The sequence below is a fragment of the Diachasma alloeum genome, unplaced genomic scaffold (assembly GCF_001412515.2).
Source record: "Diachasma alloeum isolate Michigan unplaced genomic scaffold, Dall2.0 Dall_scaffold_00199, whole genome shotgun sequence".
In the NCBI taxonomy this organism is placed as follows: domain Eukaryota; kingdom Metazoa; phylum Arthropoda; class Insecta; order Hymenoptera; family Braconidae; genus Diachasma; species Diachasma alloeum.
The window spans coordinates 90,403-162,491 of NW_021680364.1; the positions used below are offsets into that span (position 1 = coordinate 90,403).

The window sequence follows — 72,089 nt, forward strand, 5'->3', positions numbered from 1 at the left end:
AAAAATATTAAATTTTCTTCCATCAGGTTAGTGAATTTTCAAATACTCTCACGTGTAACAAATTTCTAATGAGTGTAATCATGCCTGTAACCCCAACAATCGATAAAATTCCGTAACCCCCCGTCGCCGTCTGCCACCCCCCTCCCCCCAGAGTCACCATAAAACCCGGAATCTCACCAAATCATGAACCCAAAGCTCTGCAAAATCCTTCGATCATCAAAGCACATCTGACCCCACCCACTCGCCACCCCAACCACCCCTCGACTCAACAAAGCCCCGAAGACACCCAAAACAAGTCAACGCGACTTGTGCTGCCACCTCGCCGCGAGGGCGTGGCGCTGCCTCCGTGATATCCCTTCGTTCTTTTAGTCCGACTTGAGCATCGGTACGCGACGGTTGAGGCGACGCACCTCGACGTCTCACAACCACCACAATCACCGCGTTATGCATGTGTGTGAGTGCATGTGCGACTGAGTGCATCAGCGCCAAGCGTGCATTCTCCCGATACCAGCGCAACCCAACCTTCAGCCCCTCAAGCTCATCCCCTCCATTCTTTTTTGCACCAGTCATTTCACGTTTTTCGCATTAATCATCCGGATGAGCGTGAACAAAAGTGCTGAATTATCGTGAATTTTTTTTTTGCCGGGCGTAGGGGCGGGGGGGGGCATGACAGAGTGCCGTTTGGCACCGTCACGATGACGTCGGCGTCGTCGCATGTGAATTCGCGACGATGCCGAGATAAACTCGAATGCAGCATTGACGCCGGTGGCGGTCCATCGACAGCAGCACCGCCACCATTATCAGTGGCAGATACAGAAGCATTAACCGTCATGGTGGGAGGTAAACAGTGGACAAAGCGTGCACTGATGGAAAGAATTAGTTATTGTTAACGAATGGATGTGGTTGGAGGGTCTACTCGGTCGCACCGAATGTTCATTCGTTAATAGTTGACAAATGCACATTTGAGGAGCCCTGTTTGACGCTATTTTCAGTTTTCAAGTGAACCGTTCGTTAAGTATTAACGAATATTCATTTGGTCATATTCAACTCTAACATTCGTTCATAGTTAACGAATCCCGTTTGGAATAAATGAATCAGTCTATCGGTGTGGGAGGACTCGTGGGTCGCACTGAGTTCATCTCCTCTCTGGAGTTTTTTTTCGGGTTTTTGGGGAATAGTTGTGGTCAATGAGGGGAGCTGGGGGTTCACGGGGGTCCGCGGGGTTATGGGGGTTTCAATTTTTTATGGGGGGATGGGGGAGTGGGCGAGGGGGGATTTTAGGGGAAAGGGTTACGATGTCCGATCGTAACGGGGGTTTACTACTTGCTTGGGAGTGAGGATAAGGGGATACGTGCTTTGTCGATATTGGAGATGGCTTGGGGACGGGAGTTCAGGGGGTGCGGTGGGGGAAATTAATGATTGTTATTTGGGGGGGGGGGGGATGGGAACAATTGAAAATTAATGGGGCTCATGCGGAGATTTTGAGGGAATTGGGGGATCCGGGCCGGATGGATTCGATTTATTTTTCATTGATGGATGGAACAGGACAATTGAACGGTGGGTGTAGGGGGGAAGGGGGTGAGGGTTCAGGTCATTCATGGTTTTGATGGGGAACGAATGGTTTGATACGGACAATTTGGGTTTTTGGGAGTAGAGGAAAGCAGAAAAATTTGGGGGTTTTGTGGTATAATTTTTTTGTTTTCGGAAATTCAGGAATTCAGGGTTTTATCGAATTTTGAGCAAAATCTGAAAGATTAATTCATTGTTTATTTGTTATTGGTTTTTGGAATTTTTAACGTAATTCTTAAAAAAAATTTTTGCCTTTTCGGGGAGACTTCTTGGAAATTTTTAATAATATTCGGATTCTACTGAAATTTTAACGAATTACGCCATTGAAATTGAAAATTTTGTGGAAGAAGAAATGGAAATTTTTAATTTCAGTTCAATTATTCCATGAAAATGGAAAGAAATCAGAGAAATTCACGGTAAGTTGGTACTAAATATTCATGTTTGCGAAATTGTTAAAATTCAGAATTTCAGAAAATTTTAAATAAAATCTGAAATTTCAATTGTTCATTTTTTTTCACTTTCAATTGTTTTATCATTTTTTTATTCCAAATATAATTCTTTAAACACGAATTTTGATATTTCCAGGACACTTCTTGGTAATTTTTGTCACATATTTTCACTGAAATTTCGAGGAATTTCCCCATTGAAATTCAAAATTTTACGGAAGAGTAAACAAGAAATTCAAATTGCAGTTCAATTATTCCATGAAAATGGGAACAAATTTGGGAAATTCAAGGTGATTTGGTACTAAATATTCAGGTTTTCAAAATTGCTAACATTCAGAATTTTATAAACTTTTAAGTAAAATTTGAAATTTCAATTTAAAAAAAAAATTTTTTTTTATTTCAAATATTATTCTTCAAAAAGGAATTTTGACATTTCTGGTACACTTGCTGGTAATGATCCATCGAATTTTAAAATTTTACAAAAGAATAAACGAAAACTTCAAATTTTAGTTCACTTATTCCACGAAAATGGGAAGAAATGAGAAAAATTCAGGCTGATTTGATATTGAATACTCACGTACCCAAGAATTTCAAAATTCCAAACTTCCCATTTTTTCCGAATTACAAGTGCAATCCAAAATTTCAATTCTTCATCTCTCTTCAATTTCAATTCTCAATTTCAATTTTTTTATTATTCTTTTCATCCGAATATACCCTTCTGAAAAAGAATTTTGTCGCAGGAGCTGTCCCACTGGGAAATTCCCAAGTCACTTCCGCGGTATTCCAGTAGTTAAATTGGACTATGGAAATGAGAAAACGCGAACAGTCGACCTGAGCATCAAATTAGTCACTAATGAGATTAATCAATCCCCTCTTTAATCCCTGAAATTTAGAATTCAATTTGCGCATTTAATTGAAAAAAATGGAAGAATGATAATTCGTTGAGTTATGAACAGCCCGGAATTCTTAAAACTTTTATCGCGCTGAAAGGAGTGAGGATAACAGCCGCAGACGTTTCTAGAAACTTAGCAAACATAATAAGTAATATTACGACTGAAAACAATGTGTACTGAGGGACATTTTGGAGCGGTTAAGGGGTTCTGAAAGGGGAGAATGAGGGGATGACGACAGCGTTAATCCATTTATAGAATTGCGAGGGAGAGCCGTAAGAGTCGAGTGGAAGGGGGAGCTCTGATAAAAAGAGAATGGGGAGTACCATTTCAATCGCATAATCAAATTCAGAACGATTTTTATTGACGCAACCACGGCACACACACACACGCAGCGACCCCTCATGGCATTCCTCGCATTCTCGGGCTAGACGATTCCCCCTCGATTCTCGGCTTTTTTTATCGTCCGGAAAGTGCTTTTTACAGAGATATCGTCGTGATTAATTTAGGAAATACGGGGATTAACCGAGTTTTCGATGGATATCTCCGAATCTGCGGGAGATAGCGAACTTTTCGTAATGACCTTTTTTGTAGAGCGAATTGAGGGCTAGAGAAAAGGTCATAACAAAAATTTTGCTATCTCCCCTTGGTTTCAAGATATTCATTGAAAACTGGCCAATAGTCAAAATTGTTACTGATTTGTATTGCCATCTTCATTTCTTTTGTAATTCCCGCGATATCGGACGGGTCTGTTGACATTTCTTTGAGTGAGTACCCACGTGGAGGATCTCATGGGAGTCCTAGAGAAGGACACATGAGCGAGATGAGGAGAGGAGGTGAATCCGAGTGTGATAGATGTTACAAAACTAATCGATCTAACTCATCTATTTTATTTTCCAATCAAAAAAGCGTCAACTGCATCCGGCAAACTGTACACAATCCGTGAGTGTTTGTATCCCTCGCTCTCAAAATACAACAGTTGTATTACACTCGTGTAAATACAAATGAGGGTGCGTTATAAAGTGACATGCGTCGTGCACCGGACCGTTTACCCTCGAACTAACTAGAAATCGAATACATCACAAAGGAAAGAAAAAAGAATATTGTTACTTTAATGATATTGTTTGTTGTTGTCGTTGTATTAAACGATCGACTGAATATGACCAATTGCCTATGAAACACAATCGCCAGAGGAGTGTCTACCAACAACATGAAACTAAAATTTTAAAATTAATCAACAAATGTCAATTTTGCGATGGTGTTACATGCAATGAAATTGCGGGTGATAAAAATCCTGGAGAATTATCGAGTACATTTGTGTGCAACCATTGCCCAGCGTACCCGCAGAAGACTGAGCTGTATCTACCAGCATTAACAACAACATATCGCATATTCATCATAAGGTAAGTGCATTCGTATATTCAGCACGATATTACCGCTCAGTAAACTCGAAAAAGTTGTTCTGCTGCAATTTTTTTCAGTTTACTTGAATTAAAAACAATGTCTTGAATTTAAAAGAAAAATATTCCCCATTTGAATGGGCGCTCCTCTCCGCAGAGCACGAGGCAGAGCATCAAAACATTATTTGAAATAGTATTTCCACTCAAGTGAAAAGATAATAATGAAGGCACTATTTCTATCGTGACGTGCCTTGTGCTCCTCTGGAGTAACACCCCAATGCTTTCATCCCTGACAACCCCCATAATCTCCACTAATTACGTGACCTTGGCATGACCCGGAAGTGGCCGTTGCCCCAGAAATGCACGCACGCGCTCCTCATCCTCATCAGACGTTAATTTAACGTTGCAAAGGGCCGGTGACTCAGCCACAGCACGAGGTACATGCGATGTTATAACATTGACCGCATGCACGAGTGCTAGAGCTCCACTCACCGGTGGCAAATGTAATCGTTTATGGAAATGCATTTTACAAGTGGGTCAGAACAAATCCATTGTGTGAATAATTATCAAAACTACATCGTAATTGTGGATTTATCGTTGATATAATGATATTTAAAATGATTTAATGGGAATGGGTAATTTTTATGCATGATGTCGGACAATTAGGGGTACCTGTTGCTCCGTCGTGAAATCACCATTTTTTTAGAATTTTATCAATTTTAGAAGGAGAGTGAATGTTTATAATTAGGTGGAAACAGCATATTTTTAATATTTTACGTAAAAACTCATTTTTATTCTCATTTATTTTTTCTTTATATTTTGTATCACATTATTTTGTGTGTCATCTATATTCATATTTATATTTTTCCATTTATAATTTATTTTATATTTTTGCTCCCATTATAAATATTGCTTAAAAATAAATGAAAGGTGAATTTGAAAGAAATACATATGAAAATCAATATGAAAAATATCTTCAACTATAAAATACCGACAATTTATAAAAATTGTCAAATGTTTTCCTAATTGAGGAATAAAATCATTTAAGGATATAAATTATCCACTTGGAGAACCGAAAATGTCTCAAAAGAGTTGATTTCACTGAAGAATTTAATTGCGGTATAATTAATTACTCGGAACAACCGAGTTCTATAATTTTTTTTTAGAATATTATCAACTTTAGTAGAAGATTGAATGTTTACAACTAGGTGGAAACATCATATTTTCAATATTTTATGTAAAACCTCATTTTTATTCTCATTTTTCCTTCATATTTTGTATCATACTATTTTATGTATGATCTACATATATTCATATTTGTATTTTCCACTTTATAATTTATTTTATAATTTTGTTTTCACTGTAAACATTGCTTAAAATTAAATGAAAGGTGAATTGGAAAGAAATAAATATGAAAATCAATATGAAAAATATCTTCAACTATAAAATACCGACAATTTAAAAAAATTGTAAAATGTTTTCCTAATTGAGGAATAAAATCATTTCAGGATATAAAGTATGCACTCGGAGAACCGAAAATGCCTCAAAAGAGTTGATTTCACTGAAGAATTTAATTGCGGTATAATTAATTGCTCAGAACAAACGAATTCTATAAATAATTCATCCATTTTTCAGGGAGGCACACTTCAGTGACGTCGGGGTATAGAATCAACAGAGAAATTTTGCCTATTCAAGGGGGCTTTATCCTTCAATTTAGTATTCATGGTATCATTATTCACTTATTTAGTAGTAATTTATACAAATTTATAAATTTCACATGTTAGGCGAATCTGCATAGTCCTCTGGAAGTAGCCCTCATCCGAACATAATCAATAATTTCGTTGGGATATTCGAGAATTACCCTTTGATATTCTCTATTCACTTCCCATATATTCTGCTATGTATATTTTATATGGATGAATAATCCATAATTCTTATGACGTAAAATTTTTTGGTACATAAATTATATAAAACAAATAGATTTTTTACATTTATTTCGATGAGGGAATCGACTGAAGGGGAAATGAAATCCGATCTGATCACAATTTGGAACATTAATACGATTATTTGCGAATGTTCCGCATTTATTTGGAATTTAATTGATGCAACTTAATATGATTATTCGAAAAGTTCTATTTGGTTCAATGTTCTGACCGAAATCAAATTGAAATCCAATATGTATTGAATGGCCCATTATATTATTACTTGGAATTTCCGGAGCAAAACGAAATATTGTCGAGGAAGTCCTGCAAATAGTGATTATCTGATCGGTATTACCCATATTTCAATAATAATTATATCGTTCTTATGACGGTTTGCGGTAGAATGTAATAAAAATTACAGAATAATAGACGTCGCAGGGATACTAGAATGAAAATTATCTCTCTACATTATAAAAATCCAAATCGTCTTCTGGTGATAAAAATTTGGTACTCGAAATTATGACTCCAAGGTCACAGGGTCCAGGATCCAGGGTCACAAGGGTCAAAATAAGGGTCTAGAGGGTTTGAACAAGGGTGAATCAACGTTCACCCGACTAAAAACTCTATTTTGGCGAAAGTCGACTTTCCCCCTGGAAAAACCGAAAATCTGACCCTTTGGCTCCGGGTGAAAAAAAAACTTTTTCAGTTTTCACTTTTTCCACATACTTTTGAGAGTTCTGAATAGCCCGTCGCTTAAAGAGATGGAATGAACGTTCACCCGGCTAAAAAAATCGATTTTGGCGAAAGTCGACTTTCCCCCCGGAAAAATCCAAGATCTGGCACTTTGGCCCTCGTGACCCTTGTGACCCATTTACCGACTTCCTCCTGAAAAAAATCCAAGATCTGACACTTTGGCACCGGGTGAAATTTTTTTTTTTCCAGTTTTCACTTTTTCCACATACTTTTGAGAGTTCTGAATAGCCCATCGCGTAAATAGTTGGAATCAACGTTCACCCGGCTAAAAAAATCGATTTTGGCGAAAGTCGACTTTCCCCCCGGAAAAATCCAAGATCTGGCACTTTGGCCCTCGTGACCCTTGTGACCCATTTACCGACTTCCCCCTGAAAAAAATCCAAGATCTGACACTTTGGCACCGGGTGAAATTTTTTTTTTTCCAGTTTTCACTTTTTCCACATACTTTTGAGAGTTCTGAATAGCCCATCGCGTAAATAGTTGGAATCAACGTTCACCCGGTTAAAAAAATCGATTTTGGCGAAAGTCGACTTTCCCCCCGGAAAAACGGAAAATCTGACCCTTTGAAAATCTGAAAAAAAAAACTTTTTCAGTTTTCACTTTTTCCACATACTTTTGAAAGTTCTGAATAGCGCCAAACGGCTACGGGTTCCGCAGCCCTTTAGTATAATGTAATTGTGATATCATAATTGTGATATAGGGTGAAAAAGCACTGAAAATCGAGTTGGCACCTCAATTACTGGACTTGTTCGGTAATTTTTCTCTAACTATTTTCTCCGTGCAGTCACGAATAATCAATCGATATTTCAATGGCTGCATTGATTTCCCCGTCAACAATACCCTTTGTGCCACCCGAAACAGAACCCCTCGGAAATTTCACATCCAGTCTCGCCGACTAAACGCGGAGATATTCAGATCGCGTATTTTTCGTACCCCAATGAGCGAGCGCGCCTCTAAGCGTCTAAGCATAGTTGGATTTCCGAGAAACTCGGGTGAACCGGAGGGATTTTGAATGAGGGAAGGCGCTGGGGGTGGTTTTCTCATCCACTCAAGGATTATTTGCAAATCTCTCGTACAGAGGCCAACCGAACGAACTCCTCTGGGTGTTCACGTGAAAACCCAGATCTGAATTCATCCCGGTTTTTCACGTTTCATTCGCAGCAACCGAGATACACTCAGAACGACATATTTTCGCTGTACAAATATGGTTGAGAATTCAATGGGGAATTCAATGCGAGGACTGTATGCATATTTATTGGTATACGGGGGTATGGTATAGCCGAATGTTATTTGAATATTCACGTGGAAATCCACTTGTAGAGTGCTGACGAACAATTGTTGTTTGACGGACGAAATTTGTATGGAGTTGTTGCTAAAATTCGGGCTGTTTAAATTTTTGATTACGTTCAGAGTGTTTTTATAGCGTTGTAGAAGAAACACAGAGATTTCATGAATTTCAAAGCTTTTGCTACTGCGTTTTTTTTTCTCTCTTGAAAAATTTCAAGGTGAACAACTTTGAACATTGGAGTCACGGAATTTCCGGTGGAAGAATTTCAACAGAATAAGTTTTATGAAATCTGGAAATCTATTGAGTTTTTGTAGATTTTTTTCATTAAATATTTGAATTGAAAAGAATAGAATTTTTAACAGAATTAATTTTTTTGTGACGTAGTCGTTTTCTCCTCCATTATACACCTTTTTCCTGTTAAACATTTATGTTTAAGAAAACTGGAGAAGAGCTGTGTTATTTTTCAATAAAACTGGCGAAGGACTAATTAAATGTTCCAAATAATGAATTTTTAAAATTATTTTTGAACATGATTGAACATTCAAATCAATTATTCCAGCAATTGTTCAGTTATTATGAATAAACTTCAGAAAATTCCTAGAAAAATTGTGTTCTTGTATTGAACATTCGATTAAAAAAAAAGAATTTTGAATAGAATCCATTTTCTTTTCGATAATGTATTTTTGCGTAAGTGAAAAAAACATTTCTACTAAACATGTACTTTTCGGAAAATTGTAGAAAAGCTGCGGAATTTTCCAACATAATTAGCGAAGAACTAATGAATTTTTAAAATAATTTTGTAGCATGATGAACATTCCGATGAATTATTTCAGCAATGGTTCAATTATTCAGGATGAACTTTATAAATTCTTAATGGAAATCCCTCAATTTATCACGAGACATGTCACAGTTCTCTCAAAATGCACCAAGTCACAAGAAATTCTCCCCGTCACGTACCCACTACATCTTCATTAAACACTGTTTAATTACAATTCCGAATTGTAATTTACTGTCTCCGTGGATTCCACATCGATGCCAATTTCACACCCGTCGGGAATGTAAATGTTCGACGGAGGGTGCAAAAAAACCCGAAAAAGGGAAACATCAACCTGCGAGGATAATTAAATTGTCGATTTCGAATCGAGGGAAACGAAATACCATCGCACGTCTGCTGTGAAATATAATTGATCCCTCTTGCTGGTATATATAGACCCTGCGGTGACTAATTATCGGAGTGAAATTCACCTGGCACGGGGGACCTCAACAGAAGTGAGAGGGAGGAGAGAAAATTCAATGGGATGAGAGAGGAAATTATATTCGGTCGAGGGTAATCAATATCGAGGGTTGAAAAAGATATGGAGAACAGGGCTTTTGTTCAATTCATCTCGCGAGGGAGGGAAATTATTCAGTGGGTCATTAGTTGAGGTACTAAAACTGTAAAACATTCTGGAGGATGACAATCTCAATTTCATGAAGAGTTGAGTGATAAGTTCCAGAAAAATAACATCGATTGCGATTCAGAGGAGGAAAAATCATGAAATTTTAGAGTTCACTGAAAATTGGATGACATTTAAAACTGGTAAACAGTATTGAGATGAGAATTCCGTAATTTATTTGAATTTTTAATGAAATCATCAATATGAGAGGAGATTCACCCCAGAAAAAAAAGTTTTTTGTTTTTCGAGAGGAAAAATGTTGAAATACTATTTTCCGTGTAATTTTTTCTCCGGAATCTAATTATATAGGTTCAATTTGTCTCCGACTGCTAAAATAAGAGGTTCGATTTTTTTATATCCGAAAATCAACTTTAAAAAAATCCCCAACGCATTTTTAATATGATCACAAATTTTCGCTCCTCAATTACGAAAAATGTGGGAGAAGATATTGGTCAATCAAAAAAGTCGTTATTTTCAATGGATTGATTATATTCTCGAAAATTTTTATGAGTATTAATTAGATTGAATGAATTTCCACTAGGATGGAAAATTCATGGAAACCGTACAGAATAAATTCACCTATTCGAATTTAAGATAGATGTATAAGGACCACTAAACATAGAGAGAGCATTGATAAATGAAGTTTACACAGAATTTTTGGGCTAGAATTTTTTTTCTCGAGATATTAATACACATTTTAATAAACGAATAAATTTCAAAATGTATCTTCTCCCGCATTTTTAATAATTAAGGAGCGAAAATTTGTGATCATATTAAAAAAACTATTTTAAGAAATCCGTTGGGGATTTTTGTTAAGTTGACGTTTCGATGAAAAAAAATTTGACTCCCTAAAATTTTGTTCCTCGAAAAACGAAAAACTTTTTTTCCCGGGGTGAACCTCTCCTTAATTGAAAATTCAGAAACATGCTCGGAGCGAATAGTTCAATAAATTTTCCCGGGCCAACGAATCGAAATTCACCATTCATCTCGCCCCTTTTCCCCGATATAGGGTGAAAAAACACGATTACTTGACTTATTCGGTAATATTTCTCAAACTTTTTTTTCCGTGCACTTGCTATACAGTCAAGCCGAGTCTGAGCAACCGGTGCTAGTGCGTGAGCGGAGATTCAGTCTCATTTCCTCTTGAATTTCTACACCGGTGATTTCTACTTTTACTATTTCCAGGGATTAATTGGACTGAGATTTACAGTTCTCATTGATTTTTCCATGAAATTCTTCATTTTCAATCACCACATTCCTTGAAAACGTCAGTTTAACTAAAATGCGATAAAATTTTTTAAAACTGTAGAAACTAATGCCTTGAAAACGTTTTAATTTAACACATGAAGCACAAAAAATGCAGAAAACATGTAAAAATAATAGGGAATATATTCTCAAAAAAAAACAGTAAAGAAAATATTCCCAAAAAAGAAGAAAATTGACAGATGTTTATGAATAATTCAGTAACGAACACGGAGAGAAATTTTCTAGAAAAATTCTAGTACGAGTACTGGAAAAAATCACAATCCACCGGCTGTGAAAAATGCTAGTGCTGTTAAGGTAAAATTTCTTGTTCTTTCTGGTAAAATTTCTGGGGATTTCAGTGAAATTTTCACAAAAATACAAGAAAAAACTCAAGCTTTCCCCCATAAAATTTCTAGTGCCGGCACTGAAATTTTTCCTGGCTGTCACTTTGGGCCTCTCGGAACCTAAGGGAGATAGCAAATTTTTTCTAATGACCCTTTTTATAGAGCGACTTGAGAGCTACAAAAAAGGTTATAATAAAAATTTCGCTGTTTCGCTCAGATTCGGAAATATTCCTCGAAAACTCAGCGAAGAGCTGAGTCAACTTAGACCGGTTTGCCGCTTCGCTGCTAAATTCATCCATCATTCAGCCACAAAAAAACAAGTTCCCCCATATTTTACCACAGAAAATATATCACAAATATTAAATAACCGAGGGCATTAAATAGACCACCTCCTTTCATCCTGCCCTAAATGATGAAAATCGAGGGAGCGAGGATTTGCGAGTAATTAACATAAAAGAAACTGCTAAAGACTCATTGTGAGGATGAATGGAATACGAAGTAGGTTATCGCTGCGAAAAAATTCATTCAGCCTCGGGGGGGATAAAGGATGCTCCACAGAGTGAACTACTGGCACTTTAACTGCAGCATAGAGGGTACGAGAAGAAAAAAAATTCACAGAGACGGAGGAATATTCTGATGTAAGGAGATGATGTAATGGCACACTCCCTTCAGCAATTCATGTGGGATTCTCCATCGTTTTGCCCCTTTGTTATTCAGATTATATTCATGATTGTGGGTGTCGCGGGGGTTTCGGTAAACGAATTATTAAAATTCTCGTCGAATTCGTCTTTTTGAATCAAGAAGAGTCAAATAAATTGGTTTTCATGATAAAATCCAGGAAAAAAACTTGGATCTGACGATATCGGACGGGTCTGCTGACATCTCTTTGGGTGGATACCCACGTGGGGGATCTCATGGCAGTCATAGAGACGAACACACGAGCGAGATGAGGAGAGGAAGGAGGTGAATCCGAGTGTGATAGATGTTACAAGACTAATCAATCTAACTCGTCTATTTTATTTTCCACTGAAAAAAGCGTCAACTGCATCCGGCAAACTGTACACAATCCGTGAGTGTTTGTATCCCTCGCTCTCAAAATACAACAGTTGTATTACACTCGTGTAAATACAAATGAGGGTGCGTTGTAAAGTGACATGCGTCGTGCACCGGACCGTTCACCCTCGAACTAACTAGAAATCGAATACATCACAAAGGAAAGAAAAGAGAATATTGTTACGTTAATGGTATTGTTTGTTGTTGACATTGTATTGAACGATCGACTGAATATGACCAATTGCCTGTGAAACACAATCGCCGGAGGAGTGGCTAACTGATCCACAACATGGAACTAAAACAAATTAAAAATAATCAACTTCTCAATTATTGAGGGGAGGTTCACTCCGGCAAAAAACTCTTTCGTTTCGGATTTGGGACGAGATGCACCGATCCAATGTCTCTCGAGATTGCGACGATTCCAAAACTTCCGATGTTTTTCCAGACCGTGATGATCTCTTCAAAATAATTCTCATCTAGTCTCGACGGCACCACTAGCTGCTGTTTCCACATTTCAAATATTTCCATTTGATTCTCACCAAATACTTTCCACCCTTGATACCACCAGCCGCCCGAAATCCCTGTCAAAGTTCAACAACCGAGTGTCCTTCCCAAGCCTTGAAATTCCCTCAGACCTTCGCGGCACCTCGTCCACCCCGCATTCCCAACTCCATAAAATTCTAAACCTCCGAGAGACTCCAGCCGCCCCGCGGCAAACCCCAGTGGACAAAAGTTCTTGAAAAATGCAATGCAATTCGGTTTTACTCACTCAACCGAGTCCGACATTGCCGCAGAATGTCATTGGTAGTTAGCCGAAGCAGTCGAGAAGCGAGACCGAGACACCTAACGCCAGTAGCGGAGGGATTTTCAATCCGTGATAAGACAACAAAGCTGACTCCAACCCCTGAAATTGGCTTGAGCCAAGGTCGTTGCGATGGGGCTGTCTCCCAGGGTTTTCGTAATACAGAGGGACACGTAAAAAAAGGAATCTCCATTCAAAGAAGCAGTCACGACCGCACGGGTTCGGAATGTCCTGAGGCAGAAACAAAGGGCAGGGAGAGAGACAGTTTACGGGGTTGGGAGGGATGAGGAGGGCAGGGTTTTGTGGGGAGGGTCGATAGCCCCTGTGCGCAAACCACTCGCGCCACCTGTATTCCCATACAGGAGAGACAAAGGACGGGCTTAGCATCCGGCGGGGGGAGATGTTTAGACATTTTTAGGATCAAATGTTTCGTTACTGAAGTGCATGCAAAGAGAAATAGTTGGGAGATTTCAACAAGTAGTTGTTGAGATTTAACAACATTTGGCGTTTTTGGTAAATGTCTTTGCCCTCGTCCATTTGACCCTTGCGACCTGCTATGTCCGGTGACGTCAGCGGATGAAATCATTAGTTTGCCGAAGGATTCATATATTAATTTCAGCAATGAATATTTTTCAATTAAATTGGTTGAGTGTGTAATAAACTTGTAGACGAGTTGAGGAAAGTAATAAAAAGGGGCAGAAAGAAAAAAATCTTCAATTTCAATTTAATTGCGGCTATCCACAATGATGTTAACATCGCGAAGTGTGAACTCCGCGATATCTCGCGAAGATGACAAGTTTAAACTCAAGTTTCAGTAAAATATAATAATAGTTTTTAATATTATTTACCGTTAGAAGGACGGGAGCGATGTACAGTAATATCCATATACCTGTAATAATAATAATATGAATAACAATAACAGTAATAATGAAATATAATAATTATAAAATTCAAAAATCAATTAGTTGAAATAATAATGATTATTTTCAGTGAAATGTAAAAAGCGTTTGCGGGCTTGAGTAAATGAAGAAAAATGTAATTGATTGATTGCGGCATTTTATTGATGTCGTAGAATACATTCAGAATTCCCTAAGGACGAGATCACAAGTTTTCATTGAACATATTCATGCAGATCCTATTGATTAAACCACAAAGGCCTTCACAAATTGATTTTTCCTTTTATTTCTTTATTTGTTGCTTTTATTTTTCTTTTTCTTATTATTTTTTCTTTTTTTGCCATTATCTTTTTGTTTGTTTCCTTTCAACATTTATTTTCATTCATTCTTTCAATTTGTATTTTATGCGAGACAGAGAGAGAGAGAGAGCGAGGAGGTTGGGAAAGTATAGAAGTGTGCAAGAGGGCAGTCGGTAAAGAGTAGTTGAAGTGTGAAGTACACAGAGTTGCAATGAGCAAATTGAAATGTACTTTCTTTTACTGAACTATTAAATACATAGAGTTCATCCGAAAATAATCTCTTTAATTAAGAATCCCTTCAATTATGAACTAAATTATTATAACTAGATTAATCAATGTAACATCATTCACACTAATTTTAGTAAAATTAAATTATTTTGTGTAAACATTTGTATATCCAACCGGTTAAATCTTTGAAATCAATTGAATGAATGTAATAAATTAAATTAATCTTTTAATTCTATTTCGCTTTTATTTTAATGCAGATTATTATCAACAATGATGAAGTCATATGAAAATAATGCTCAATTGAGGATTGTAAATGGGGAAGATTTAGAGAATTATTTGTAGACATTACAGAGCCTTATGCCCATTTGATCCTCTGGATCGTTTTTGGTCATTTCTCTCAAAAATCCGACAATAAAAATTAATAGTTCTATGTAGACATCTAAATGCCCAATTGGATAAAATTTTAAAATCGATTAAATAAATGTAATAAATCTATTTTGCTTTTCTTTTAATGTGGATTATTATTAACAATGATGAACTCACGAAATGAGCTAAATTTACAACTGGAAGTAATTCACGTAATCTGCAATGGGGAATCGTTTTCCGGCAATTTTTGTAGGAATGGAAGAGAAAAAATCTGAAACGTTCAGTGAATTTTCAGGTTCATCACCGAACAAAGTACGAAATTGTCACATAATTTTTCCCGAAGAAGTAAAATCTTACAGACACTTGCCGACTTATTATGCCTCCAAAATGAAAAATTCTTGAACGTTCAACAATTTTTATGAAGCTGGTGAGTTATTTCTACGTTCCGTTCCGTAAAATTTCTCAATCGTTGGGGAAAAATTACGGAACGACTTGTTGTCCCCACAGGAGTGAGTCACCAGACGAGTGGTCAATTTTTACGGAACAAATCGTAGAATTTACGTGGTGATTCGTACAATTACAGTTCCGACTCACACTTTTTATTGAATTTTACTTCGCTCGTCGATTACGTTTCAAAACGTAATTTTTACGTTTTTTCCTGGTAATTTTTATTAAATTTTTCTCTCCGTGTGGAAATGTGCCAAATTTAGGGAATTATTTTCAGGCCTTACAGATTCTCATGCCTACCTGTTCCCCGGCTCGTTTGCGTCGTCTCGTTCAGTATTCCACTTCCCTTGTCCTACACTCCATAAAAAAGATGAACGATCTTGTAGGTGCAACTGCAGAGGCGTCACGTTTGTAATTTCCCACTGGTTATAAAACTGCAAAAACAACGACTACCCGCCAAGGCATGAGTCATTCCCAGTGCCACCATGTTCTCAGTATGAGTTTACGAGCGCATCTCTCGTTTACTATCTCTTAAAATCCATCACACGCTCGTTTATTGTCATCCTGAGGACTCTGTATTCTTCTCTCAGAGGAATGCTCTTCACCGGGGCATGAGATCTGTTTACAAAGCGTAACTAACATCCCCGGGAAGTTCCAATATCGGTGGTTGTGGATCGAGTTTTTACGATCTCCAGCGGTACTTCGAGCCCGTAATCGATCACAATTTGCGATCTGGGTGTCACACAGGAAAAACGAATGTCTGGATTTCACACACCTATTCTAGAGAGTTTTCAGACACTGAAAAACGTCTCAATAAAATCAGCAGCGAAATGGTAAAAGGGTTTAAGTCGACTTATCTCCCAGTTGAGTTTTTGGGGAATATTTCCGAATCTAAGGGAGGTAGCGAAATTTTCGTCATCACATTTGTTGTAGCACTCAATCGGCTCCACAAAAAAGGTTATAACAAAAATTCTGCTATCTCCCTTAGATTCCGAGATATTAATTGAAAACTGGTCAATAGTCAAAATTGACCTATCGTCAAAATGACTTACCGTTTTACCACTTCGCTACTGAAATGAAAATTTATCTGAATTTCAAACGAACAGGTGCCTACACGGAGTAAAAAATTCAATAAAAATTATCAGAAAAAAAATGTAAAAATTAGGTTTCGAAACGTAATCCGCGAGCGAAGTAAAATTCAATAAAAAGTTTGAGTCGGAACTGAAATTGTACCAATCGCCACGTAAATTCTACGATTTGTTCCGTAAAAATTAATCACCGGTCTGATGACTCACCGCTGTGGGGACAACAAGTCTTTCCGTAATTTTTCCCCAACGATTGAGAAATTTTACGGAACGGAACGTAGAAATAACTCACCAGCTTCATAAAAATTGTTGAACGTTCAAGAATTTTTAATTTTGGAGGCATAATAAGTCGGCAAGTTTCTGTAAGATTTTACTTCTTCGGGAAAAATTACGCGACAATTTCGTACTTTCTTCGGTGATGAACCTGAGAATTCACTGAACGTTGCAGATTTCTCCTCTTCCATTCCTATAAAAATTGCCGGAAAACGATTCCCCATTGCGGATTACGTGAATTGCTCCCCAATTTTTACTGAATATTTTTCTCCGTCTAAACATCTTAATTCATGTTTGAAATCCCGACAAATTTTCATGTTCTTCAAACGTTTTTTAGTGCCTGAAAAATGTATACAACAGGTGTGCGAAATCCAGGCATTCGTTTTTGCCGCGCACTCTCTTCCAATATTTCCAATAAACTTCATTCTCACTGAAATTTTCAGAGCTTCTTTGATGAATCTCGTGGTACCTCGCGCCGGTTGTGAATAATGCCCTGGGTATTATTATTGTAGTAACTTTAATGGTTTCCACTTCGATGGGTTTGACATTATTCCCGGTGCAGGTGTTAAGGGACACTCGTGACGGTGGCTTTCTGCGGTTGTAACGCCACGACCTAGAGCTCTTGCTGACAGAAGGGTGTACGATAAGGTTGGGGTAATTGCTTAATTTTGTTGTGACCCTTTCATTTTAGTTACGGGATGACGAAATTGGAGTTTGCACGCTAGTTTACGGTACAAATTGAATACAAGGTGTGAACTTGGGCAAAGATTGTTAGCAAGGATGGAGCGAATTATTGTCTTCTGGATATTGTATCGCTCCTTTGTAGTGGATCTATTCTCATGGAAATGAATGGATATTTGAGAATAGGTAAAGATTTATGAGATCCTATGCAGTATTTATTTTATTTAGCATATTTATTCATTTTATTCATTACTAGGGGGCTTCGTCCCCTCCTCGTATCGCTCGTAAACTCCGGGGGGGGGCTTCGCCCGCCGCTCGCTTCGCTCGTTTCGCTCGCCAACCCCCATATGATCCACATGACCCTTATTTTGACCCTTATTCTAACGCTTGTGAATACTAAATATTTTTCCCTTCTCTTAATTTACAAAATTGTTATACAGAGAAATATGAAGCATATAAAGTCTTTTATTTCTTCCGAAAGCTACCAGAAAAAATTGGCGCATGTTTTTGGCTTTATCGGTGCGGAGGTTCCAATGACGAACCTCCGCACCGCTCTTCGTTGGTTGCAAAAAAAAAAGAAATTTCGTAAATTTTGTAGATTTCTACCATGAGAAGGAATTAATTCAAGAGCTCTCTTAAAAATCAATGACTCACATCACTACGACTAGCGAAATATATGACAATCGTAATACTTGCACTTACCCTCACTCAACCGCAGACACTTGTTGCCCCTCTAGGCTTGTCGTGCGTGAGACCTCCACCTCACGATCGGACGTGCCTTTTTCCACAATTTCCCTCTATTATAACAAGCCGCCGGTGGAATTTTCCTCGCCTTGAACTCACAACGCACAGGAATTTCATTAATCCGCCCCTATTTTTCCATTCTTCCGTAGTATAAATTCCACCCAACAAAGAATTTCTTTTTCTGCATCCAAAAAATTCGCGCGATTGTTAGTGATTATTTGCTTCATGTCCCACTTGGAAAACTCCAGCACTGAAAACGGAAGAACGGATACCTCGTTAAAAACTTTGTACCCCGGTTTGTATTGGAACCACCAGGGATGAGAGGATAGCGGGAAAAAGGGAAATAGTGAATGGGAAAAAAATTAATTGAGGTCAACTCTTTTACGGGGGCGAGGATAATTGTACTGAGTTTTGGATTAAGGTTTGAACTTTGTATTTATGATTTTCCTCCGGATTATTTATGTTAAACTAGGGGGAAACGCCCCTTGTTCGTCCGTTGTTTATTCTAACCTTTGTGACCCTCGTGACCCTCATTCTGACCCCCTTTATACCGCTCGTGACCCTTAATCTGACCATCATGACCCTTAATCTCACCCCTGTGACCCCTAATCTGATCCTCGTAACCCTTATTCTGACCCTCATGACCCTTATTTTGACTCTCAGACCGTTATTCTGACCTTTGAAACCCTTATTATGAACGTCGTGACCCTTATTCTGACCCTCATGACCATTACTTTAACCCTCGAGACTGCTTCTGAACGTCGTGACTCCTATTCTAACCCTTATGATCTTTATTCTGACCCTCATTATACCACTCGTGACCCTTACTCTGACCTTTAACCTGACCCTCATTCAGACCCTCGTGACCTTTATACTGACCATCATGACCCTTAATCTGATCCCTGTGACCCCTAATCTGATCATCGTGACCCTTATTCTGACCTTTATGACCTTTATTCTGACCCTCATGACCATTACTTTGACCCTCGAAACCCTGATTTCGAACCTTGTGACTCTTATTTTAACCCTTATGATCTTTATTCTGACCCTCATGACCATTATTTTGACCCTCGCAACCCTTCTTTTGATTCTTGTGACCCTCAATCGTGGAGTCTTAATTTCGAGCACTAAATTTTTATCACCAGAAGTCCATTTGCATTTTTATAATATAAAGAAATATGTGACCCTCATGACCCTCCCAGTATCTTGTTTATTCGTCTTCGTCTTAAAGCAAAATTTCAGAATATTGCTTCCCCGCAGAATAAAGCAACTTATTCTTCCTGCTCGGGGAAAAAGGATAGAGTTTATTCTGCATGATTCTCCAGAGGAATAGAAGACCATCGATATTCACGTGGGCACTGTTCCGGATGCAATAAAGTTGGCCCACATATTGTGGTTGAATATATTCGCAGAGAGACATGGGAGGCTAGATTATTCTTTCACGGAACTTTGGTGTTTCGTTTTAGTGGATATGTCGCTGACTCCGAGCCTTACATTCCGCAAAAAAAAATTCTATGGATTTATTGCATTTATTCGGAATGGCGAATCAACATTGGGGTAGGCGTAAAGGGAAGAGGAATTTTTGAATCTATTCGAGATATCCGTTATGTTCGAGTTCGCATTTTCGGCTCAAGATATTGTCTATCCTTTTTTTTAGGAAGGATTCGAAATTCCACGTTTCTGTGTCGAATGTCTTAAATTAAGACGTCTGGAAGTCACTATTTTTTTTACAGTGCAATAAAAAGATCAATTCGTACACAACTCAAACTAAAAAGCAAAATAGTATCGTTGGTATTCTCCCCAGTTATTTCTCCCAACGAGTATTTCCACCCGTCACTCTTTCCAACGTGCGATCGCGTGACGCGTCATACTCCGTACGGTATCAGCAAGCAAACGCCGAACTGGGTGAAAAAGAAAATGCCTCGAAAAAAATTTTGCAAAGTTCTATCAGCGACTGACAGCCAGTAAACTCTGACAAAACGACGGGTAGAGGGAGCTTGAGGGGGAGGGGGAGAAAGCTCCGGCTCGATCAATGTCTCCTGCTCGAGGGTAATTGAAAATATCATATCGCCGTAACTACATTATACTCTCCGCTCGTACCTCATCTTTCCACGATTCGAGAAAGTAGAAAATAAAAATTTATCGCTCGGGTAATAAATTTTCATAGCACGTTTGTGAAAACTCGGAGTACATTTCCCGAGTGCTGGGGGAAGAAAGAAATATTGAGGATAAAGTGGAAATTAATTCTTTAGAAAAAAACATGAAAAGCCTTTCACGCCTTTTTTTTCAAGTTTTTCGAAAAAATTCGTCTCATTTTCATCTGATTTTCATATAGATGGCTTTATATTGATGAAATATTTACTGCGAAAATGCTTTAAAGTTAATTAGATACCTAAATTAACTAATTTCCTCAGGAGAGGTTGAGGATTAGGTTTTAATTTTCGGTCCGAGAGAGATGAAGACATTTTAGGAATTTTCGTGAATTCAGGAAAATGTTCGTTGGGAATTTTGGGTGTTTTGTGTGAATGAATGGTTTCGGCAGAAACACAGTGGAAACACAGTCACCGCAAAATGTATTTCGTTTATAGTATGTATTTTACAATTTCATTGTTGATGCATCGTTTTATGATGTGCTAGGGGCTTCGCCCTCTGCTCGTTTCGCTCGCCCATCCGGGGGGAGGGCTTCGCCCATCGCTCGCTTCGCTGGGCAATCCGGGGAGGGGGAGCTTCACCCTCCGCTCGCTTCGCTCGCTCCCCCTCTTTCCGTGTGACCATGCGGGAACGACCATGAGAGGTTATTCAACAGCTTCATCATACCAAAATTGTAATGAATGAATGTGAATGTCGTTGCATCAAAAGGGACGACAGAAAATAAGAACTCATCATGACCAGTGACTTCTCTCGATAAATATTTAAAACAAATTGAAGCAAATGAAAAATTCAGGAGACATTACAAATTATTAATGACAATGTCTTCTGTTCTTGTTTCATTTTTTTAAAGTAGGGAAAAATCCTGTTTGATTTACTACATAAAGAAATATTTGAGATTAATTACTATTTTGGAGATGTCAAACATGACGAGTAAAATAGTTCATATAGTTTGAATTTATGAAATTCCGTTTGAAATAATTCAACTTCAAATATCGATTTTTGATGGTATTTTGATTTGATTTTCATTAAAACTATTTCTGAATTTTGATTTTTTAAATATTTGAAATTACTTTTCATCTTTTTTTTCAAAAATTGAAGCTTCCAATTGCAGCAATTGAATCATTTACACATAAAAATTGGAAGAATGATTCCATCGATCCAATAAACCCCGTAATTGCCCTCATAAAATATCAAATGTTCCGGCTACCTCTAATCCTTCATCCCAGGAACCTCCTGTTATCGCCTCTGAACGACAGAGTCGCCACTCCACTCGTAAAAGAGTCACGTTAAAAACCAAATGCAATAACAGACCGGATGCCCCAAATAACGATGAAAAAAACAAAGAACTATCAGTTCGGAAAAATCAGCTGTTAAATTTGGCTATTTTCACGTCTGTGAACTTTTAACCCACTTTCGGTCCGGCTTCATTCAAAAATTTCCTTCGTTTACGAGGATTCCGCTAGTCTTGTTAAAAATTCAGAGGATATACACCCACTTTCATGAGGCCATTCTCAATCGCATCCACAAAACAATAAAGGTGGCTCAAAAATATTGAGCATCGTGTTTGTTCATGATTTATGATAAATAATTCTCAAAAACAGTGTTTAAAAATTTTCGTGGACAGTAATTTTCAGGAGATTGACATTGAATTTGACTTAGGGAAAAAATTATATTTTTAGTTTCAATAGAAATTTAATGAAATTTCAAAATTATTATTTTGTTTTTTAAAATGTTTTTTTTTTAATTTGAATTTGTTTATGAAAAAATGAATTTTAATTATATACTTACCTGAAAATTCATGATTTCGATTAATTTTTATGGAATCATTGAACTGAAATTCGGAGTTTCCATTGATTTTCCAATGAAATTTTGATTTTTCGATTAGGAAATTCCTTGGAGTTTCAGGGGAATCCTAAGAAGATGAAAAATTCCAAAAAATGTACCGGAAATTTCTACCGAAATTTCTACTCATACAGAACAAAATGTGTGTCATAAGGGAATTCATCACATAATACAAAAAAAATCACAAACAACTATATCAGAAAAACACTCAATAAATGTAATATTGACATGAATGAATTCTAATGCAAAAATATATTTTTAACCCATAATTTTTCCAACAAATGTATCGCAGAACATCCCGACATCCCTTTCATCCACGCAGACAATCACGATTACCGAAATAAAAATACGCGCGACATATTTCGTCACGAGACATGCCGTGACTACATGGTTATCCTCTCAACTCCCATCAAACGTATTTCACGGATGTAATCTAAAAATCAGGGTTTGTCATACAACAGTTATTCACCGACTGGAAATGAAAATCGGGTGGAACGAGTATTTTCGGGGTATCATGTTCCGCATTGATTTTCCAGCGACCCCTCCATTCAATATCTGAATGAGCAACAAATATATTTTATTCGCGATGTAAATAGGAGGCAGAAGCAAAAGTGCATGTCATAAATCCAGAGAGATGACATATTTAAATAAAATGAAAGCCTTTCTGCGACATTTTTCTAGTCATTTCAACAACATTTGCTAATTTTATTCAGAAAATTATCTATTCATCCCTAATAAACATCTATCACATGCCAATAAATGTTCTCTTCGTTCTCTTCGTCGTCTAAAAAATAATTTCATTTTTAATTGTTTATATTTGAAAAATTATTTATTAAATCTGTATAAAAAAAAAATTAAGTTTCAATGGATACGTTATCATCAGGAATTTAAATAAACCTATGGGTTTGATGAAAACAAACAGAACCAGAAAAATAAAGTATTCCAATCAAATAATAAAAATCCTTATTTGAAATTTTTTCGTTGATTTCAATAAAAAAAATTAATTATGTAAAATAAACGATTCATTCACTCCAAAGAAAATTTTCATTTTCATCAATGAACTAATTATTTATATTTAGATGAATATTTATTTGAAGTGAATAAAAATCAAATTAGGCAGTCTAGTAATTTAATAATGTAAGCAATATAAATAATGCTTTTCGTCATGAGTATTATTTTGAACTGTCCATTTAATTAATTCCACTATTATACTTTATGTTCATTTAATTTGATCCTGGTAATCGACCGTGTGGTATTGCGTCGGTATGAAATACAAATTAAATGAAATTAAATTTATGCTTGAATAAAACTTTTATTACGAGCTGTCCCAGTAAACCCCTCCATTTGATTCAAGTAAACTTCATTTTAATTATTATTAGCTCATTATGATTCCCCTTGAAATTCCAAACACTTTTGTCATTGAAAATTCTAAATTTCATGGAAAAATCAATGGAGACCATCAATTTTAGTTCAATTATTTCCTTAAAAATTAATAGAAATCATGAAAATTCCGGTGAATATATTTTTGAAATTCATGTTTTCATTAATAAATTCAATAGTGTTAGAAAACTCTCATCTTAGTGCTGAAATATTTAAAATTTCATTAAATTTTCAATTGAAATTAAAAATATTACTATTTTATTATCATTATGACTATTATTTCAGTAGTAAAGTGGTCAAACGCTTAAGTCAATACCGTTCTAGCGCCAGTTTTCAATGAATATCTCCAATTCCGAGTTATTCACCAAAAAATCAATTGGGAGCTAAGTCGACTTGAACCGATTGACCACTTCACTACTGATTTGTATTATTTATTCGTCTGTCTCACAGCGGTAAATGTTCATCACAAAATAAATGCAATACACTCAAAACAATTAACTAAATATACATAGCAAAATTTTTAAAAATTAAATAGATATACTTAGCAACTTTATTTTGATTAAAACAAACAAATTCTCTGGATATTTATTCCATACCCCACCTCGAGATAAATTGAAGTGCAACGGTATATACGATTTGTACAAAATATACGTTTGATCGAAGTCACGGATCGTTTCGTGACTCACGGGCTCTAACGCGATCGTGACCCAGCGGTTCGACGCGAGAGAGCCACCGCCTCTCTGGAATAATGGGGGGTTGGGGGCAGTTGCCCTCGTAACACTCGCCTTACAGTTTTCCTCCTCTCTCTCTCTCTTTCTCTCCAGGCAACTGCGGGTCAGGGTGAATCACGTGTGACGTCATGCCGGGGGTGTGGTGATTTATGCGTAAAATTCATCGTGTTTATGAATGTGGGTGGATGGTAGTTGGGTGGCGGAGGGCGAAACCGCGGGCACACGGTGGTGCATCTGCGGTCAGCAACTTCGTGGGGCTAATTCGGCGATGAGGAGGGCGCGGATGTCTTTGCGGTCACGACTTCGTGACTTTTGATCATTGTAATGATCCATTTGGCACGGGAATTTTCGAGGGGTCATGAGTGTATTGATGGCTTCATTTATTTCAGACGAATTCGGGGGCTTATATTATTTATTTAGAATTGAATTGTATCTTTAGTCTTATTTTATATAATCCAGTAGCGAAGCGGTAAACCAGGTCAAGTCGATTTTGACCATTGGTCAGTTTTTGACGAATATCTCGGAATCTAAAAGAGATAGCAAAATTTTTTTCATTACCTTTCTTGTAGGGCCAATTGAGAGTTATAAAAAAGGTCGGTGCCAAAATTTTTCTATCTCATTTAGATTCCGAGATATTCATCAAAAACTGACCGAAAGTCAAAATCGACTCAACCCGGTTTACCGCTTCGCTACTGAATTAATTGCTAAATTTTTGTATCGCATTGTTAAAATGTGAGATAATCTCATAATGCTAGCTACTAATTCTAATCAACTTTGTTCGAAGGAAACCTTAGTAAACGCAATATTAAGAAAGTAGAATTATTCTACTTTCCTCTGACCTAATTGATTTGGACAATTATGATTTGTGCATTCATGTTTCATAGAATGAGCGGCTTCATGAAAATTCGACGCAAGACGATTGTACTCACAAAAACTGTCGTACTTTCTTCATTCGTTCAAGATATTGCCCATGCTTTTAGAGAGCATCAGACGAACGCCTGAATATACCTAGGAAGAGGGGAGGGGGAGCGAAGCGAGCGAACGGAGCGAGCGGGGGGCGAAGCCCCCCGGATTGCCAAGCGGAGCGAGCAGTGCACCTGACACCGGCCCGCCCACTCCTAAATAAATATATATGCAACATCAAAATTAAGCGGAATTGAATCATCTTCGCGTGATACCGTAAAATAAACCCTTCGAAAAAAACCTCTCGAAATTATTCGCCATCGAGGTCGCTCGTTATCGCCATAATCGTCCCACGATTAAACCAGCCAATGCTAATTCACCCCCCCCCCCCCCCCCCNGCCTGAGTCCTTTGTATCGTATACTTTCCTCTGTGTATGCGAAATCGATTTGAATAATCAGCGGGTGCATGCGAGCCAACGTTAAACGCAATTTCCGGACGTCCTCAAGACCTTAAGACCCTCGGATAACATCAGTATTTAAGAGTGTGTCACGATCGTGACCCTGTGCAGTTCCTTTCAGCTATATTTATTTCTGTTTTCGCTTAATGCCCGGGTTTTTGCACTTGTGAAAAGCCCGCGAAGATAGATCCCTGCGATGAAAAACTATTCGCATTCATTCTTAGTTGATTGAATTTGATACGCGATGATTGATGTCCAGTGTTTGCGGGTGTGAGAAGGGTGGCGGAATTATTTTGTCGTGTGAGATTGATGCCGTCTCGCCGCTGTGGAGGGTAATTCATATTTAATTATCCCCACTTCAGATTGTTTCGGGCCATTTTTCATTTTTGTTGGTCATTCTGAATTTTATCAGATTCAGAATCCCGTTTTTGGGGCCATGACTCTGATGAGATGGTTTTATTGTGGTTGTGATGTCTGAATGAGTTCAACAGTTGTTTTGATTTTATCTGAAATTATGGGCGACCATCGACAGGGTGATGAGGGTGGCCCAGCAGTATTTTTGGTGACAAAAATTCTTTCACCATTTTTTCCTTTTTTTGCAACTCTTAACATCTTGTGGGTCATCTAAACGCCATTTACAATTTTTTTTAGTGTATATTTATACTTTACATATTTTTTTGATACACAATCGAAGTCGTTTTGAGGTAATTCGACCAAATTCGCGGAATTTCGAGAAGAAAAAAGTGAAAATAAAATGGCTACAAGACGAAACCCAACTTGTACGACGGCTCAAAATACTTGCTTTCATTATAACAATTACTGAACTAAAGTTGAGAAAAATGAAAGGTGACATAATTTTGAAAATTCGGGTTTTTAATTTTTTTTTTAAATTTGGTATTATGAGCAACTAGAGAGTGAAAAGAAAAATTCTTCAAAATCTTCTTATAGATGGTAGAAAATGGAATATTTTGATCCATCATAAATTAAAATCGGCTGAATAGAACCCAAGTATTTTTTAAAAAAATTGAAAAGAATTGAGAGATAATTTTTCTAGCCCCCCCAAAGGGTGAGGGTCCGCCGTTGGCTCATTTGGCATGGAATACCTCAAATTTATCAAAAGCATCACAAGAATTTATCAAAATTTCTGATAATATTTGCACACGCTTTTGTTCAAATTTCTGGGTGTTTGTCGGATTGTTTTTCCCAATCGGATTTTGGCCAAGCAGAGTGCAGTGGACAACATCAGGAGGTGAATTGGGGAAGATTTGAACGAATTATGTTAATAGAATAACCCGATTTCCATAGACTGTCAAATATAAGATTCTATCTGAAATGAGCCGGAAAAATGAAGAGCTACTGCGAAATATTCAGGTAAAAAAAATGAAGAACTACTGCGAAATATTCAAAAGCTAGGAGGAAATATCCGAAATAAAACTGTTGGGTAGCCTCAAATACTGCGCTCTAATTGTTCGAAATCCGATTGGGAAAAATAATCTAAGAAATTTCTCTCCTCGTAATTATTCACCGGTTATCTTCCCCAATTTCTCCCAATTCCGTGGCCATTATCCTCAATCTCGCGATTTAGCTCATCCTCACCGCACATTATACAACTCCAAAGAATAACGGACCACCCGACGCTGGGGAAATATTGAACATGATATCTCGCTTGGAAACTCCACGGGGCACCTGGCAGATTTATCAGCGTAACAGAATGTAGACGAAAAAGGCACATCACTGAATATCGCATTGCTTCGCTAACGTCAGGCGCGAAGTAACAATAAGTCTTCCGCCTCCACCAACTATCCGAGGGTGAAGGCATCTATTACATTAATTCATCGACACCCGCTTCACGACAGACGCGTCTGTGCTTGTCATCCGTTACTACTTGCGCTGCAAGTGTGGATGAGCGGTTCGCGGCGAGATTTCGAGTCTCACGCGAAGTAACATCTGGGTGACGTCAGTACGTCGAGACGAGGCATGGGTCGATGAACTCATATGACGTTATGCCAAAATATTTAACAAATTTGGATTTCCGGGGGAACTAGAAGGAAAAAATCCCCCAAAATTGTAATTTTGTTATTCCAATTACTTTTAATTGATGTTATTTTAACTATTCGTGACTGATTAGTATTTTTGGTCATCATAAATGATGAATTAAGTAATATTGAAATATTTTTCAAATTTTCTTTCTTCAATTTCTTAAAATTTTTTTCTTTAATTTCATCTTTCATTTTGTTCTCATTATTTTTTGAACAAATAATTATTTATTTATCAGCATTTGTTTATTCCGTGCAATCAAAATATTTTCGTTAAAAAGAATACATAAATTTCAATCGAAATTTATCATTTTTCAGCAAAAATGTTGTTGAAATGAATAAAAAAAAGAGTAAGAGCTGATTTATTCGATGAAAATAAGTCGTTTCCCCGGATGAACAGGGGTAACACGAGTCCTCATATTTCCCAAACGGGATCAAGGTCACACAGGTGTACTTAATAGGATTACATCCAGACCGAGGAGCAGAAAATATCATTTTTTTTTTATATCAAAACCAATCTCTTGGCAAACATTGAGATGAGAGTTCCCGTTTTTTCGCCTCCTTTTGTCCCTGGGAGGGACCGTAACGATAATTTAGATGCGTTTACTTGGCACTCAAAGCGGTGACAGCGGGGTAATGTTGGAGACCTGCCAGAAAATACCTTCGCGTACGAGGGAGTATAAACGTAGATCTTGTTATTTTGCTCCCCTTTCTCGCAGCTTTCATCCCCTTTTCCCGTGAACCCCTTCACCTCGGGAGATCGATTTCACTGGCATTCCTGGACGGCGGAGATCCGATCGGGGGATTAACTCTCCGTTTCGGATATTGGAGAGGGGAAATAACACGCCCGAATACGCACGGAGAATTTTTATTTTGTTACTAGGGGGCTACACTGCTGCTCGTGCCGCTCGCCAACCCCCATATGATCCTCATCATCCTTATTTTGACCCTCGAGACCCTTAATCTGACCCTCGTGATCCTTATTCTGAACCTCATTATATCCCTCGTGACCGTTAATCTCACCCATATGACCCTCAATGTGACCCTTATTCTAACCTTTGTGACCCTTATTCTGACCCTCGTGATCCTTATTCTGACCCTTGCAGTCCTTATTCTGACAATAGTGGCCCTTATTCTGACCCTCATCACCTTAATTCCGAACCTCATGGCCCTTATTCTGACCCTCATGACCTTAATTCTGACCTTTATGACCCTTATTTTGACCCTTGTAGCCCTTATTCTGACTGTAGAAACCCTTATTCTGCTCCTTATGATCCTTATTGTGACCTTCATGACCCTTATTCTGACCGTTGTAGCATTTATTGGCTCTAGTGACCCTCGTGACCTTAATTCTGAACCTCGTGACCCTTATGAGCCTTATTCTGATCCTCATGACCATTATTTCGACTCTCACGACCATTATTTTAACCCTCGTGAACCTTATTCTCACCTTTGTGACCCTTAATTGCGGAGTCTTAGCTTCGAGTACCAAATTTTCATCACTAGAAGTCGATTTGGGTTCTTATAATCTAGAGAGATTTGGATCAAGTGATCAAATAAAATAAAAAATTGTTTTTTTTCATTTCCTCTCTGGAGATGAATCTACGGTTGCAAGTAGATGAAGAAATGTGAAATATATATTGAATATATTTTGCATGTGCGACACATCCATAAGAAAAACATCGGGGAAAAATCGCAAAATTTTTAAACGTCAATGTCTCACTTAGAGAAGAAATTAATGCTGCCTAAAAATTATCAATTGATCCGTAGAAATTTTAAGGGTTTATTGGACAGAGACATTTTTCTTTCAGTGCAGCACTACGATGAGACATTAACCCCACTAACGTTCTTGGTAAATTATCAATTTTCAATAGTTAAATATTATTCTGGGGAATATATTTTTCATTAGTCGCTTTGATCACAAAAATCTTTCCCCCTAATTTCGCAATGTCTTGAGAGTTCAGGGGAACCAAATTGTGATTGAAATTTCCAAAAAATTTCCAAAAACCAGGAATTTCAGCGAAAAAATTTTAATAGTGGATGTCTGCAGCTGATCAGAGCAGGACCTCCACACAAGTTCATTTCACCATATAATTTCTGAACCAAGAACAATAATTCAGGGGTGTTGGCTGACACGAGGGTGTGATTAACGAGCATCGAAAAACCATCGCTGGGAGCCCGTGAAATTACAACTACAAATCCAGTTCAACTTTCGGGTTATCGATTCCTACGTTTGCAGATTGAATGAAAACGTGTTTCGTTTCTCCAAACAACTCTCGATTGTTTTTCACTTCTTTTATTTCAGTAATTCGAGGTCAAAGGAGACCGAGGGGAAGGGGATGAGAGTGGAGTCATGTAAACGTGTCGAAAATACGGGACTAAAATCGAATTTGGGGGAGAGAGTGGGTCAAATTCACAATAGAATGGAAATAAGTGGGGCGTGGCGGACAAAAGAATAAAAAATTAAAGAAGTGAAACTGATTGGGCGACCGGCGGGAGGGGGTGTACATTCGTGTCGGTTCACATGAAACGAAATATATTCTCAAAGAATATTTCATTACGTCACTCATTATTATCGTCATCATGTCACATTAACAAAATTTTCCCCAATGGTTTTTTCGTTTCCAAGATATTTTTCAGATTTACTTGACGGAAATTAACCACCTTGATGGACGGAAATTTAATATCTTTCACATAAATTGAATTTTTTTCGTGATCATCGGAAATATCCGTAGAAGAATTCCAACTGTTGGCAGGAAAAAATATAATCTATTGTACGATAATCAGTTGATCTGAGAGAACTCCACAGGTTTATACCATAGAAAGAATACATTGATTAGCAAAGAACATTTTTTTCCCAAAAAAATTATTTAGTTTTGCCAATAACACAGTTTTCGGCAAGAAAATTGTAGTTTCCTCTTGAAATTATCATTTGTTCCATGGAAAGATCTGTTCAGGGGAACATAACTTTTCGGCAGAACAAATTTTTTCTGTCTTGAATTGAGATAGAAAAATCGGTCTTAAGGATGTTGAGCCTTTTTCAGCAAATTTTATTTTTTCGTGTTCATAGAAAATTCTATAATTTTTCAGGAACAGAACATATGAAACTAAATTCTTTGATTTTGAACAAAAATTAATCGCAATAGTTTCGTGAATTTTTTTATATGAAAAAAGCCGAAATCAGCTGTGTAGGAGTCGAATTCCAAAAAACTGGCTCGTAATTGTTGTTCCACACATTTTTCCGAAAATTTTGAAGAAAAAAATCTTTTGTAACTCAAAAATTGGAGGCCCTGGACTGTTTTTCGCATTTTAAGCGTTTTCGGGTAAACGAACAAAAAAAAAAATTTTTAGCACTAATTATTCGTTTTCAGATCTATATAATCGATTTTCAACGTATGAAAAATCTCACTCCAATAACCCACGACTTTTAAAACTCATAGTAGTCTCCCCTCAACAAATGGATTTATTTGAAGTCTAGGGTCTATTCGGTTTCACCAAATATTCATTCGTTAATAGTTAACGAATCTCGTTTGAAATAAGTGAATCAGTCTATCAGTGCAGTCTTCACAGTGAAATATATTTTTTCTCCTTCCGTTTTCACATATGTTGTTCCTCCCAGCGACTTCATTCCGAATTCTTATCATCGGAATATCACCCGCAACTCTATTTCCATTCTATCTCCCATCTATCAACTTGTGATCTTGCAATACCCTTCGGTATGCCTCCAAGATGCATGATACGGCCGTTCGCAATCATTCAGACTATACTAGGAACGGAGGTTCAATCACTCATATCATTAGTGCACAGCCCAGTCCCAGCCCCTCGGTTCTATTTTCAGTACTCCTGTAATCTATTTAATGGCCCTCAAATCAGTGATCGCGAGTGCTTCCTCCGCGCTGGAATAATCGTGTAAAATATCAGGGAATATGACATGAGCTCTGATCGTCTGTCTGGCACTCATCTTTTTGGATTTTTCATTATCATGACGAGTACTTTTGGATGGCATATTTTATTCCGAGGAAATATCATTCATGGGAGGAATTATAAATGAGAGGGCATGAGGCATATTTCAGAAATATTTTCAGAATTTTCATTGTCAATTTTAAATTGAAATTATGTAACTCATAATTTATCAAATAAAATGAAATTCTTGATTAAATGAATAATATTAGTTCGTAGTAGTGAATAATTTATTAATTATTAGTTCAATTTAATTAATTGTTTAGTAAATCATTTTGTTTTACAATTAATTGAATGAAATAAAATTTTTGATGAAATGAATGATAATAATTAGTAATAGTCAATGATTTATTAATTATTCGGGGAATTTATTCAGTAATGCATTACATAATTTCCTTTTTCAATTTTATATCAAAATTGTATATTTTCAAAATTTTATTTTTTCAAAGGATATTTTATTCAATGTAGATTGAATATCTGTATGACCCCATAAAAATTGGAATGTAAACTTCAGACTCACGTCTTCCTCAAGAGCTCTCACGGTAGAATTTACATTCGATATTAAGAATTTCTGCATGAAAGGTTTTATTTCCTGTTTTATAGCCACTCAGAACATTCAGGGATATGATACATGCTTTGATTCCATTTTATGCGTCACCCTGGCCTTCTTTTATTACATCGAGACAAAAATGTGTGGAATGTCAAATTCAATAATTCGTTGTGCATGAAAATTGTTTATTGAAAGAAAAAAAATTCATTTTGGAAAATTCCAATCAGTACTTCATTATTTAGTGAAAAAGCGAATAAGTGTTCAATATTCCCATCTAAAATTCATTTTATGACTTAAAAAAATAAAAAACTATTCAACTGCCTCTTTCAATCGTCAAATTTGTCAATTAAATTGCTTGAGGAAATTTTGAAAAAAATAATGAATATTCAGCGTCATTCACATTACATTTTGCGCAGAAGTATTATTTTTTTAAACATTCGTTGTTTATAAATATTCTGAATACGATTCAATTTTTTGCGATTTCGAACAAATTATTTTTATAGCGGAAAATTGATTCCTGATAAATTATTTATAGAAAATGCTCATATTCTTCGAAAATTGCGATGTCAACTTCTTTTATCAATCCTCCTCCAAAAATAAACTTTCATTTTTTTTTCAGATTTAAAAAATATTTTCTAACGATTCAATATCGAGAGTCAAACTCAGACCTGCAACGTTTAAGTAATGAAATCATAGTACAATATCCGGACACTTAGTGCCAAATGGGGCGCAAATGAAAGCTCTGACATGCGACTACAAAAGTAGAAAAGCATTTCACTGGAGAAAAAACAGCCAAAGGACTTGGACATCCTTAAAACCTTTTTCGTATTCCCTCAGTTAAAAAAAATAGTGTATTGATTCATATCGCCAGCGAATGAACTCCCTCCCTCCAAACTGCTCGTGAAACCTGAACAAAAAATCAACGAGTCGACTGTACACGAAAATTCAGGGAAATTGGAGGGTACATACCCCGCCACGATGGGAGTGTTCGAAGGTCCTAACGAGTTTCCGGGCCGACACTAGTTCTCCACAATCTCGACGAGAGATGTCCCACGGGGATAGTGTGTGTGATGTCATTACAGGAAGTGCCAGTGCCTCGGAAACATAGCACCGCAGCGCGCTTCGGAAACACTGAATTATTACTAATTATAACGCCCAGCAATCAAAGGGCGACTGAAATTTAATGATCCACTCAACGTCGTCAATTTTTTACGGGATTTTCATTATTTTCGATCGTTAATTTTGTCACTCGCTCATATAATTTCCCCTCCCATTGCATAATTTTTCATCATCATCAGAAAATATTTTTATTATCGTCAGCAATAATTACGAACTATTTTTTATTTTATTTCATGAGTTTTGTTGTTGTTTCTCTTCATTTCAATGTATTCATTGCATTCGGTTTCAACATGAATCTTAACTATTTTTCTTTTATTTTATCAGTAAATAATTAATTAAAAATTTTTATTCCCTTGATTGCAGTCCATTCCTCGTTAACGAATTAATTTTCAACACGAGAAATGTTGTCTACTATATGATAACTATGATTACATTCATCAATACGAAAGGTACTTGAATAAATAATTCAGTCTAGAATGTCAGACATTGCATTAACGAAGATCGAGAGCTGATGGCATGACCTGGTGGCATCGAACGACCGGGCTGCACCCTGCATTATCATGATTAATATGCCAGAGAACTATTTGAATGTGCGACATTGACTTTCCCCGATCAGAATCATACACTGGACTATCGTTTACTGGTTATGCAGTGTGGGCGACAGGTGGGCGCGGTCTGGTGATCGAATAATTATGGAACTGTTATTATCTGCTATGATTATTCAGGATCAATCTATTATATCGGGGGGACATTATCGTGTCAATCTGGATAAATCTGTTGAATATTTATGAACCGTTTGCGAGAATCAAATCGGGGGATTTTTGTGGGTGAAAAATATGTGAGAATTATCTTGAAAATTATATTTTTTTAGATGTAGAGAATTTATAATTCAACTAGGGGGCGACACCCCCTGCTCGTTACGCTCGCCAACACTCATATGACCCCCATATATCCTCCATGGTCCTTATTTTGACCCTTGTGACCCTTAATTTAACCCTCGCGACCCTCATTTTAACCCTGGTAATCCTTAGTTTCTGAACTTTGATTTCTTACCGCCCTGACCCTTATTTAGACCTGTACTTTGACCCTTGTGACCCTTACTCCAATGCTCGTGATCCTCATTTTGACCCTTAGTATACTCCTCGTGACCCTTATTTTGACCCTCGTAATTCTTAATTTCTGAACTTAGATTTTTGACCCCCAATGACCCTCATGTGACCCCTTACTCTGACCCTTGTAACCCTTAATCTAATCCTTGCGACCCTTATTCCGACTTATATGACCCTTAATCTGACCCTCGTGACCCTTATTTTGACCCTCGTGCCCCTTACGACCTTCATTTTGACTTTCATGACCATTAACCCTTACTTTGACCCTCTTAATCCTTAGTTTAACCCTTGCGACCTTTATTTTGACCCTTGTGATCCCTAATTTTGAAGTCTTAATTTCAAGTACCAAATTTTCATCACCAGAAGGTGACTTAGATTTTTATAATATAGAGAGATACTTCATAACCGATTTAACTATGAATAGCCCCGCAATATAAATGTCAAATGTATTATCCTATAACATAAAATAATATCCAAGCCTGCAAAATACATAAAACGCATCAAATACATTTTTAATTTTACATTAGAGCAGAATAAGTTCTGATGTTCAACTACCGTTCAATTCCCTCAGCCCATCTCCAACAAAATTGTTACCAAAATCCACAATTTCTCAAAGTAAAAATCAAATATCAAACATTGAGTCCCCATTCACAAACTAAAAACGCTTTAATACCCCAGAACTTCAAGCATAACTAATTTCGTTCAAAGTAGTCAATTTAATATGAATAGCCCTTGAGATATCAATGTCAAACATAACATCCTAAAACATGAAATAATATTCATGCATGCAAAATACATGAAACGCATCAAATTAATTTACATTTGCACATTAAAGCAGAGTAAGTTCTCACGTTGAACTACCACTCAATGCCCAGAGTCCATATCCAACAAAATTGTTAACAAAATCCACAATTTCCCAAAGTGTAAATCAAATATCAAACATTGAATCCCCATTCACGAAATAAAAAGGCTTCAGTATCCCAGAACTTCAAACATAACTGATCTCGTCCAGAGCTGCTGCTCCCCCTCCCAAAAAGATTAATCCATCTCCCTCCTGCAACTATATTTGGATAGCTCTTCATATCGATTACCTCCGCCACCAAAGGGTCCACGCTCCGACCACGTGATAGAGCGTAAAAACCTCTCCTCGTCGCGCAGCGGAGGCAAGCCCCTCCGACCTCTAATAGAATCGTAAAGTCTGTGCTCATAAAATTCACCTCCATCTCGCTGTTGCAGCCATATGCACAATGGCAACTAAATTCTGAGCACCTTTTCCCGATGGTCAATGCTGAAAATCGGGGGTTGACCTTTTTCAAAAGCACTTTCTTGCGAGATTAGTGGATGCATCGGGTGAATGGACCGAGTGAAAAGTCGAATGACCACGGGAAACTATTGGTGGAACGATTATTTCCGTGTCACTGAACAGCTGCACTGCATCCAGTCTCGACTCAATATTTTACCAGTTTCTATGTGTCCAGGGTCTCTGTGAGTATCGCTTCTGCCTTTACGTTCAGGGATTTCAAATGTGGAGGCATATAGGGGCTTTAAGTTGTGAGAAAAATATTATTTACATTGAACTGAAAACCAGTGGAAAATTACTTTCGTCACAATATCTCTCTGTTATAAAAATCTAAATTAACATCTTGTGATAAAAATCGGGGACTTGAAATTAAGACTCCAAAATTAAGGGTGCCAAGGATCAAAATAATGGTCATGCGTGACAGAATAACGATCATGAGGGTGAAAATAAGGTTCACAAGGGTCTGAGTAAGGGTTACGAGGGTAAGAATAAGGTTCACAAGGGTCAGATGAATCATAAAGGTCAGAATAAGGATCACAAGGGTTAAATTAAGGGTCACAAGGTTAGAATACGGGCGAGAGAGTCATGAGGGTCGGATTAAGGTTCACAAGGTTTAGAGTAAGGGTCACGAGGGTTGGATTAAGGGTTACAAGGCCCAAATTAAAGGTCACAAGGTTAGAATAAGGGCCGAGAAGGTCAGAATAAGGGTCATGAGGGTCAGACTAAGGGTCACAAGAGTCAGTTTAAGGGTCATATGCGTCAGAATAAAGATTGTGAGGGTTGACGACCTATCATTTTTTCTGTCTCAATTCATAATGCATTGAAATTTCATCCCATTAGTCAAAATATTTTTCCTAATCTTCGGTAAAAGTATTAAGTCATATATCCAGCCAACGCTTGAAATAAATGTTGTGAGGCGTCTTTTTGATGTTGCACACCTCAGAAAGAAACTCCGACGAACCTCATGTTGATGTCTTTCTCCACGGACACAAGATTCAGTTTAAAGTTTAAATTGTTCGGATGGAGTACATAAGATTTGAGTTGCATCGAACTCTATTTGAGTTGAGTGTGCTATTCTCCCCGATTGAGTTTGAACGATACGTGGAAGATTCAGTGACTGAGAGGAGCTTGCAACAACTTTTCCCTTTGTTTTTGAGAGATGGACTTAGTGTTTGGAACTTATTGTTGGGGTGATCGATGTTATTGAGGAGTCCGGGGATATCCAGCGAGTGGGAAAGCAGCAGGATAATTGGAGGGGTGATACATGACTTTTTGAGTCATGAATGGGTAAAAAAATGGACGAAAATGTGTTCTTAAATTTATCCGATCTTAAAACAAGTGGGAAATCGCTTTGTCTTCATATATTATATGTATTTTTGCTATTTTAGTTATTCCTAATTCAGAATATTTTTTAGCTATCGTAGGACAAACAATTAAAAAAAAATTCAACTATTCTAGAAAATAAAATGTATGAATTAAATTTTAATTAATGTAGATGGATAAAGTTTAAAAATGCCAGCATTAAAACAGAAAAAGTCATTTCGTTAGCGATTTATTATGGATCAATTAAAGAAAACCTTGATGAAACCCGAAAAATCCAAAACTAAAATTTAAGCGATGCCAGCATTCATTTGGAAGCAAAAAATTACGGTATCAAGATGTGCGAGCGAAAAAATCGTCTCCAAGGACGTGACAAAGCAGAAAACCCAAATCCCAGAGTCCCCCCTACATAACCCGAAGGGATGGCGGTGAACTAGCTGCCCCGTGGGGAGGTGATAGTATCTCGAATCCTCCGGTCCCGCTGCGTCACCTGTCAGTGGGTGGCCACCGTTGTGTTCCCTTATATCTAGGCAAAGCTCAACTCCGACTCTCAAACTTGGCGCACGTATGAGAGCGATGAATTACAGAAAGTATAGGAGCGGGTGTGGGGTGGGCCTTCGGCCGTCAGCGGTAGTCACGCAGAGCCCCTTTTCACCCCTTCGACCTCGGAAAACTGCCGATATATAACAGCCGTAGTAGATATTTCCAGACATTATAGTTTCATGTTCTGATCTAACGAGCTGCGGTGGAGGGATCTGTAATTAGTCCTCTACAAGGGCAAACGGAATTCGCTTGTATGAGCAAATATCTTTATCACCTGACGACAACAATCTTGAATGTAGTCATTAGGCAGGTGTCTGACAGCTATGTGAATTTAAGATATCAGATGGTAAAAAACGTCAGAATCTTCAAAAGTGTCCGAAAATCTGACTAATGTCTGAAAATTTCAACCACCATTTCTGTCTGAAAATGATGGTAGACATTTTTTGTGTCTAAAAAATTTCAGGCATTTATTTTCAGATATTTTCCATATCTGAAATTTAGTTATTTATGAGCGATTCAAACATTTCATTATTAAGATATCTCACGTGATTCAGACGGCAAAGTCCATTCAAACATTACTTTTTAAGATATTTCTCATGTCTGAAAAGTTGACTGATCCACTGCAAAAACTAGGTGTCTGACAACCATCTGAATTCAAGATGGCAGATGGCAAAAAACGTCTGAATCTTTAAAAGTGTCTGAAAATTTAATTGATGTCTGTATCTTAATTTCAGACATCTTGATGTCTGAAATTGAAATACCTCCACTGATTCAGATACATTTTAATGTCCCAAGGTGTTTGAAAAGTGTCTACAAACGTGTCTGAAATTCAGACATTAGTTTTCGAAGTGATTATCGTCACTCCCGTCTATCCAAAAGGAAACTGTCCCACTAACGAACTAATTCCCTGTCTTTCCCCTTGAATGATTGCAGGCGAAGAAGGTGATGGCACGTACCACGCGCTCAAAACGAAAAATGGCGAATCCGGGCGATGCTCACACGTCTGCGAGCAGTCTACTTACGAGTACAACAGCAAGTCCATTCATCGATACCAATGCATCGTCGAGCTATGCGACTGAAGGATATAGTTTCAATTACACGGAGATTGTCAGTAGTCTTGGGGGTGGTTATTCGCTTGATGATGTTAATTACACGGAGCTGTGGATCGACGTGTGGAATACTACCGAGCGTAGTAATGTTACGGAGAGGTTGAACGCTACGGTGTTGCCGCACGGTGGCTACTGCGACGAATGGGAGTCAGCGCAGCACAAGCTCTTTCAGGTGAGAAAGATATCAGGATGAGATGCCCGACTGATAGCAATGGAAATTTCCATTCATCAGAATTACATTCCTGTTGATTCTCACTGTTTTCCGCAGTATTCATCATGCTCATTTCCACAATAAATAAATGACAAACAGTTGATAAAATTATTACGAAAAAAAGCACTTCATTTTTCTCAGGGGGTCCATTTTGCCCGCCTGTTCCATTTCACCCTACCCTCCCCTGATGTAACCACTTGGAAGATATCATATTCCAATTGCCAAAGGAGTTTGATGTAGACTCCCAACTTTTCTGTCTGCATCCGCTCGAACATTCATCTTCACCACTCGAAACTACGTCGTCCCTCAGAGCTCCAAAATTTCATTCATCCGCTGGGTGGCGAGGTTTCGCGGTTGAACCCACAGTTAAAGTAGTCTCACAAAGTCGAGTTAAACTCCCGTCCGGTTCCCTCCGGGCCAAGAGATTGGGTTCACCGCTTGCCCTCAATGCCCATAATCTAGATGAATCGCTCCCTCCAATTGACTCATTAATCAATCTGTTGTTTCATCCATCACGCGAGAAATATTGTACACTTGAAATATCCCGTTACAGGTAGCCAATCTCTTCTTCGCCGCAGCCTTTCTCGTGCCGAGATCCTTCAAAGCATCAGTACTAGCATTACGTACATGTCTCACAGCTGGCTTTATGCTTGCTGCATTGTGGGCGGGCATAACAATATGTGCCCTTGACGCTATGCTCTGGTGTTTAGCACTTGGCCTCTTAAATGGCATACATTCACTTATATTAGCCTGCCGTTTTCTACCACCAGCATTGAGTCCAGAATTGGCGGAGCTTTATCTCAAACTCTTCAAGCCATATCGCGTGAGCAAGAAACACTTTCAAGAGCTTGCCAAAGAAGCGAGAATACTCAAATTGGATCCTGGACAGACTTATGCAACTGAGGGGGTTTCCGCAGCTGACGAGAGGCTATCGATATTACTACGTGGCAAGTGAGTTTTTTTTTTAGCTGATGAATATTCAGGAGTGGGGGAGTAGAGGGGACAAATTTTTATTGCCCACTAAGTTCTTTTTACGGTGTGGAAGAAGGCCGTTCGGGATGGAGCCGTAATTTTCGGGATAACGCTGTCGAATGCAATCAAGTTTTATCTGGTTGGGAGAACTCGAGAGTGATATTGATATTGATTTTTTAATTGGGGAGATCCCAGGGGTCACTTCGATGAACCAATTTCGTGCCTAGTTAACGGATGTTTTCCGGTTGAATAGTGCAGTCATTAACTTAGATGGTTTAGGTCAATTTTAGTGTCAGTTGTTGATGAATATCTTCTGAGTGTGGGGAAATGAGAATGTTTTCGTGGGAAGCTTCCTGGGAGAGATTAATGAGACTTGGAAATAAGCTATTCATGAATATTTTTTCATCTTCTTTGCATTGGCAATTTCATGTATTCTTTACTTATTTAACTTTATTAATTTGTTTAAAGTGAGAAAATGATTTTCGATTCAATGTTACCACATGTGTTTCAGTGAATTCAAATGATTTTGAATGATATTTATATACAGTGAAGTCGTTAAATAGGATAGCTAGAGTCAATTTCAGTCTCCATTAGTGAGAAATATATTTTTAGGGGAAGAAGATAGAGAACTTTTCGCGGAGATGTCTTTGATTGAGATAAATGAGACTTGTGAATAACGTATTCATGAAATTTTTGTCGACTTCTTCAAATTCAGGGATATTGTGTAGCAACTGATCTCATTTTTTTCTTCAATGTCACTACGATGAACCAATTTCATGTCTAGCTAACGGATGTTTTCCGGTTGAATAGTGAAGTCGTTAAATGAGATAATTTGAGTAAATTTTATTATCAACTATTCGTAAATATCATTTATTCTAAAGAAGATGAATAAGTTTTGGTGAAAATATTATTGATAGAGATAACTATCACTTTAAAATAACATATTCATGAAAATTTACTCATCTTCGATTTCCGAGATATTTTGGAGAACTCTTCTGAGGTTTATCCTTGAATAAATGATCTTCCATCGTCACGAATCAGCAATTCTACGTATTCATTAATTATTTACCATCACCGATTTATTTCACCGAAGGAATAAATGAAAAGTATTAAAAAAACAGACCTCCATTTGCGAATAGAAGGATTTTCAATCCTATTTCGATCCCCCCTCAACGATTTTCGCACTTCTCTTTAAGATTGAAAGTAACGTGCGACGGTACACACCTGCACTACATCCGAGCTTATCAGTTCGTTGATTCCCCGGAGTGGGAGGCGACACACGAGAACCTGGACGACGTCTTCCAAGTAACAATACGAGCCGAGGAGACAAGCACCTACATATGTTGGACACGACTGAAACTACTCCGAGTACTGCGCCACCGTCCTCTGTTGAAGGTCGTATTGACAACCCTAATTGGCAAGGACATAACGACCAAATTGTACGCACTCAATGAGCAGTTGGCTGGAGTTGCAGCGGCCCATGAAAATGCCGTTTCAAATCCTTACCGGGGAATTGCCAGGAGCGTTAGTGTCGACGCTGTTAATACGGAAACTGCTGGACGAGTTAGATCCAATACGTGGAAGGAGAGGCGACACAGTAATCCACGTAGCTATCACGCAATAATTAATTGGTTGATTAAAATTATGTGGAGGGTTGGTGCACCAGTTGAGAGGAGTGTTGAAATTTTAAGGGGAGGTTCTCTCCAGGAAAAAACATTTTCGTTTTTCGAGAGAAAAAATTTTAAAATACCATTTTCCGCGTGATTTTTACGAAGGAATCTGATTTTGTCGATCAACATTGTCTCCGGTCACTCGAAATTAGGGAGCTGATTGTTTTTTTATCGAAAAGGCGACTCAACAAAAATCCGCAACGTTTTTTTTTCAGTTCTTTTAATTTGATCACAAATGTTCGCTCCTTAATTATCAAAAATGGAGGAGAAGATGCATTTTGAAACTTAATCGTTCCTCAAAATTTCGATTAGTATCTCACGAAAAAAATTTCCTGCCCAAATATTATGTGTAAACTTTATTTATCAATGCTCACTCTACGTTCAGTGGTCCTTATACATCTATCTAGTCTTCTGTTACTCTACAGTTGAGAGGGTTCCTCTCAGTAATCCAGATTTCGCCAGTGCATTTTCTCTCTAAAATTCGAATAGGCGCATTTTTTCTGAACGGTTTTCATTAATTTTTCATTCTTCTTGTGGAAATTCACTCATTCTAATTGACACTCATAAAAATTTTTAAGAATATGATCGATCTATTGAAAATAACGCATTTTTTTGGTTAACCGATACAATTAAAAATGCGTCTTCTCCCACTTTTTTCATAATTAAGAAGTGCAAATTTGTGATCATATTCGAACAACTATTTTTTAAAAATACGTTTTTTACGTAAAAAATGAAAAATACGTTGGATTTAAAAAAATGAATCTCTCATTTTTAGCCGTCAGAGATAAATTTCACCTATGAAATCAGATTCCCGAGGGAAAATCACACAAAAAATAGTATTTCAATTTTTTTTCTCAGAAAACGAAGAAGTTTTTTTTTTCAGAGTGAACCTCCTAATAGGAAAATTGCCTGAATTTTTATTCGTCTTTGATTTATATCTAGATTCGCAATGGAACTTTAAGAATTGTTTTTTTTTAATGATTGAAAAATAAAAATGATTATTTCAATTATATCTTCATAAAAAAATTGTAAAAAATAAATGAAGAATTTTTTATTTAAAAAAATAATGAATATAATAAGTGGAATTGGAAGGAAGAAAACAACATAAACTTGAACAATCGAACAGAAATAGAATAATTGAATAATTCAATAGAATAGAATTGAATAATTCACAATAGAACTCCGGGAATTTTTTTTTTTAATGATTAAAAGATAAAAATGATTATTTCAATAACATCTTCATAGAGAAATTGTAAAAAATAAATGAAGAATTTTTTATTTTAAAAAATCATGAATATAATAAATGGAATTGAGAGGAAGAAAAAATGAAATTGCACAAGGCTTCAAATATTGAATGGCATGTCCCAGTCGACAATAACTGGTGAGTAACCCTCCGCAGGCCAAAATATTCAAATTTCTTAATTTCCAGGTAACTCACCTCAGCATTACGGCCACCAGTACTGGACTCCAGTAGTGGCGAATCATTTTCCTTCGACATCGCCATTCGTACCGACCCCAAACCTCGGTTACACACTATTGCCCCAGGGCGTGACATTCTCGCCACCCCCTCGTATACCCACTGCCACACATCCACCCTTAACGAGACAACGCAGTGTTGGCGGTGGCTCCGGTGGTGACTACACACTATTGCCCACCACCCCTAAGCTGGAACGAAAGCGCTCGAAAAAAGGAGCTCGTGAGGTGAGACTCTTGTTTCTGTCAACTTGTGGGGGTATATCGGGGCTCGAACGGGAATTAATGGGAATTTATCGAAGGGGAGATCTTGTTCTGATGGCGGGGGTGTGGAGTGATCTTGAAATAAAAATTATAGGTAAAAAAATGCCTAAAGGGACACTTCTATTGAGAATATTGTGATAAAAATTGAAAAACGAAGGAAACATTTTATTTCACTTTTTTTAAATTGAACATGAAATTGAATTGAAAATTGCAGATTTTCAATTCGACATAAAATTACACAATTTTTCTTCATTTCGATTTTTTTTCCATTATGTATTTTTCACACAAAATATTGATTTAAAAAATTTACGAATAATATTTTTTTTGAGTTCTAAAAAAATGGCTTTTGACATAAGTTCTTAGAGTCGTTCATCATTAAGAAGATTATTATCAAAATTAAGAATTAATGAAACCATTTCATTTTCACAAAAAATGTTGATTTTAGAACAAAAATTTGCAAAAAAATTTTTTTCGAGTACTAAAAAAAGCCTCTTGACAAGAGTTTTTAAAGTAGGGGAGGTTGGAGTAAAACGGACACTTTTGACTCTTTTTTAAATGTTAATGAGGGTTTGAAATGTTGATAAAATATAATAATTTTTTTTTTCAATACAAAAAACACTTCTTTCCCTTTGTGACGTGCCTAAACTAAGCTCAATTGGTCAATTTGTTTCTGAGTTATGAATAATTTTGAAAAAGTGTCCGTTTTACCCCATCCTCCCCTACTTCATCACCTCGAAGATTGAATATTCAACAAAACATGAAAAATCTACGCTTCGCCACTTCGCAACAAGAATACATGTTGTAAAGTGGGAACTGGGGAAAAGAAACGCGAGAGAGTGATATCCAACCCCGGGGAATTGCTTTGGATGGTTTTTGTACTTGGTGACATCTCTTTGCTGTCCAACATTTTTCTCCAAGTCCCTCTCAACCAACTCTACCTCTTTCATCTCTCTTTCCACTTGTCTCTTAACCATTGTGAGGCATCACTTAACTCGCTCGACAATGGACACGTATCATTTTGCAGCTCGTCTCAGTATCTACCTCAACCTCTAGCTGCACTTGGGGATATATCCTCAATTATGTTATTGTCTTTTTAAGTAAATAGCAGAAAACGTTCTACACAGAGAATAAAAAAATATGTGAAATTTATTTTTTTATCCCTTTTTGAAATTTTACTACACAGGAGGATAATTTTTGCATCCATAGATGTGTTTTTTTACCGAACGAATCGTAAAATATCATTCAGAAACAAGGATTTTTTTATTGAATTTCATTTCGCTCTACGATCACCTTTCCTACAGCAAAATTTTCCACGATTTTCTAGGTAATTTTTATCCCTTTCAGTAAAATATAATGATTAAAAACTATCATTATATTTTGCATCATCTTTATTTTTTATTTTTCTTTCATTTACTTTCATTTTTTTAATTTTATTTTATATAATGATTATGAACTATCATTATATTTTCTTGAAAAGAATTATTATTATAAACCTCTACGCTTTTCTCTCCGTGCAGCTGACCACAAATATTTAAAGGGGATATACAGAGTATCCCAAATTAAAAGTCACAGTCAAATATCTTGGCAAGAGGTACTCTGATCAAAAAATGTTTCCGCATTTTTTGGCCCAAATTCGATGACACTAAGATTTTTCGAATACTAACGAACGCCTTAATGCTGTGTGAATTGTTGTTCAAATGCCTGAAAAGTAATACTTATGTGATAGTGTAAATAACCCAAAATATGAGTTGCATCACTTTAAAACAATAAAAAAAATTAATTGAAACAATTAAAAATTTTAAAGAAAAAACCTGTTCGTCTCCAATTTTCCCCTTGTTTTTTGTTCCAGGTGACCTTTGAAACGCCCGTATGACGCTCGCTCGACGGGGAGGGCCCTGCCAGTGTACCATTATTATCACTGTCACCGCAGCGTATCGCCTAGCCCCGTCGTACTCACCACGACAGCCAAAAAATTCAACTAACGAGATTCGTTCTGTGAGTGTTTTTCATGTGAAAATGGATTAACTGTGGTGGCCTAAGAAAATTGGATTGAAGTAATAAAAAAATATAACGTGTTCTTCCAACACTTTAACGAGTGTCAGTTAACCAAGGACGAGCTCCTACACCTCCCGTAAATCACTTGTAAATTCACCTAGGGGGGAAAGTGGAACGGAAAATAACGTATAAAAAGGAAAAATAAAACGAGAGCAGGGGAATCCAGATGGGGGTTTCAATGCTGGGACAATTGTTCGTTGAATTTTTTATACTCGCGAGTGGGTGACTGCCACAAATGTCCAACGTTTTTGGTCATTATCGATCGTGTGCTGTTGATATTATAGTGAAAATACTTGAATCGGAGGAATGAAAGTTGAAGGATGTGAAAATTTAATGAAGCTGAAATGAGCGGAATATTTGACAGCGCAGTATACGATTTAGGGGATTTTTGAGGGTTTAAGGGTCGAATAACGACACTTAAGACGTTTTAATTTAGGGCATTAGACGCGAAAATGGGTCGTTTAAAACGTTTTCATACTGTGCTGAAGTACAATTCTCGAACATTCACGATAATTTTTATGAATCAATTTAAGACGGAAGCGCTATGACAAGACATTCTCCTCATTAAGACGTGGAATCACGAGACGTTTTTGGTGGTTTATCTATTTTATTCCAATTTTTCTGAGTTCTGAATTTATTGAGAGTGTCGGAAGGGTGATGACCCCTTCTTTCCCATTTCTTTTCCCCACCCTTTATTTAGTGGACGTCAAAAGGGCGTAAAAATCTTGAATATTGTTCTGAGGAAAAATACCTCTCATCAGTATTTCCATTCTAATTCTGCTTCATGACCGCTATTTTTAACGCAATCAAAATTATCAGTAAAAAAAAATGATTGGAGAAAAAACTAATGAAGTATTGAGAAAAAAAATGAGACATCATAATTTTGAAACAGAAGATCCCCGAGAAAGACGTTTGGAATATCTATAATTCATGTCCTAATATCTTAATTTGAGACTCTAAGAATTATTTAAACTCAAGGCCAAACGTCTTCAAAAAGGCGACGGTGCCGGAAACTCGCTAAACGCGCCCGGTCAGTGTAGAGTGAATTCGGCATCGCTAGAGCCTAAATAACACGTCGGGGAATCCCCGCGGAGGTGACCAGAGTCGCAGCCCCGCGTTTGGTTACTAGACTAGGGTTAATGTGAACTCCCCAGACTCCCCCAAATCGAATCTTCCGCTCTCGAATCTCCCCCTAATTTCAGCTTCATGAAATGCACTACGAATGATACTATTGCGAACACCATCCCACTTGTGTACACCTTTTTACATCGACTGTGATTATAATAACGGATATAAATTGTTAAGGGTATGAAGGACAAATTATTAATGAAAAAAAATTATATTTAAATCGCTTGAACGCGACGTCTCGACTGCAACCTTTGGTGAATATTTTCTCGACAATTGTGACACCGTGTGTCACGTTTTTACATCCTCTCGACACGCGCATCCCTCGCACAGACGAGCGAACTAAAATATTCAAGAAACAATCCACCTGACGCGCTCCTCTCGTAGATGAATAAAACACTGTTATTGTACTGAATAAATTGCGTGACAATGTTCCTTTGGATTTTTTCCCGAAGAAATGACGAAAATAGTACCTCCAGGGGTTCTTTTATACTGATGAGAAAAACGGGAGAAAAGTGAGAGGAAAAAATAATGTAAAACGCTTCTGCCTAGATGTTGCTCAAATAAAACGTACAAATTCAGTACGAAATCGAATAACATATCTGTACATAGGTCGCCTTGGAATTTATTTCCACATTTTATAAACTCCATGGAACATGACGGGATGAAATTCAATAAGGAGGGGAGCAAAAAAAACAATCATGCTGGGTTCACGACTCAATTGCGAGACAATTTTTTTTTCACTCGTATTTCTTTTTCCCGTTCTACCCACTCAACGAGAGAAAATATCACCATTTTTTTGGAATCGTACACTGAGAGGAAAGAATAGAGAAAATACTTTTCTGATGATAAAATGGTGTATTGTGATATAAGGGCGATAAGTGGCAGGTTATGACGAGGGTGAAGTTTGTGGGCGAGCCGAAGGCGAAAAAATCATTATTTAAAAAGTTATGAACGATTTTCGGTCCAGCACCAGCCATTTCTCAAAGTCCAGAAACCGCCCCTTCCGGGCAGAGCTTTCCCTGACCCTCTAACAAAAAATTTGGCTCGTGTAATTGATCCGTTATTAAAATACGAAAATGGCAATCCAAGAGTTTCATTTTCGATAAAATCATTATTTAAAAAGTTATGAACGATTTTCGGTCCAGTACCAGCCATTTCTCCAAGTCCAGAGACCGCCCCTTCCGGGCAGACCCTTCCCTAACCCTCTAATCAATATATATATTTTTTTTTATATTCCGGCCCTTTCTGCCCTCTGATTGGCTAATCGGCCCTATCCAACCCTATGCATGGCTGTGGACTCTACACTGCACCGCATTCGCACTCCTATAGAACATAGGAGTAGCATGGGAAACCACAGGAAACCCATGCCGGTACAGGCGGTCACTATATTAGCGACCTCCCGCTCGCCGGAGCCTCCGGTTGAAAAACTCGGTTCCACGGGGAATCGAACTCACAACCTTTCGCACACTAGGCTCGCACCTAGCCGCTTCGGCCACCGACGTCGGTGCCTCTAATAAATAATCCGGCTCGTTTAATCGATCCGTTGTTCAAATACGAAAATCGAAATTCAAGACTTTAATTTTCGATAAAATCATTATTTAAAAAGTTATGAACGATTTTAGACTCTAGACCTCCTTGATGATGTCTATGCCTCGCCTCCGGCTGATGTAGCAAACTTCACACTCGTCATAACCTACCACTTATCGTGCGAAGGTTCCATAGTATTTTACGTCGAAGCAAAAGTGAAAAATGTGACAACGCTCAAGGAGGCGCGAGGTGGGGGCGCAAGACGGGTGTCCAGGGGGGCGAAGCCCCCCGCTAGGAGGTTTAGAGAGAGGGGGCTTTTAAAATGTTTTTTGCATCGAACAAAAAAACCATTTTATTATTAATTATTTATTCATTGTTTATGAGGTCTTTTTCCACCAATTTATTTCTTCTTTTCTGTCAATGTATGCACAGGTCGGGACGTTGCGTTCATAAAAATGAAAAAAAGATTAATTATAGTGAATCAGCTACAAGCCCGAGTAATGCAGTGCTATTATGATAAATACTCATTGTGATAAATTAATAAACGAAATTCAAACAGAATGAAAGGTACATGGATGGGGGATTGAGATACCCCGGCGGACGAATGTCGACGAGTTCCTTTTTCGCGTTATCTGTTGAGCTATTCGTTTCGAGCGTGAACGACTGCAATATTGGATGCACGGAGGGAAAAGTTGGATGAAAATTATGTAGAAAATAGCGGAAAATTTTGCCACACGAGGTGTAATCATGGAGCGAAATTGGAGTTCAATAGAAAATAATTTTGCGGAGGATATTTTTTCCAATTATAGTTTTCCTCCAACTGTTCCTCTGTGTACGATCGAAGGGCTGGGATGAGTCTGTTCGGGATTTATACATAAGTGCTTCGTTACGAGGTAGGACGAGGTAGAGGGAGTCTTAAGTAAAATTTAATGAAACGAAATAAGCCTGCGATTTAAGTGCTTCGGAGAGAGGAGAGTGTGTAGTTTGTAGGGGTGGATGATCATGTGGATATTCGAGGATTTTGAATTTATGGGTGGGGATTCCAGAGGGGAAGCCCCTACGGTGAATAAAAAATGGAGAACTGCATTGTCAGAAATTTTTTAATTCCAAAATTTCAAATAAAATTCTAAATTTTTTACATTTTGTGATGACACAAAAATTTAATATATTAACTATCACTCGTTTTTTAATTAAATCTATCAATTCCAGTTATATTGCATTGAAATCACAAAGAATTATTTTTTTTAAATTAATTTTATCGCAGAGACTTCCCCATTAGGACATCCTCCCCCCAAAAAATCGAAAAAAAATGTTGATTAGAATTGAAAAAAATCACCAAAAGTATGTTTGTATGTTTCTATGTTTTATATAAGCCCCAGTGAGTGTCAGGGAATATTACTGAGTGAAAAAGAGGCGAGAAATTGGGGTTAAAGAAACAGAGATTATACCTTTTTCCAATAAAGCCTGGGAGTTGGATGTTTCCTTAGTCAGTCTTGTCTTGTTAAAGATGACAGTTAATGTCAGGCATGAAGGGGTGCGTCGTTGTTGCTACGACCTCGGAGGGGTTAAGAATTCCCATGTAACTAAAACACACACGATGGCAGGGGAAAAATATACAAGCGTTACGTGGCTGGAATAATGGTAGAGAATGAACTGACATTGCTCGTCTACCGTGTTGCATTACGTAGGGCGTTAAGCACACGTACCTGCCCTTCGAACATTTACGTTCATGACAAATTACGTTATTTCCGGTACAGTGAATCGTTGAAACCCTGGGTAAACATCAAAGGAATATGAGGGGTGGAGGGTAACGAGATAGAGAATCCATACGGTATTTTTGGTAATTGCGAATTCAGCGCGGTAACGAGTGTTGCTGGGTGGAAATGCTGGAAGTTTTTTGGAAAATATGTTTATATATTTATGCTGATAAATTATCTGTTTCCTTAAAGAGATCTTTTGTCGTGTTGAACCAATTTACTTGCGGCAAAACTAAATAATTTCGAGGAGACAATTTTTTTTGGGAAAAAAATATTCTTTCCTCGTCAATGTATTCTTTCTATGATATAAACCTATGGAGTTCTCTCAGATCATCTCACTTTAAGACAGTAAAAATGAACTAACGTCGGAACACAAAGAGATCTTAACAAAGAGGACAAAAGAATTTCAATTGCAGACGCTAATTTTTTTAGTGAATGTATTTTTGCACTCTCCAATGCACACTTGGGGTTGAATATCCCCCGCTGATCGTCCGCATTCACCTCGTCTCGTCCGTGATGTCATTGAATATCGTGGATACACATGCATGTGATTATTGGCAGGATACCAACACCCTATAGACGGCAAAACTGAATTTATCCGCGAGGGCTCGATTTTAAAAGTTGATTTATTTACGCATCACTGACTCCATCCGGATACATCAGCGAGTACGAATTTTTCATAGATTTCTGAACACGACGACTTCATCCCCCTTTCATTCCTCTCCTTATTTTCCGAATGCCTGCATGTACAGTTTTGTAGAGAGAAAAAACTGGATGCATCCTTTCAGAATAATTTTCCTGGGGTATTTTATTTTAGATAGTAGACGCACGGTTGTATTTATAAAAATATTAGGGGGCTGCACCCCCTGCCCGCTCCGCTCGCCAACCCCCCACCTGACCTACATATGACCCCCATATGATCCTTATTCTGACCCTTGTGACCCTTAATCTGACCCTCATTATCTGTCTCGTAACCTGTGGTATTTGACCTTCGTGACCCTTATTTGGGCCCTTATTTTGACCCTTCTGACCCTTATTTAGACCTTTAATCTGACCCTTGTGACCCACATTTTCATCACCAGAAGTCGATTTGGATTTTTATAGTGTAGAGAGATATATTGAGACCCTCATTTTGATCTTCGTGACCCTTATTCTGGCTCTCATGACCCTTAATATGACCCAGATGACCCTTACTCTGATCCTACTGACTCTTATTTCGTCCGTCGTCAAACTTAATCTGACTCTCCTGACCTTTATTTTGACCCTTGTGAACTTTAATTTTGGTGTCTTAATTTCGAGTACCTAATTTTCATCACCAAAAGTCGAATTGGATTTTTATAACATCGAAAGATTTATTAAGAGCCTTATTTTGACCCTTGTGATGCTTATTTTGACCTTTGTGATGCCTATTCTGACCCTTATGATCCTTATTTGGACCCTTGTGACCTTTATTTTGACCTTCGTGATCCCTATTCTGACGGTCATGACCTTTATTTGGGCCCTTGTGACCTTTAATTTTGGTGTCTTAATTTCGAGTACCTAATTTTCATCACCAGAAGTCGATTTGGATTTCTATAACATAGAGAGATTTATTGAGACCCTTATTTTCACTCTTGTGAACCTTATTTTGACCCTCGTAATTTCTATTCTGACCGTCATGACTCATATTTGCACCTTTGTGACCTTTATTTTGACCTTCGCGATCGCGGGTTTGACCCTCATGACCCTTATTTGGACCCTTGTGACCTTTATTTTGACCTTCGTCATCCCTATTCTGATCCTCATGACCTTCATTTAGACCCTTGTGACCTTTAATTTTAGAGTCTTAATTTCGAATACCAAATTTTGAGCACCAGACGTCGATTTGGATTTTTATAGTATAGAAAGAACTGTCTGATTCACATATAAAAGTTATATATTCTATTCCGCACGGAAAATCCACTGTCCCGAGTAGAATACCACCCGTATATTTTTCCAACTATCTTCTTTAATCATAAAATAAATTAATACTGCAGCCTCATCTCCCCGATAATTACGTAAACAGTGGAGCACCTCAATTCCCACCTTGACTGCTAATTCAAGACAGAATCCCCATAGAATCTCGTTACGCTGCATCACGTTCAACATCCCCTATTGAATAAAGTTGACGCATTGAGGAAACACTGATAAGACACAGAATCGACAAACAGGTGACAACTGATTCCCATGTAACACGTGGTATCCACTGTGAGATAATAAAATCCCCAGGGCGATATCTCCCGTATTATGCAACACATCGTACTCCAGAAATATGAATTTCACATTTTCTCTCCGAGCCAACAACGACAAATCTCATATCTTCAGCCATATAGAACCCATTCCCCACTTGACGGGAGTATAATTTTTTTTTCCTCTGCCATCGTACTGCGCAATAAAGGAGAAATGACAAAGATGTGAGTGCATGGATGATCGAGCTGTCGATTATTGTGAATAAAGAGAAACACAAAGAAGATAAAATGAAATCGTGTTACGAGAGCAAAACGAAGTAAACATTAACGCTGTATATTATTAAGTGATAAATATAGGGTTAAGTATTTATTACTATTATTATATGTTCGTTGACTATTATGTTAGAAATAAAACCATGAAAAGAAAAAATAATTATTGGGGGGAAATTAATTATTCAACTTCCTTTATTTCGTTTTCTGTATCAATTTGTATCAATGAATTAATGCAAACGAAGACATTGGCTGTGAGTGTTTGAAAAACGAAGCTTCATTTTTTTATTTTTTTATTTTTCTACAAGTGTTTTAAATGAAACAAGTGGGAAATTGCTGTTATGTTAATACAGTACAGTTTTTTGCTACGAAATTAACAATATGATTCATCGTTACATATCATTTTATTAAATTCAATGAAATTTCTTTAATCAATTGTGTTATATTTTTATTTTAGTTTAATATTTGACGAAATTTCAAATATGAAATAATGTATTTCTACATCCACTTATTCGATGAAATTTTATTGTGTCCATTCGGAAACAATAAAAATGTAAATAAAATAAAAATAAATATGAACGCTCAAATCAACTATCAAAAAATATTCTGGAGATTTCAGTAACAACTTATTTTAAAGCTACAGAAGGAAAAAATACATGTTGATTATATGGGGCATAACGGGTTGAAATGCTACGTGATGATTTCTTTTTTAAGCCACTTCGAAATCGCGAATGAACGCGGTGGCCCATCTTACCCTGAATTTGCCTGTGACTTGAGATTGGCAGAGTCGAATTTCAAAAATGACAATTCAATTTGAAGCTCTTTTTGTGAACTCTGCAATGAAATTGATTTCGCAAAAATCGCATCATTCGGTAAGTACTCATCGAAGGTTTAAACAATACATTTTACCCTCTCACTTCTATTTTACAATGTACACATGTTTTTTTTTGTTTTAAACTCATGATTATCTCCTTCGAGCATCTCACACTCGCGAACAAATTGTGAGAGGAGAGAACGGATCGATGGGAGTAGCGAAAGAGCCAGCAGTCGAACGATCCCACCGTCTCTACCGGAAAGCAAAAAAATTGACATTCACGTCTTCGTTGACATTGCACTCGAGAAAGGGGAAGTCCGCGGAGGATCGAGCTGCGGCCCTTCCATGAATACGTAAATGTCATTACGCAGTATCAGAACTTTTTCTCCTCCACTTTGCCTCACTTGTTCGGGTGCCATAACAAACTTATGAATTTTAACGCCGGGGAGTTCAGGGGTGGGATTAAATGCCACGGAGACCCACCGGCGATTTTACCCGTTCGTTGATGGGGTAGGGTGGTGTGACTGCTTGATAGAAGGCATTCTCGGGGTGGTATGTCGCGTCCACTGGAGTGACATTCCTCATATCGACGACCCCGAGAACAGCTAGATTGTCATCCCGGGAAATCTTGATTCGGAGCTTCGGATTTTCGCCTTTTATCCACTGAAAATTTCATCAAAACTTCAGACTACTGAGACTTTATTTATTTTAGGGGGCTGTGGCACTGGAATGACTGGAGAATTCCATGCGAATTTTTAAAAAACGATTGTCTCGCTTATTCGAGTTCGAAATGTCACAGAAATCAAGTACATGAAATGGAGAATTTTTTATAACGGGTCGTTTTTGGCATTCTCGGGGTGGTATGTCGCGTCCACTGGAGTGACATTCCTCATATCGACGACCCCGAGAACAGCTAGATTGTCATCCCGGGAAATCTTGATTCGGAGCTTCGGATTTTCGCCTTTTATCCACTGAAAATTTCATCAAAACTTCAGACTACTGAGACTTTATTTATTTTAGGGGGCTGTGGCACTGGAATGACTGGAGAATTCCATGCGAATTTTTAAAAAACGATTGTCTCGCTTATTCGAGTTCGAAATGTCACAGAAATCAAGTACATGAAATGGAGAATTTTTTATAACGGGTCGTTTTTGGCATTCTCGGGGTGGTATGTCGCGTCCACTGGAGTGACATTCCTCATATCGACGACCCCGAGAACAGCTAGATTGTCATCCCGGGAAATCTTGATTCGGAGCTTCGGATTTTCGCCTTTTATCCACTGAAAATTTCATCAAAACTTCAGACTACTGAGACTTTATTTATTTGAGGGGGCTGTGGCACTGGAATGACTGGAGAATTCCATGCGAATTTTTAAAAAACGATTGTCTCGCTTATTCGAGTTCGAAATGTCACAGAAATCAAGTGCATGAAATGGAGATTTTTTTATAACGGGTCGTTTTTGTTTTTATTTTGCAGGGAATGGTCTTGTAGGTCATATGAAGGTCATGTAAAAGTCACGTGGCATTATAAAATCTCGCAACTCCAACTTGATAAATCAATCTTCTGAATTTTTATGTTTCGGTTGAGGAAAATCATTTTTCGAAATGAAAAGTTAATCTTCCGTTAAGCGGAAGGTAATCTTCGAGGGAAATTATAATTCAATGAAAAAAACGCATTAAATTCTTTCTATTTACGCATAAATTAATCATAAAAATGAAAGTGACAATAATTTTTCCTAATTATTCACGTTATTCATGGGGTAATTTTTGATGGAATGAATGGTAAACTTGACTGTTTTGGCAAAAATTGCCCTCACGTTTGGTAAATTTTCCCGGAAAAATTTATTTGTTTGCAAAATTTTCTCCAACTTTTTTCTCCGTGTAGTGGGCGACGGAAGCCCTACACGGGCAAATAATGGAAATTAAATCATTGCAAAATGGTTATCTAGTGTAAAATTGAGAATACAATTCTCACGTAATTCGCGAATTATTTTCAGACGGATTTTTATGCATGAGAGAATTCTGATCAGAGAAATATTGCAGTTGCATCGGGTATTTATTTCGAATCGAGCGACATGAATATTGGATATGATAAAGTGTGTTGGAAATCGGGGCTTTTATTTAAATTGGCAGCGACATATTGATATTTACATTCGGTATTTATTTTTCGATTTCAATGAAAACATTTTTCCATCTGGATTCATCGTGTCCAGTTTATTCGTGAATATGGACACACTCGCTACGATGAATTAGGGAATACTAATAAAATTCAGAGAGTAGGGAGGAGAGTGATTCGATGACTCAATTCATTCGACAAAATCAATTGACAATAAGATATTGAAATTTTTGCAGAATTTATTCGAATTCTCTTTAAAATGAAAATTTCTAATCGATCGATTGCTGACGTTCCACTTGAAGAATCAAGTATCCCATCAACTTGAATTATCACTAACTCCAAATCATCCACCAGAATATGAAGAAAAATCATTGAAGCATTTTCCGTGGACTAAAAAAAAGAAAGTTCAACGCAGCCCAGCGTTTCTTTATTCCCCAGTGATGCGTTTCCATTACGTTCATCAAATTTTATTTTCTCTTTCAATGAAACGGCTTTTTCGCAGTGTGAATATATCAATCCTCGCTATCCACGCATAAATTAATCATAAAAATGGAAGTGACAATTTTTTTAAATTCAGTAGCGAAGTGGTAAAATGGTTTAAGTCGACTCATGTCCCGGTTGAGTTTTTGAGGAATCTCCGAATCTAAGGGCGATAGCGAAATTTTCGTAATGACCTTTTCTGCAGTTCTCAATTCGCTCTACAAAAAAGGTTATAACAAAAATTTTGCTATCTCCATTAGATTCCGAGATATTCATTGAAAACTGGACAATAGTCCAAATTGACTTGTACCATTTTACTTCGCTACTGAATTCTTCCTCGGGAATTGAAAAAAAAGGATTAGAGGACAGTCTGAAATTGAATTATTCGCGATGAATATGACTATTTATGTTTTTTTATGATTACCTTCACCCGCACTCCCTTCTCCTCAGAAATTAAATCTGATTTCTCATAATCCTCGTCGGAGTCCTCATAGTCGCGATGCCTCTTGTCCCATATTTTTGAATGAAGATGATTCACCCTACGACGATGCTTCGGCAGTTCAATTTCTATGGTATAAGGCTCCTCATCAGCGATGTATTGCGATGCATACCGGCTAGAGTACCTATTGAAGAGAGAAAACAAGGTACGGCGAGTAAGGTTGAAGGAAAATCGTACAGAAGTTCACATCAAAATTTATAGTCAATTTTGTCTGTCAATAGTCGTTTCATAATTTCCTTCCCATTTTTTCCGTCAATATTGAGTCAAAGAGACCTAGCGCGGTATTTCGCTCCACTATTACTCGACATTTCAGTATTAATTTTTTTTATTCATACTTCCTTTCTTTTATTGCTACGGTTTTATAGGCTCCCCATTTCGTCTGCCTTTATATCTTTCTCCCACTCTTCTCTTCATACTTATTTACAGTAACATGAGCCGTCTTACTCTTATCGGCTGTGTTTTTGAGGAATATCTCGGAAAATGAGGGAGATAGTGAATTTTTTGCCAATACATTTTCCGTAGCTCTTAATTCGCTCTATAAAAAAGGTTATAACAAACATTTCGCTATCTGCCTTAGATTACGAGATATTAATTGAAAACTGACCAATTCTCAAATTCGACTTGAACACAGTAGTTCTCTACATTCACGCCTGGCGGCAGCAGTGTTCCGCTCGAGGAGACACGGCTAGGCGGACACCCATCCAAGTATTAATCGAACTAAACGCTATTTAGCTTGGATGACTGCCGCAGGAATTTTTTTTTCTTTTATTCTTCAAAAATTTTTTCTTCGCATGACAGAAAAAAATTTATGAGAAAAAACTCGTTAGTGTGAAAAAAATGATTTCAACCGGCGACACTCAGCGCAAATTGGAGGTCGGTAAAACCGTTGTACCGCCAGTTCCGTAATTGCCGAAACTGTGCCCCCCCCCCCCCAATGGTTCATATATGCGCTGATGCATCCAAAAGTAGGGCGTGTCCGTGGCGCAAAAATACATCCATGGCCCATACGGACTTCATGGCCTATGATTTTCTATGTGCTTTGAGCCTTCACCGGTAAATATCTATATTCGAAGCCCAGTGAAACCAAAATCCCCCCATTACTGACGCTGTAAACGCGTGAGAGGGCAATTATGCAGCGAACATCATGCGTCTGCATCAGCAGAAACTTCAGAGCCAACGATGAAAATAGACTCATTACGGTTTCTCGATTGATATTCTCTCCTCAGTGTACCATATATTGTTGACAATGAAAATAACGGCCTGATTTCACTGGCTCTGGGGTAATAATATAGGGTGATTTTATGGGAAAAACGGAGAAGTTGGAAAAGTGTTGCGCGTTATCTGCACAGATGCAGGCGAGAGTTCATGCAAATTTAGTGACACGATATTTACTAGTCTTCTTTGGTAGTTTTGGAGTTGGAGAAATTCAGGGTGAAATATTTGGTAAACTTCAACAACTAATTGATTATTTCGAGAAATTAGAGATAATTTTGTTGATGAGGTTCTAAGGGTTAAACGGGAGAGACCGTTTTGACCCTCAAATTTGATGACTTGTATTTCAAGACGTTATGAAAATGTCTTGTCTACCATACGTGTAGGATCCATGAGAGCAATTTTATTAGAGAATATTGTAACGAATGTCTAATCCTTGAAGAAGTGATTGCGCATAACTTCTCAATTTTTATTGATTCTTTCAGAGAATAGTTTTCTTCTTCTCTTCTATTTGACTTGATTCTGCCTGATTTTTTATCTCCTTTTTCAGATTCCTCTGATCAAGATTTTCCCCAATATGACATCGACTTCATCGAAGATCCCGACTATGATATGAACTTCTTTCGAGTCAAGTCCCATTTGCTTCTGTATTTTCCGTCTGGGATTTCGAAGAGAATATGGGTTAAAGGCCTCAGATAACTGAAATCTCAGAACTCTCAACTTATGATATTTCAGTTGCTCTTAACAGATTTGCTTGATTGTCGAGACGACAATTTTTCTTCCAGAGGAGAAAACAGTCTAACGAATATCTAATTTCACCGCAAACTCACCATTTCGACCGTCGATATTTCGGCGGTCTCCTCTTGAACCGATACCTAGGTCCTCTTGAAAACGCATGCCATCGAGACTTAGAACCATGTAATTTCCAGGGTCGCATGTATTTACGAGCTTCCGGTAATTGCACTAATTCCAACAGTACCACAACGACCATGAACAAGAACCAAATCTGCGGATAAAAATATTCCATCAATATCCCAGCGATTGTTATCGAAAGGTCGAAGGTCCACAAAAACCATTACTCGAATATTCATCCTCCGAGTTGAAAACTTGTACCCCAATTATTCCATTGAAACAATCCATTCCTGACGCGATAGTCCTTCATGCACGGAATCGCATCACTCAACTGATCACCGAACTGGTCACCAAACCCTCCTCGACTCCACGGAAACTAGTCCAGATAGTCACACTTTATACAATCCCCCACCTGAGAAATCTTCTCGAATGCAGCAGTGGTCGAGTGGAAAAATTCATAAGAGTGATTAACCAAGAGTGGAATTTCCTTTTCACCGTTGATAGCCTCAGAAGCAGACAGTCATCTCCATCCGCTGGTGAAGCCTTTCTTCTACGTTCCTTCAATCGCCTATTGCCGAGCCTGGTGATCCCATTCCACAATAAAGGGATCTCATTATTCAGCATTTGCAACCTCTCCGAAAAGCCCCGACCGCCACTCACCGACGATTATTTTCCGTTGAATTTAACCCCCCGCCCGTTACTGGAGATACCAAGGTTAAACTCTCCGTAAAATTACACCAACTTCCCAGAGAAGAGTAGATTAACATCGCCATAAATTCAACTATCACGCGGGCCTGCACTGTAATTTGAATCTCCAAGCGGTGAACTTTCCTGCCATTTCCGTAACGTTCGATTTTAACCGGCGAATAACGATGATTTGGATGAAAAATGTTGCAGAATTTATATCGCGGGGGAACTTTCCCTGTTGTACCACCCTCAGAGAGTGAAGGAGCTCTCAGTGAAAGCACCGTGACCCTCCAGTTTGTTATGCTCGTCATTTAGCTGCCTGCTGGTTTTACGGCGAACGTTACTCGAGCGAGAGTTAAGGTGAGCCTCAAATCTTTTTTATGGATTATTTCATGTTTTTGAAAGTGAATTTTGGGAAGTTATTCCCTGTAAAAGCAGGTGTCTTCAAGCCCTTTATTTAAGACGTTAAACGTAAAAGTGAGTCGTATCCACTGACGTCGTGATGATTAAAACAAGACGTTTGGAGATACCAGAAGTCGTTTTCTGATGGCTTGAAATACAGTACACTTGAGGACTAGTAGGTTACTAGTCAGTAGGTTACTAGGTTTAGGATGGCAATATTACGGCATGACATTAACCCCATCAAGACATGGAATCATACGCCGTTTTTGGTGACTTAAGACATCTAGAAGATCTCAAATGCATGTCTTAATAGCTTAATTTCAGACACTAGTTTTTCTATTGTTGTGAAACCAAAAACGTCACTGTGTAGGCAGCCACCCAAGACTAATGGAGCAAATCAATAAACTGAAAGTTATCATTCATTATTAACTTAGAGATCACATTAATTGTAAGATAATGCTTGCAGAAGACATGTCGATTCAATAGAAGAACTTGATCTTGATCCTTTCCATAAATATTACTGTGTACAGGATCATTTTCTCATTCTAATTTCGTTCCAATGGTTCTTCAGACTTAAACCCCTAGTTATTATCTTTACGAACAGACAAAAACAGGAGAACATAAATTATCATGATTCTTCCGGATTATGATCATCATTCTCATAAAAATCATGACAGAATACTATCTTAATCTTGCGGACATTTACGACTGGTAAAAGGTGATTCATCTGCAAGTGAAACTTGAAATGAACAGGTGATTCTGCTTTCAAAGATTATTGTCAGGCCGCGGGTTTTTGAAACACAAGAAATTTGTGGGCTCAAGCCGATGCCAAACTCACACAAATCATTAAACGTCTCGGACGCAAGCGTTTCCCGCAATTCAGCGGGATGTGGTGTAGACTCAATCCCCTACCCCACACATCGATATACAAACTTAATTGGCTGTTTATAAACAACAAATCAATAACCGACGCTCCGAATGAATTCCTTCAACTAAAACGGGATTTCCAACTCTCCGAGAAGATAAACTGAGTCAATAATTCCCTGGATTTGGATAAATTCGCTACAACGCTTTGTAAACTGTGTATTTTGGATTTCATCCAGGTCTCGGTGAATGTGCAACTCCTTGAGTTCTGAGAGTGTGCAGTGGATAATGGAAAACGTCATCTTGGCTTTGACCAGACAGAGGGACATAAATTGTCAGCGAACCCTGCTGACAAGACATTCCTCCACGACAATAGGCGATTGCACATGATCAACAACTGGTGAAGTTTCCAGTGCGACGGAAGTCAGGTCAGTATCACACATCCATGTTCCCTCTCATGTAGGACAAATTCGGCCCGAGTATCTTTTCCCACCCGCAGTTGTCGTACAAGATAAACACGATCAATTCAGAATGAATAAGGTCAGCCAAAGATCAACACACTTACCAGCCAACATCGAGGCCGCATGATCTTTCAGCCTCCAGATGACACTGTAAGTACGTGCTGATGAAGCTGACAGATGATCGATGAACGCTAGAATATGTCGAAGTTCATAACACTCAAAACTACAAAATATCGATTGTCACATGCTATTTATTGACGACGGACAACTGCTGATATAATCTCTCATTTATTAATCGTATAATTTGTAAAATCTAATCTGTGGGGAAGATCTGATAAAGGAACTACAAAACTGTATTACAGTCAAATGAATCACATTAAAAAGAAGACTAGAATGTGGCACGAAGCGTTTTCTTTTCCTAGCCCGCGTGGGGCATCTACTTTCACATTAGTCCCAATGTATCTTACAATATGCAATTAGCGCTTTGTAAATGAATTATAAAACTTGATTAAGTGGTTCTCCATGACTGGTAGAAATATCGTACTGGAATGAAGAATGAATGTGATAAATTTATGACTAGCAGCTGTAAACTTCTGGTTGACGAGTATCACCCACAATTTCATCCTGAAATTGCACCCGCAATTCTCTTTATACAGGCATATAAGTCATTATTAACGGGGGGGTTAAACGCTCCCCCGTGAGTCTTTCTCAATTAACTTTCCACCCTTAATCCCATTATCGATGTTAACGTCTAAGTTTACTCGCGTGCAGGAACACTTTACGTACTATCCTGATTCCGTTCGATACAGTCTGTTGGCTTTATCTCAAGCCACCAGTCATTTGGATAGTGGTACTTTTGTAGCTCGATACCCTCGCGCGGTACTGGCATTAGATGACCACCAAATTGCTTTGCTGGCAATGGAGGTATCGCCAATTGTGGCGGGAAGCACTGTAAACTCGGTGATAACTCACAATCGGGGGGAAGAACGCGTCTTGTCCAACCGACCCTTCTTACCATCTGTGTCTAACAAAAATCAAAAGTTTCGTTGTTTAAACTACAAGTGATAGAACTATTTTTGTGATATCTGTCTCAAAAACGCACTTTTCGAAACGGTTTAGTGTGCTTAAAGCGGTTGTTTTCTGCACGGCGTGCGTAAAGAGAATTCTCGTGCGTAAAGCGAAGCTTTACCACCAGGAATTTGAAATGAAGAAATGGCTAGGAGCCGGATAGCTCGGTTGGAAGAGCACTCGATGCATAAGCGGAAGGTCCCGGGTTCAAAACCTGGTCTGGACTATCCACTTTTTTCAGTAAAAATTTTCTGGTTATTCATATTGAGAATAATCTCCATTCCCCTACCTCATCCAAATCCCATCCAATCATTTCCTATGGCTTCACAAAGATGTGAAACGCTAGATAAATTCCCCTCTTTAATGTAAAGCTTCGCTTTACGCACCCGAAAGTCACTTTACGCACGCTCTTGAACTTTACGCACTCGTGCACAAAAATAACCACATTACCTCCACTATATCATTTCGAACAGTGAACTTGGCCGGTACCACAAAAAATAGGATGTCACACGTGCAGGTGAAAAAGTGCAACTTTACGCACTAGTAACACAATATACTATTTCAACTTTTACTTTGTGCACCTACCACTGTGTCCTCTTCGAAGACGACAATCTCGAGTTTAGGAGCATCCTCGCCAACTTCGTGCTCCTGCACTCTGTAAATCCCTGAGGCATACAAATACGAAGCACTCAAGCCCTCCTCCCTGAAGGCTTTTGTGATCAATCCGTCGTCTCTCAGTGTATCCACCATGCAGAGTTCGAGTCTACGAGCCCAGGGCAATGCACGTCCTATGCGCACCTGACCCCACAGGGCTCCGAAGCATAGAAAATGAACGAGCCCGAGTTTTGCCAGTACCAAGTGAGCTCTAATATGATTTTAAAAAAAGAACAAATGGCCAAATTGAAAAATTTTCCTTCGGAGAATGCACCAAATGTTGTATATACTTTACCGACTGTTGGTACATGATTATTTACCGTCAGATGGTAAGTTATGATCAGCCGGCAAGTTGTCGTTAACTGGTAAGTTACCATCAGTCGGTAAAGCTCATTTCTCTGAATTTGACGAAATAATTTGTCCTAAAAACAATATTTGCACTCACCTGTAACCCAATTCATGCAGACGTTCGGTAAATCTTTCTGGTACACTGCACGGTGGCCTTGGTGGATCCTCATTCAACAGTCGTAACCAGAATAGAAAAAGAATGATGGAGAATGCTAGTATAGCACGAAGTGGTGTAACACGAAATCTCCTCGGCGGCCAAGTATTCATGTCGGTAATTGAGAGTGTTAGGAAGACATCTAGTCTTGACGATCCTCCAGTAAAATTCTATACCAGAAGAGTGCCACGACGAATAGAAATGCAACCAGCGCACGAAGTGGCGTAATGCGGAATTTCGCTGGTGGACAGGTACTCATGTCGATAATCTACATTGACATTGAGGAGCATTAGGGATGACAGGGGTAATAAATCAAGGCGCGGGGACAGAAGCAATTGGCGCATGCTATTCGTCAAAATTTTGGAATTACTATCGTTGAAATTGCGGGGATATTTTAGGGGGGAAATCAGGGGTGCTTAGTGAGGGGAGGAGAAACATTGCCAGCGTTATATAATGTCAAAAGAGTGAGTAAATAGCGGGGGAAAAATTTTTCAGTCGTGAGAGATTACTTACTTGGGTTGTGGAGGATCCGCATGATCCAAGGGTCTATGAATATTTAACGAGATACTTTAAATTACACCACTTTTCTCATCCTCGATAACTGTGTTGTGATTCCCCTGTGGGGGATAGATTCACACCGCTCGTGAAAATCTGGCAACGCTGTTACGCGGATTGATTTTGACTCTGCGTTACCGACAGAGACCCACGGGGATTGGACAGTGGCGCACTCTCGACGCTTGCGTCAACATTCGTTCTGGGAATTTGAAGCTATTATGCCGGGAGGACGGAGATGAATATTTCGGTGATGAGAAAAAATTCCGGGATGTTGTAGCTTCATTTTTTATGGTAATTCAATATTGGTGTTGGGGGGATTTGGAACTAATTGCGGGAATTCTTCTGATTGAAGCGCCGAGTTGCCAAATTTAGAAGATATTTCACTATCAGAACAGGCTAATCCCCCTCGTTATCAATTGGTTATATTCACGAAATTCTGTGGGATGATTTTATGGTGAGGAATGGAAGGGATATTTGGTGGACAAATATGGAGAGAATTTATTGCGCGAGATAGACACGTGTCTTCACTATAATTTCGGATGTGATAAGAAATTTTTTTCATATTCCGTAAAACTGTTAATGTGGCTGCGTTGAAGTGGAATTGAATATAAAAAGAAGTATTTTCTGGATGATGTTTGACAATTTTCATTGGGGGGATTTTTAAAATCTGAAAAAAAATTTAATAGTTTACTTTTGGAGGAAGATTGATGACATCAATGAAAATTTAGATTTTTAAAAATCACGAGCATTTTCTAGCTGCATAATAAATAAATAATGTATAAACAATCAATTTTCCACCATAAAAATCATTTGTTCGGAATCGTAACGAATTTATTTATATTCTCAATTTTACCACAAATGGATTTCATTTCTAAAAAAATTAGGTTTTCGAAAGTTTAATTTTAATAATTCATTTAGTTCAATTTCAATCATTTATTTATAAACAACGAATATTTTAAAAAATTATAATTCTGTACAAAATGCAATTTAGTTGACAAATTAGTAATTTCATTGAAATTTTCCGTAATTTTTTCCTCGTTAATTAAATTCAATGTCACACTCAAGAAAATTACAAGTCAACTGTCCGCGAAATTTCAGTTTTCTTATAAAACCGTTATGCATGATCGAAAATTTTGTACGTCTAAATGAAACAACTGCCACGTCTGTAATCATCAGAAAAGTAGTTTGTCGATTCAAACAACTTTTACCCGTTGCGATTTTTTTCCTCTCAGTGTACCTCGAGGGCTCTTCATGTACTCCACTGTCACATGATCTCATGTCAAATCTACACTTGCCACTGATCCACGTGCCACCAAAGTTGAACGCTCCGTAACCTGTTTGCCAAGTATTCTATTGTATTAACTTCTGACGTCAGATCATTTCTCTCTCACCACCACGTGTTCCCTACAACCCCACACCTCAACCGGTTCTCTCTTCTATCCGTAAAACGTATCGTGAAAAAAACCGATTGATCGCCAATTGCTCGATGGTTAAGTTTGGTATCGTTAAGCGAGGAAAAAAGTCGGAGAAAAATTACCAAACAAGTCGAGTAATCGAAAAGTGGAATCCATTCTAGGTCTTTTTCACCCTATATCGGGGCAAATAATGCGAGACGAATGGTGAATTTTTCGCCGATCACGCGGGAAAGTTTACTCAATCTGCCATTTATTCCATTACAAATTATCCCATGCACTTGAATCATTATTATTGCTCAATATGCGTAATGCGTAGTCATTCACACACGTGTGGGAATTTTTCTGTGAGGGAGAATAATTATTTTTAAATATGTTGGGTTATCGACCGTTGTAAACTCAATGATTAAGGATTGATTGGACTTGCGGTCATTAAATACAACATCAAATCATTTCAGATGATGGGAAATTTTGTCGACGTTTCGGCCTCAGGTTTCGAGGTCCTCATCGGGACAAAACATTATCATCATTATTTCTCTGTAATACCGAATTACAAACAATCGATTACAAAAAAAATCTCGAAATTTTTAACAAGGAATAATTTACATGGAATTTCCATTGATCTTGATATTGATAAATCAGTCAATGTGCTTGAATATTCAATGAAATTGGATTTCTCAGGTTCATACGACAATTAAAATTACTGATCATCGGGAAAATTCAGGCAACTTTACTTCTGAATTTTCAATCTGTTGCTTAATTTTCGCGATAGTTTCGAAAATCCAAATTGTCATTGAAAATTCAATAATCATTCATAACGAAAAACTTAATTTCATTGAATTTCCGAGATGAATCAGGAATTCCATGAGCAAATTAGTCTGAAATTGAATTCAAGTTTAGAGTATTGAAAATTCAAATGCATCTGTTAATTAAATATCAAAAAAGAGAATTAGTGCATAAAATTGTCAAAACACTTACAAAACATGAGTGGAAAATATCACAATGATTTTTTCACCAAACGCGGTATGATGGTAAATTTCACTTTCTTCCATTCCCATGTCCTTCACCTCAAAGCCAAAAAAAATACCCTACCGCTGCGGGAAATTTTACTGAACAGGAAACATTAATTTTTGCATCCATAGATGTATTTTTTACCAAACGAATCGCAAGATATCCTCCGCAAAAAGTATTTTTCATTAAATTCCAATTTCGCTAATTTTAATCCAACTTTTCCCTCCGTGAAATTAATTCCAATAATAAACCAAAACAGTAATATTTCAATGCGAATATGCGTCATCCGATGGTTGCACTGGACCCGCGAGTCGGCGTCCTTTGTCGTGCCTTTTCGTGCGCGGCCATCGCGCCCAATACTTTTTACCCCCTCGGAATCCACGAAACACTTTTATACGTACGCCCCAACAACCCAACCAATTTCAAATGCAACTCGCGTTCCTCATACTGGATCCATCACCCTCACCTCTCCCCCCTCTTCTCACCCTGCACCATGCATCCAGCAAACGTTAAAACAACACTCGTCAATATGAGAACAGCCATCATTGGGGGGAACTTGTGGATGAGATGACGAGATAAACCACTAATCCAACCTTTCGTTCGGGTTGTGGACTTCTGGACTCTGTGCGATCAATCTCGTACTTTTTCCATGTGTCGATCGTGGTATACATCATTTTCGTTGACCGTGAAGGGGACTCGGGGAAGGAATGACGCGAAGAAAAATGGTAAACTCGCGCGCTGAAGCTTGGGAATGCAGGGGATGGTATTAATTGGGGATATCATTGTCTGCTTGAGTACTTTGGACTACACAAAATTTATTGAAAATTACCTCTAACCAATGACTTGAATTGATTGAATTATAGGAAGGAATAATTCATTCATTGAATTGTTTTCATTAAAGTCATTAAATTGCAAGAAATTTCGTCATTCAAAATTGAAATTTTCACGAAATCTCGAAAGTTTAGTTCAATTATTCCATGAAAATTAATAGAAATTCGAAACATTCTGGTAAATTTATTCTCGAATGCGTAATTAATTGAAAATCTAGTGTCATTCGCAATTTTAATATTCATGTTCTGAAAATTTTTGAATTTCATTAAATTTTCAGTGAAATTCTGAAATTTCTGAAATTTTATTATTTTTTCTGCCCGAAATCAAAATCAGTGTCACTCGTTTGAAAATTACTAACTCTTAATGAAATTTTTTTTTTTCTACTGGTATACACGAACTTATTATATTAAGTTCCGAAATTAATTTTTTTTATTGGGATTCATAAAAAAATTGCGAAAAAATGTTTTATTCAATTCGAATGCGTCATTTCTCCGGCTGACAGCAGAACATAAAACTTTTCTGACGTTAAAAAACATTAATCGAAATAGTCTCGGCAGAAATTAATAATCTAATTTTTCCTTACACCCGGGCTCTTATGAAATTTATGTTCAAATTGATAATTAACCTACTAGAAGACTGTAAAAATAGAAATAAAAATAGAAGGTAATGTGTAAAATCATACTGAATCCAATGGGCAGAGAAAACTCTGGGGTACCCGGTCAAAAGGAGGAAATATTTGAATGATTCTATTCCATATCAGCGCATGTTAGCGCATGCATTTGGTGAATTTTGTCTATTTCATTTCTAAACAATGAACATGGGTTGGTTAATTGAAATTTGTATCAAAGTGAAGGGAATATCTTCATCTCTCAGTTTAAAAAAAATCATTTTTTTAAGGACTTGCGATTTTGGATAAACATCCTTAATTTTATTCCACGGGGTTGAGAGTTTTGTGAACTCCACAACATCCCCATAAACCAAAGGAATATAGCCTTTTTGTGTCATCCGATGCGTGACCCACTTGCTGTTCCCTCCGCACTCGGCGGCCTGTAACATTATTGGTTCGGTTGCAACCAAAAGGATGCATTTAAAAGAAGAGTACCTGGAATTTTTATTATCCCATTAATCAAGCCACAAGTGACATACCAATGTGGTATAATGCTGCATTATTTAACGCAAATAATTCGCGCTTTCTAACTGTCTGCAACGGTCGGGTTTTATTCAAAGAGCGGAAGATGGTGTACACCACGGCTTGAGTTATCCCCGGGAGAGGTTCATTACCGTGGAAAATCGAATGTTTTATTTCCATTCGTTTCAACCAATCGGCGGCAGCTAAAGACGTGCTACCGTGGAAATCAAACGAAACGATTACCGTGCCGATGAAAAATTCCTCTACTCGCTTGACCAGTGAGTGGATGACGCGGCGAGAAAAGTGTAATAAAAATTATGTAGAAAATCGCGGAAAATCGCGGAGTGAAATTCAGTAGCGAAGTGGTAAAACGGTTCAAGTCAATTTTGACTATTGGCCAGGTTTCAATAAATATCCCGGAATCCAAGGGAGATGGCAAAATTTTTTTATTATCTTTTTTGTACACTGAGAGCAAAACGATAAAGTTCTCAAACAAGTCTTACGTGTGCCAAGAAAATAGTCTTTTGAAAATTATCAAAAAAGGATTTTTTGTGCTAAACATGCAGAGAGTGCGCCGGAATGAAAAATTTTTGTCGCAAAAATAGATTTAGTAGTTCAAAAAAATTGCATTCTCTGTAGACGCAAGAAATGTCAGTTCTAGCACTACTCTTTCGTTATTCGATACTCCCACACGTATTTTGCTCCCGAAAAATCTCTGTTTTATGCGGGACAAGGGATAGTAGTTTTTCGTTTCGGCTGTCTAATAATCACAGACAAGAAATGAACCCTTAAATGAAGCAATAATAATGATATGATAGCAATCTTGTAACTTAGGGATAAAATATTTGTTGATAAAATTTCCTCTATACGAGATATTTTTATCCTGAAGAGGCACCGTCTGGTGTGAATTATCCGCCTTTTAAGCCAAATATTTCGTTGCTATCGAAAGCAGAACAATTATTAATGTTTGAGACTTTCAAATTCGAACCAAACAAATTATTTTTTGGCAATTTTCAACTAGCGATTTTGTTGGCCCAAGCAAGACTTGTTTGACAACGTGTTTGTTTTTCTCTCAGTGTACAGCCGATTGAGAGCTACAACAAATGTGTAACAAAAAAACCTATTTGTTAAATTCCAAAGAGTTTTAAATACATCATGAGCCCACCAATTTTTCCCAATCGTTTCATATAATTACGTCATCCAATTAATTACACCACGCAATAACCCCTCATAACGACCCACTCATTAAGTTTATCGCTTCATTAGCCATATCGTTACAACTCCAATTTGAATGTGCAGCGGCATTTCCACATCCGATAACTCAACAATGAGACAATAAAAAACTCTGTACACGCATTCTTATGAAACAGCATTGACCAGATGGTTTGCGTCGCCCAGTATAATGCCGGCTGTCGCGAAAACGCGCACGACTCGCGCTGACAGTGCATGATACCCTCCGCGACTCTTTCCCCGGGACAAGTGATAGAGTCGTTGCACCGCAGCATCAACAGCAAATGACAGGCATTGATTGAGTCGAGAAAAATCGTGCGCATCGAATTGTTAAAATCCCTCTTTTTCTCCCACTCGTGGAAAATGGTGGCAACCATTGGGCGTCTCTCGGCATCGCTAATGGCGACGCTAATTACACCGGGGCACGCGATCGCGTCTAGGATGGTTGGGTGGAACCGATCTGGCGACGCGAATGCCGGGGATGTCTGAGGATCGAGGTCGGTATTAAACTTCCAGTTGATCCGTCGTTATAAACAACCGACTGATCAGCTCTTCCGATCACGTTTCATTCGATGGTGGAAATACACCTTCGGATACTATCGATCGTTTCAGGGATGAGTTATTTCTATTTGTAACGCCGGGAAAAAATTGGTGAGTTGAGAATACGGAAGACAACTTAAGTGTCAAGAAATCAATTCTGAATTTTCAGTGGTAGAGTTTGGAAAATTCATTAAACGTGACGGTAGTTTAATTGAAGTCAATGGAACGGAGTTTTATGCACGAAAATTTATCTATACTATTTACGGCATGCAAATTAAATCTTTAAGGGTAAAAAAATTTTTTATAATTGAAAGTAAATCCTGAAAATGCGAATTCTCTTTGAATATTTTACTTAGAGTCGACTGTTTCGTTTGACTGAACACTATTTACTCTTCTTTCTGAAACTGAAAGGAAATTGATAATTAATTTAATTTTTAACGAAATTTATTGCAAGAAAAATATACAAAAAAAAATTTTCTTAGAATAGGCCATCGCTCGAGGTCCTTCAGTCAAGTATTTACATATGAACATAAGTTTTTCGTTCTACTTTTGGTGGTGTAGTTGGAGTCCAATGAGGTGAAGACGATATAAAATAAATATTTAAGGATGTTTATCCAAAATCGCAAGTACTTAAAAAAATTGATTTTTTTTTCAACTGAGAGGTGAAGATATTCTCTTTACTTTGATATAAATTTCAATCCATCAACCCCTCCTCATTATTTAGAAATTTAATAAACAAAATGCACCAAATGAATGCGGTAACATGCGCTTAATGGGATAGAATCATTCAAATATTTCCCCTTTATGCCTCGGTACCCCAGATTTTTCTCTGGCCATTGGATTCACTATGATTTTACACATTACCTTCTATTTTTATTTTTATTTTGAGAGTCTTCTCGTAGGTTAATTATCAATTTGAGCATAAATTTCATAAGAGCCCGTGTATAAGAAAAAATTAGTGTATTCATTTCTGCCGAGACTATTACGATTAATTTTTTTTAACCTATTAAAAAAAATTAATCGCAATAGTCTCGTAACGACTGACAAAAAATACCTTTTGTTAAAAAAAAAATAAACGCAATAGTTCGTTACGACTGAAAAGTCAGTTTTATATGTTCTGCTGTCAGCCGAAAAAATTACAGAATTTTCCTTGACCATGAAAAAAAACATTTACATTTTACCGAATTCGTTACGCACTTATTCAATTTTTATTCACATTGATCATTCAATTTTTATCTCCATTGACCACTGAACCATATGACTGAAATTCAAAGATGTTCAACCAAAATTAACGACTGAAAATATAATTTCCATTTGAATTCTACACTCGAAAGAATGTGCAAATTATTTTCCAAAATAAATAAACTGTCTCCCACAAATTATTATTTACCCCAGTTTACTCATCTCATCAAATACCAATGAAATCCCACTAATTTTCCCCGGGAATGTTAATCGAATGAAGTCCTCGCCGCGCAGGACATCCCGCCTCCCATAAATAATCTTTTCTTCAACAATTTTCTTATCCCCCAGCGCGAATCATAGAATTCCATAAAATACACACAGAAGGAGTCAAACGACTTCAACTTTCCCTACATGCGTTTATTTCGTGGGTTGACTACTTTTTCCCCTCCCAACCCCCGGCATTTCAAAGGGTCCCTCGCTCGTTGTGGATGCGCGTCGTGCGCCTCACTCGGCTCGGGTGTATATGAAAGCGCGCCAATTACCTTGTCAATTATATCCTCGATTGATGCACGCCGGCCATATTGATTCAGCAACCAATCCAGGTACTTCTGGTGCATGTACCCCCTTCACGTATCACCGGCGATCATCATTTCTCAGGGGAGTCCATGCAGCCGCCCCCCTCCCCCCACCCCCCGGGCCTTCTCATTTTCTCCACCGCAGAATGCGCGAGAGCAAGCTGAGAAGTGAGCGATAATTCTTTATACATCTTTTGCGACGCCGACAAATGCCTTGAGCGCTTTCCATATCTCAAACATCGAATGAGTTATCCAAAGTATTTCTCACTCCTCGGCGGTGTATATCTATTTTCCCGTTTGGACAGGTGACTTAAATAATTAAAATCAACATGCTGTCAGTGGAAAAAACGTTTTTCTTGGGGTTGGTTTTTTGGGGGGGGATTTTTGTTGGTCACTTGTGGTATTGCTTGTCGGGTATTGATTGATGGGTTTGGATTATTTGTCAGCGGATGGGACGTATTGTCTTAGACGGTTGGAAAAAAATGATTTTTTTTGGACAGTTGACTACCGATTTTTAGGACAGAAATACTGAAGGCGATTTGGGGGGGAAATCAGGAAATTTCAGGTTTCACCGAAAATTCACGGACGAAAAAATTTTATGGAAAAACCTATCGAATTCGTTAGAAAATTCTAGTGAATTTATATTGAACTGTTCTATTAGTTTTTGGCCGATTCTATTGAAATGTTCAGTAGAAAATGTTCAGTAGAAAAAGTCAATAGAATTCAATTTTGGCCGTGACTATTCGCACCATTGCGTGAATCACTCCCGTACACTCCATACACTCCACGCATGCGTGAAGTT

General features: G+C 37.8%; 2 protein-coding genes and 1 pseudogene across 2 annotated transcripts; 1 reads left to right on the forward strand and 2 right to left on the reverse strand.

Moving 5' to 3' along the window:
* The first annotated feature begins 3,998 nt into the window (after window positions 1–3,998).
* LOC107035607 (blood vessel epicardial substance) lies at window positions 3,999–45,141 on the forward strand. The gene is made up of 6 exons (XM_015253094.1): window positions 3,999–4,308; window positions 38,503–38,850; window positions 39,443–39,840; window positions 41,058–41,467; window positions 42,961–43,232; window positions 45,118–45,141. The coding sequence occupies exons 2-6, from the start codon at window positions 38,515–38,517 to the stop codon at window positions 45,139–45,141; spliced, it is 1,440 nt and encodes a 479-aa protein (XP_015108580.1). The 5' UTR covers window positions 3,999–4,308; window positions 38,503–38,514.
* A 9,020-nt stretch (window positions 45,142–54,161) lies between these two features.
* On the reverse strand, window positions 54,162–58,459 carry LOC107035536 (annotated as a pseudogene).
* Window positions 58,460–60,831: 2,372 nt separating this feature from the next.
* LOC107035602 lies at window positions 60,832–63,473 on the reverse strand. Its single transcript, XM_015253089.1, has 4 exons — window positions 63,336–63,473; window positions 62,766–63,090; window positions 62,252–62,531; window positions 60,832–61,622 (listed from the first exon to the last, which is right to left on the reverse strand). The coding sequence occupies exons 2-4, from the start codon at window positions 62,933–62,935 to the stop codon at window positions 61,377–61,379; spliced, it is 696 nt and encodes a 231-aa protein (XP_015108575.1). The 5' UTR covers window positions 62,936–63,090; window positions 63,336–63,473; the 3' UTR covers window positions 60,832–61,376.
* Between the last annotated feature and the right edge of the window lie 8,616 nt (window positions 63,474–72,089).

Excerpts from the sequence above, each read along its gene's own strand:
- LOC107035607 (XM_015253094.1), top strand. The coding sequence starts at position 38,515 with ATGGCACGTACCACGCGCTCAAAACGAAAAATGGCGAATCCGGGCGAT. Across the intron at positions 39,841-41,057 it reads TCGATATTACTACGTGGCAA|ATTGAAAGTAACGTGCGACG; the intron begins GTGAGTTTTTTT and ends CTTCTCTTTAAG. Across the intron at positions 41,468-42,960 it reads GAGGCGACACAGTAATCCAC|GTAACTCACCTCAGCATTAC; the intron begins GTAGCTATCACG and ends CTTAATTTCCAG.
- LOC107035602 (XM_015253089.1), bottom strand. The coding sequence starts at position 62,935 with ATGAATACTTGGCCGCCGAGGAGATTTCGTGTTACACCACTTCGTGCT. Across the intron at positions 62,532-62,765 it reads CTGCATGAATTGGGTTACAG|AGCTCACTTGGTACTGGCAA; the intron begins GTGAGTGCAAAT and ends AAATCATATTAG. Across the intron at positions 61,623-62,251 it reads TCTTCGAAGAGGACACAGTG|ACACAGATGGTAAGAAGGGT; the intron begins GTAGGTGCACAA and ends GATTTTTGTTAG.